Consider the following 69,060-nt stretch of genomic DNA (forward strand, 5'->3'; position numbering starts at 1 on the left):
TTAATTGGGGTAAAGTTTTCTTTTTAAATTGCACTACATGTGTTTGATGTTTGTGTTATCAGCAATAACTTCACTGTGAATGACCACTGTCAATAAGGCGATGGGCATTTAATTTTCTTCTGCCTTCCCTGTTCTTTGGGCTTTTCTTTCTCCTCTTCTCCTGCTCCACACTGTATGTGTTGTATGCAAACCTGAACCTGTCCACAATGCTTCATGTGCATCTGATGGAAAGTTTGTGCCAGAATAAAATGTTTGGTCTTTAAGGTGTCCCAATCTTTGTGTAATGGTTAAGATCTTCTAAGAAGGTTTTTTTTAAAAGACGCTGCTGCCGCCTCCCTTAAATCTGCTTGCAGTTAGATTACAGTATCTAAAACAGGGGTGGGCAGAAGGTAAATCCCCAAATGTTTTGGACTTCAAGTCCCAGAAGCCCCAGCCTGCATTCCTGCAGTGGTCAGGAATGCTGGGAACTGAAGTCAGGAACATCTGGAGATCTCCTTTTTGCTCACCCGTACTCTAAAATACCTTCCACAGGATAGCTTTCAGCAAATCATTTAATGTATTTATGTAAAATGTTCCTTGGGCGCTTTTCAGAGCAGAAAGCCCTGCAAGGCGGCTTACAGGAATAAAATACATAAAAGCAGCTCCTATAGTGTTGGGAGATCAATATAAGCTCATATAGCGTGGGGAGACGAATGATCATAATTTATAATAATGCATTTGCAATGCCTGGTGCAGGATAGTGAGGATGATCGTCTATTTGAGAATCTGGTAGTTAGGAGTTCCTATCCCCTTTCCAACAGGTGCCTTTTTAAACTAACCCCCGGGAGCTCCCCAACTCCTGATATAGTGCAGAGGGGAAGGGGTCTAGTTGTGGGGTTGGTGGCTGGACATTTGAGTTTACTTTGTAGCTCCTGTTTGTTCGTTTTTGCCTGGAAAGGCTGCATCAATCTAGAGGTTGGGGGTTCCATTTCCCCTTGGTGTGTATTCTTTTTCCTTGAAAGGCAGCTTAGAACTTGAGCCCCGGATCTAAGTCACCATGTGTCAGGGCTGCTTTAGGGTGGATTGTTGCCTTGAGCAGGGGGTTGGACTGGATGGCCTTTTAGGCCCCTTCCAACTCTCTTATTCTATGATTTGAAGTGCCACAGTCTGTCTTTCGCCTGCAACTAGAGCATAAACTTTCGAGGCTGAGGCTGGAGTTGCAATTGCCTTTGGTGGCTTGGTGTGTTTTGCGTTGTGCAGAAGCAGGAGCGCCGGCTGAAGTCCACGTCCCCCCAAAACTCTAGCGAGGAGAGGCGCGTCATTGTGCCGTCTCCCTCTTGAAGCCCTCCTTGGGAACGGAGCTTCGCCTCGTAGGCCCGAGAAGCGGTGTCGGGCTGTAGGCGAGTGTCAGAAGCGTTGGGCTTGTAGAGGCTCGGGTGCGGGCTTGCAGCTGCCCCGGGTCTCCCCTTTGGCCTTGAAAGGCTGGAAGCGGCTCCCCCAATGGAAGCTCCGGCCCTCTTTTTGTGGAGCGCGGTGGGCGAGCGCCCCCAGCGGTGCAGGCCGAAGTGTGTGAGGTGCAGCCCCGGCAGGGTTTTTCCCCCTTTCAATGTGTGTCGCCTTAAATGCAAGTTTGGGGGTAACAGCTCCCCAGCAAGTTTGGCTCCGTAGGAAGAGCGGCCTGCGTCTGGGCGCCCAGTCCGGGGCTTGGAATCCCCGGTGTGGGCGCTCCTTTTTTTTTTATTTTCAATGGGCGCGTTCGGCGCCTTAAGTATAAGTTCCGAATAGGTGGATTCCAAGTGCTGGTATAGCACAGTGGGAAGGCGCTTGGCTGCGGAGCCCAAGCCTGGGAGTTCGAATCCCCACTGTGCGCTCCCGGGAGAGGGGCCAGCCGAGATCACCCATAGTCCAGTGGCCATACACGGGATTAACTACCCGGCCACACCTACATAGTCAGTGGCCATACACGGGATTAACTACCCGGCCACACCTACATAGTCAGTGGCCATACACGGGATTAACTACCCGGCCACACGGAGCGGAAGTGGCTCATGGGGTTACGCGCCCCGCCACCTGGGCAGCCTTGGGCAAGCTGCACAGACCTCGGTGCCCAGCTGCCCCCCAGCCGTCGACCCAAGAGCGGACAAGCCCAGAGTGCGGACAACCCCAGAGAGACACCCCAAAAGACTGTGCGGCAGTGGCGACGCAGCACAAGTCAAAGGCGGCTGGGGCGGTTATGCCTAAAGTAACCTGGGGGCATCACAGTACGCCCCCAGGCGAAAAACTTCGCACTTAGTATCTCTTTTAAGATATATACAGCCGCCTCTCGCGCCTGCGCAAAAGGCTCCTCCCTCTCTCCCCTTTTGCATGGCTTCCCCCCCCTTTCTCGGCCTCCTAGGGACCTCTCCCCAGGGGCCCCCACTCGGGCTGCGGCAGGGTATTTAATCCCGTCAATTGCCGCTTCGACTAGGGGTGATCTAGCTGGGCCGACCCCGGCAGGCACAAGCGGGGATTCGAACTCCCAGGCTTTGGCTCCGCAGCCAAGCGCCTTCCCACTGTGCTATTCCAGCTGTTGGAAGGAACAATTCGGAACTAATATTTCAAGCGCGAACTCCCACACACCTGATCGAGATAACTACTTAATTACCCCAGCCGGATACGTCAGCCCGCAAGTGCTTGTGGGAACTTACGTCAGACCGCAAGTGCTTGTGGGAACTTACGTCAGACCGCAAGTGCTTGTGGGAACTTAGATGGGAGGCTGCAGTGCAGGCTTCAGAAACGCAAGGGGGCGCCACGTACATTGCGCAGCCGCAGGGCCACCACTCGCAAGAGCTGCCATTGCCAACGGCCTTCGCCAGGGGCGCCACGTACATTGCGCAGCCGCAGGGCCACCACTCGCAAGACCTGCCATTGCCAACGGCCTTCGCCAGGGGCGCCGCGTGCATCGGCCAGCCTTGCAAGCCAATGGACACAGGAAGGACCAGCAACAGCGGCCGTTGCCAAGAGCCTGCCGCACCTCCCACTGGGCTGGGCTACACGATGGGCTTCGGAACTCCGCCTTCAGCCTCTCGCCCCGGGTGGCCTCTTAAGGAAGCACAACACACTTAGGACTGCCGAGCGCCGCCTTCCCACGGGGCTCCAGCTCCCCATCCTTCAACACTGCAAGGGGCCTTCCCAAGGCCACAGAGCCGCTCCTTCGGGCTGGCCCCACTCAGCCATCGCTCGCAGGGGAGAAGAGCGGCGACCCTCTAGGGCTGCTCGGAGGGTGCCGTCTCCAGGGGTTTCGGACTACAGCTCCCAGGCGCCCCTGACAGCAAGGCCCCGGCTCACCAATGCTGCGGGGCGAAGTCCCAAGCTCCCGCAGACCCGCTTTCCGACCAGCCCTGCCCTACACGGCCACTCCACGCCAGCCATGGGCTCGTGCCCTTCTCTGGACCCCCTCGACCCTGCTCCCGCCCCCGAGCTGCGCAGTAACACCTGGGTCCCCCGTCCCCACCGCCTTAGTTGCTCCCTCTGCAGCAGCGACCCCCGCTCCGAAAATGCTCCGCGCTCCATCAGGCTCGGAAAAAGTGTCCATTAGCTACAACGGAGCCTGACTGCGGGGGGGGGAGCATTTTCGGAGTGGGGGGCGCTGCTTGGGAGGCCACAACTAACCCCCCCCCAAAGTTAGCACCCCCCTCCCCAAAGACGCCCCCTCCTCGCCTTCCTTTAGGCTCCATTCGTCCGAATGGAGCCTAAAGGAAGCAGGGGGGGGCATTTTCGGAGTGGGGGTCGCTGCCTGGGAAGCCACAACTAACCCCCCCCAAAGCTAGCACCCCCTCCCCGAAGACGCCCCCTCCTCGCCTTCCTTTAGGCTCCATTCGTCCGAATGGAGCCTAAAGGAAGCAGGGGGGGGCATTTTCGGAGTGGGGGTCGCTGCCTGGGAAGCCAAACTAACCCCCCACCCAAAGCTATGCCCCCCCTTCAAAAATGCCCCCTCCTCTCCTTCCTTTAGGCTCGTAAAGAGGCACCATTGGCACAATCGCAGCCTAAAGAAAGCAGTGCGGGGGGTGCATTTTCGGAGTGGGGGTCGCTGCCTGGGAAGCCAAACTAACCCCCCCCCCAAAGCTAGCACCCCCCTCCCCAAAGATGCCCCCTCCTCGCCTTCCTTTAGGCTCCATTCGGACGAATGGAGCCTAAAGGAAGCAGTGGGGGGGTCATTTTCGGAGTGGGGGGCCGCTGCTTAGGAGGCCACAACTAACCCCCCATCCAAAGCTATGCCTCCCCTTCAAAAATGCCCCCTCCTCTCCTTCCTTTAGGCTCGTAAAAAGGCACCATTGGCACAGTCGCAGCCTAAAGAAAGCAGTGCGGGGGGGGGCGTTTTCGGAGTGGGGGGTCGCTGCTTGGGAGGCGAATATTAACCCCCTCCCAAAGCTATCCCCCCTTTCAAAAATGAGCCCTCTAACTCCCCCTCCCAATGCTACCCCCCCTTGAAAAATGCCCCCTCCCCTGCTTCCTTGAGGCTCTATTGGCACGAATAGAGCCTAAAAGAAGCAGTGCGGGGGGCATTTTCGGAGTGGGGGGCGCTGCCTGGGAAGCCAAACTACCCCACGTCCCAAAGCTAACTCCCCCCTCCCCAAAGACGCCCCCTCCTCGCCTTCCTTTAGGCTCCATTCGGACGAATGGAGCCTAAAGGAAGCAGTGGGGGGGGGCATTTTCGGAGTGGGGGTCGCTGCCTGGGAAGCCAAATTAACCCCCCACTCAAAGCTATGCCCCCCCTTCAAAAATGCCCCCTCCTCTCCTTCCTTTAGGCTCGTAAAGAGGCAAAATTGGCACAATCGCAGCCTAAAGAAAGCAGTGCGGGGGGTGCATTTTCGGAGTGGGGGTCGCTGCCTGGGAAGCCAAACTAACTCCCCCTCCCCGAGCTACCCCACCCCCGAAAGATGCCCCCTCCCCTGCTTCCTGGAGGCTCTATTGGCAGGAACAGAGCCTAAAAGAAGCGGTGCGGGGGGGGCATTTTCGGAGAGGGGGTCGCGGCTACGGAGGAGGGGGACTAACTCCCCCTCCCCAAAGCCAGGGCCCCGCCCCCTCGAAACCCCGCCCCTCCCGCGTTTCCTTTAAGCTTGAAAAAGGCCTCCGTGGACGCCCAGGAAGCGCCTTTCCGTGCCTAAAAGGAAGCGGGGGGAGGGAGGGCGGCGGAGAGGCTCGCTAATTCTCCCCGGGGCCCCCCCCCACGCGCGCCGCGACCCCCCTAAGCAAAACTCGCCCCTTCCACGCTGCGCTCCGTCTCCACAGCTGCTCTTCCGACGACCGTCACGAAGAAGGGAATTTGCAGGTGCAGACTTGTCCTTTAAATTTCGCACAATGCCCTCGACAGAGCTCTGGTGCCTTGTGGGAGTTTTAAAGGGCGCCTGATAGGTGAGCTCAACACTGCCGTGGAAGAACCAGTTTGGATCCAGGCGGTAGCAGAGGGAGAATGTCAGTCATCCATCTCAGCTTTCCCCAACCTGGTGCCCTCCAAATGTTTCACACTTTAACTCCCATCAGCCTCAACCTGCATGGCCAGTGATCAGGAATGCTGGGAGTTATAGTTGGAGAAGGCTGGCCTAACCGTACACACACGGCTCCAATCCAGATCCCAACCACAAACATACACACACCACTATTAGCCGGGGAGGAGAAAACATTTATTAATTTACAGCATTTTTATCCTGCTTGCTCCTCAGGCAAAAACCTTCCCAGAGCAGCGTACATACAATCAGTAGAAGAACACAGTCCCTGCCCGCAGACTTACAATATAAAAAGTCATGACAGACAAGGGAAAAAGGGATGAGGAGGGAAGAGGGGGGAAATTAGGTGAAAAAATTAGGAAACTGCTGGTGAAATGGCCCCACTTATCCATCACATCCAGACCAGTGAAGCCTTTTGGAATGGTTGCTGGTTGTGAAATGTGCAGATGTGAACATTTACCAGGAGTGTTTATACGGGGTTGCCCTCTCGTGGCCACCACTGAGCACTGCCGCCTGTTCATCTCAACGTCAGCGTTTCTACTGGAGGACTCTGAGCCCTGAAGTCTGCTTCTTTCAATAGCAGAGTTAAGACCTCACCTCAGCATTTATACTGGGGTATACTACATGCATAAAACTGGTTGAAACTGTCATTCTCACATCCCGGGGTACTCTGGGAAATGTAGTTCTTTGGGAAAGGCTAGGGAGCATTCCCAAAAGTTTCTCTGCTATCCAGCCAAACTACAATTTGCTTCACCTGCCAGTACCTTGACCTCCCAGTAGCTTCACCTGCCAGTATGTTGACCTGCCAGTACTACCAAAAGATCATCAGCCACAAACAACTGGGTTAAAAAGCCACTAAGAAAAGAATAACGTAAGAGTGATGACCAAAGCCCCCCACCCAATTCTTAAAGGGCTCGTGTGACCCACCTACACACACACACCCAAAAATAAAGATTCTTCATCAGAATACTCAGATCAGCAGGAATTTTGTGGTTTGGGCCTATTTTGCAAAACTGTCCTTCACTTCTGCTTTCTGCAGTAGACTCTGATAATCTTTTGGGGGTTTCCCACTCTTTCTAACCCGTGGGGTGATAAAAGGGGATTTCCTGTGGGAAAACTGGAGCTTCATCCACAAGAACTTTCTCCTCCGCTCATTTCATTTCTTCTCCCTGCTGTGTTCCAAAACGGGGCTGCAATATCCATAGACCCTCCCCAGTCCTCCGCAGAGGAGAACGGGGCCGTGCAAACCAGGCCCACTTGGAACGCCCTGCTCCCATCTTCACACGGGGCTGAAGGTTCGAGGGCTGTCTGGTTCTTTCCCGTTGCCTCCCTTCTGTGGATTTAAAAGCCAAGGAGTTGTTGATTCTTTCAATGAACGACGTGTTAGAAAAACAGAATCATCTTGCAAGGGGTTCAAAATATACCCCATCAGCTGTAGTGCGTGAAACAGCCCCATGTTCTGCGGTGTTCATGCACACGCAGTGATCTCTAATATAAGTTTTCCCTACAAACAAGAGGCATCTACTTTCTCATGCCCTCGTTTAACTTCTATAACAAAGAGTCTTGTGGCAGCTTACAGACTATCCCGTTTATTCTGGCAGAAGCTTTCGTGGACAGGATCCACTTCTTCAGATGCATAAAGTGCTAACCTCAAATCTGCAGATTTATATACACATGCTGGGGGGGGGGGGGGCAGGGGGAGTTGAAATGCAAAACAGCTGGGCAGCGCTCATTGCCTTAACAGCCGCCATTCACAAAACAGTGGGTTGGGTGATCAGAGCTTCATCGGTGCAATGCTGAGCCAACTGACGTAGGTAGTGTGATTTTGATGTTTTTGTTATTCAAAACACAGGGAACAGAGTTGAATCTCTTGGTGAACTACTGAACGGCTCAAGACCCCAGGAAGCTGCCCAGGCACCTAGAGAGACCTTTAATCTCTCAGGCTCCAGGCTGTCTATTGTGACGGGCAAGAGAGCTCTCCTCGGTTTTCAGGCAGGATCTCTCCCTCCCTGCCCAGAAGGTGGGCAGCATTGAATCTGGGACCTTCTGCAAGCACAGCCGGGCTCCTCCCATTGAGTAGCAAATCCTGGGAAATGACAACCGGCCCAACAATGCACATTCTCGCATGGTACCACCCTGCCCTAAAGGGGCAAAAGAGAGGCAGGGACCAGAAAACAGGAAGTAGAGAACCTCAAAGCCTGTGTGGCATCTCCAAGAACAGACACGTGCAATGAGCCGTTGTGCTCCACCGGAAGACCCTGAGAAAGGCCCCTGGCCCTGCAGTGCAGCCACATGGAGCTTTCGGCCTCAGGCACAACCTTAATCCAGCTGTTCTGTCTTTTGTTTTGTGGTAAGGGAAACAAGGAGGTTTTAGAGGCCGCATGGCGAAGGGGAAGCAGAAACACGCGGGCAAAAGGGCTGGAACGCCACAGCAACATTCCCCCATCTCTTTCTCGAGAGAGACAGAGAGTGGACATCACAGCATCACCAGGAGGGCAACAGCAGCAGGCACAAGGATGGCTTTGGCCATGAGGTAGAGGGACGGCAGTCCGGGGGCACCTCCTCCTGCAAAGGGAAAGTCAAGAGAGGTTTCAAAGGGATGCTCCTCACGCAGCACCGCCAACATATTTGGGGAGCGAGAGAGGATTCATCCAGAGGGAGGCCAGCTGGGGAATGAGCCTGAGACAGCCAGAAAGGGTTATAGAATCGTAGAATAGTAGAGTTGGAAGGGGCCTACAAGGCCATCGTGTCCAACCCCCTGCTCAATGTAGGAATCCACCCTAAAGCATCCCTGACGGATGGTTGTCCAGCTGCCTCTTGAAGGCCTCTAGGGTGGGAGAGCCCCCTCCCAGTTGCTCCCTCCCAGTCAATCGGTTGAGTTGAGTAGTGGGGCAGGGGTGGCATTCCCCTACAGCCCCCCACCCCCACCCCAAATATCCTTGGAGACTTGACGTGGCCTGAAACACATTCAATCGGCACAACAGCCTTCCTTCTGCTCTGCCTGGATCTTGTCCATTAAAATAACCCTGTGGATTAGAACCCTGTTTTGCTCCTTTGTGGTTCCGGCTGCACCTCCCCTTAAAGGTGCCTGTGCCCAGGTGTCAGAAGCATTTCACTGCCTTGGACCAGGAGCTCCGGCACCATGAGGCACCGGCTCAGGACATCCGGGGAACTGCTAGAAATGGTGTGTCGGCAAAACACTTCCACTCCTTTCCCTGTGGAGATTTACCTGCAGTCTCAGAGTGTGGTTTGCTGCAGAACTTATAAGGCGCGAAGTCCAAAGCACTCTGGATCCTGTGAGCCTCCACGGCACAGGTGTAGACAGTCTTCTCCCCAGGGTTCAAGACGACATGGAGCCGGGAGTTTTGAGAAAGGGTGACCCCTGACTCTTTCTGCTTCCAGCTGTACGTCACCTGGGTTGGCGTCCCCGTTCTTGCATCACAAAGCAAGTTGACGTTGCAGGAATTGTTGGTCAACTGCTCTACAGTGGTGCTGATGTCTGGGGTGGGGAAGAGAGAAGATGGACAAGATTCAGAGCGGGGAAAGGATCGGGATTAACATGGGCTGCATGATGGGAGTTGTAATCCAACACACATGCAATCTCACTTGCAGCTGCTCTTCAGAGCTGAGAGAGAGGGAGGGGGAGGCGTTCCCCACCTGAAACTATTCGTTAGAGATTGAACTTGGGACCTTCTCTCTCTCTCTCTCTCCCCCTCCAAACAAACACACACACACACACACACACACACACGTACGTTATTCAAGGCAGCCCTAAGCTCTGACAAATTAATCACGGCTCTCAGATCTTACTTACTGAATACAAACAGTGTGTATGTCTTAATTTGAACAGGCTTTGCTACGATCTGCGCCTCAATTTCGTAGGTCCCTCCATCTCTCAGGGTCAAGTTGTGGATTCGGATGGTATTGGAGCTCTTCTGCAAGGCAATTCTTCCAGAATACCTTGGGATTATTATCGAGAGATATTTATCCGGCTGCCAGAGAGCCAGGGCCAATCCCTGCGTCTTAGACCGCAGGATGAAATTTGTGTAATTGTCCTCTTTTGAATTCATGATGGGGAAATCGACAAAGCTTCCTACCATCCTTGCGAAATTCTTGTTGGGGTCCACCGCGCCTGGGGAGCAGAGCAAGAGTGAGGATGGGGGAAGGTATGTGGGGAGACGCATTCCACCTTCCACCTGCCAAGCCCAGACTTTGAGAATGACAACGCTTGTCAACAAGACCTTTCTGCACCCAAAGAGTTTGTCTTTGGTTAGTTTTTACCAATATGTTAAAAAAATGCTTACATCTACTGATTTAAAAAACAACAACACAGAATGAATATACTGCACGTGCTTATCCATGGGAAGGAAGTACAAGGTAGGCAAAACTACGCCAGGAAAGCATGCATAAATTGATAAGAATGGTCAGTGCACCTCTGACTTCAGGGGGGAAATTATTCCACATAGTAGGGGACACCACGCTAAATGCCCTGCTCGCTTGAGCAACCCACCAGGAGGGCCCCGCCAGATGACCTCAAGGACTGGCTGGATCTAGAGGGAAAAGGCGGTCTCTCTGGGGCTGCGATGCATCCTCATAGCTGGCTCTGGCAGTGTTCACAGGATGCTTGTTTCCCACAGCTGGACGGGGGAGGAGGACATTCAGTAGAACCATCGACCAAGCAAAGCACAAACTGGCCATTTTGGAAGGGAACCATTGCCAAAACAATAATGAAGGGGGAGCGCACAGGATGGTTCCTTTTTGACCATATCCCTAGAGTAAGTGGACCTCCGTGGTGCTACACTCTCCCCCCAGATGTGCCAGCAGCCCCTCTCAGCACACACACGTCCTCAGGCCACAAAAGAGCCCTGCTCTCTGCCCTCCGGCATCGCTAGATGCAAGATTCTCTCCCCGACACCAGAACTCCAGAATGGGTCTGCTGCATGAGGCGGATTGTGAAACCAAGGCAGATGGCTGCCGTTCCCTTGTTCGCCCCCACCCAGCCTGCAGCCTCTTGCTAAACCAGGCGCTCTCACACCTGAAGCAATAACGTTGACTTCTTCAGGGTGTTTTGCCCCAAGTCCGGTATGACTGCACCAGCAGGAACTGGGAGCTGATGAGGTGGGGCCCTCCGGCCAAGCTGCGGAGTGGCTTGGGAAGACCCAGGCCTCTCAACACTCAGCCCTCCACTTCGATCAACCCTTGTGGCATGGATTGTTGGAATGAGGAGGAGCACGTGGGGCAAAGATTCCTGAGCAGTGAGCAGTAAAGAAAACACACACATAAAAACTGAAAAGAATAAACCGACTTAAAATCCAGTTATACCAATAAACCAATGGCTGGTGATTGAGGAAAAGCTGGTTTAAACGCAAATTTCTTGAGGAGGTGCCGAAAACAAAGCAATGTATATCAAGAGGCAGGGAATTACACGGAGAGGGAGCCAGTAGGCTAAAGGCTCTGCTCAGAGAGGACTCCAAGCAGACCGCAGGTCCATGCAGAACCACCAAAGACCTCAGGCTGGTGAGGCAGGAGGCCTGACTCTCACGTATCCTGCTGCCAAGTCGTTTAGGGCTTTATGCATCGATGGCAAAACCTTACAGTCTGTTCTGAGCACCCGAGAGGCAGGGTGGGGAAAGGACTATGATTCCTCCACTTCTGTGAACTACAAACTTTTCTTAAGGTTAAGGAAGCACTGAGAGAGTAACCCCAGATACCTCATTGTACTTACTTGCAGCTTGGAGGAGGAAAAGGAAGGAGAGAAAGGTGATGGGAGCCGAGGAGCCCATGCCGGTGTCCTCACAGAATGACTGGGCAGCACCTTGACCGACTCAGAGGGCAGCAGCCTCTTCCTTCTGTGGTTCGGCAGAAGCAGGGATGTCATGTCAGAAAGCTTCCCCGTTCCTGCCTTCTTATAGCTCAGAAGCCAGCCCATATCATACAGGATGGGTGTTGATGCACGTGATCTGGCTAGTGTGTTTATAGTGGCCAATGTCCTTCTTTTCTGCTCAGTGGCTGTAGCCACAGCAAAGTTTGGGGCACCCCAAAATGTGGAATGGAAGTCTCTTCAATTTCTGCTGCATGAAAGAGGAATTAAGTGTTGGAGCAGGTGGCCAGTAGCCACAGAAACGTATGCCAGAATAAATTCATTAGTCTTTCTGGTGCCCCAGAGCTCTTTGTTGGTTTTGCTGCAACAGACTAGCCTGGCTATCCCTCTGGAAAATGTCTGGAGAAAATGGAGGAGATTCTTGCCACGTTTTTATTTAATTCCAACACTACATTGTAGAACTTGGCATAATTAGTTGTTAGGTTAACTTTGGGCTGTTCAACCCACAGCTCACTTGAGGGAATGGTATTAAAGGCAAAACTGAAGTACTTTGGCCACATAAGGAGAAGACAGGATACCCTGGAGAAGAGGCTGATGCTAGGGAAAGTGGGAGGCAAAAGGAAGAGGGGCCGACCAAGGGCAAGATAGAGGGAGGATATTCTGGAGGTGACCTTGGGGGAGCTGGGGGTGGCAACGGCCAACAGAAAGCTCTGGCGTGGGCTGTTCCATGAAGTCACGAAGAGTCGGAAGCGACTGAACGAATAAACAACAGCAGATTGGGGGTTGCATATTCAAAACGGCAGCTGCACACACCAGACATGTGCCGCTGCAAATTGTGGCTTAATCAACCGACGGTTGGCCACTGTCACTTGCCAAAGGGGCCTCTGTGTGCGCTTTTTGCATTTCCGTTCCCTCTGACAGCTCAGTTGGCGTCTCTCTCTTCACCCTGCACCCTCTAGCAGGTGTATATAATTCTGCCCATTTGCATCTGGTGAAGCGGCCAGTGGCCATGAAAACGTGTGCCAGAATAAAATTGTTAGCCTTTCTAGGGCCACAAGGATCTTTGTTGTTTTTGCTGCGAGAGGCTAACACGGTGACCTCTCTGGAAAGCGGCTGCAGAAAATGGAGGAGTCCTGGTTCCTAACCACTACTTTGGAGACTGTTACAGAACTTGGAATGCCAGATCCCAGGGCCCATTGCAGAGATGGGATATAGTTTGTTGTTTATTCGTTCAGTCGCTTCCGACTCCTCATGACTTCATGGACTAGCCCACGCCAGAGCTTTCTGTCGGCCGTCGCCACCCCTAGCTCCCCCAAGGTCAAGTCCGTCACCTCCAGAATATCATCCATCCATCTTGCCCTTGGTCGGCCCCTCTTCCTTTTGCCTTCCACTTTCCCTAGCGTCAGCCTCTTCTCCAGGGTGTCCTGTCTTCTCATTATGTGGCCAAAGTACTTCAGTTTTGCCTTTAATACCATTCCCTCAAGTGAGCAGTCTGGCTTTATTTCCTGGAGTATGGACTGGTTTGATCTTCTTGCAGTCCAAGGCACTCTCAGAATTTTCCTCCAACACCGCAGTTCAAAAGCATCTCTCTTCTTTCGCTCAGCCTTCCTTATGGTCCAGCTCTCACAGCCACAGGTTACTACGGGGAATACTATTGCTTTAACTATGCGGACCTTTGTTGTCAGTGTGGTGTCTCTGCTCTTAACTATTTTATCATGATTTGTCATTGCTCTCCTCCCAAGTAAACGTCTTCTGATTTCCTGGCTGCAGTCAGCGTCTGCAGTAATCTTTGCGCCCAGAAATACAAAGTCTGTCACTGCTTCCATGTTTTCTCCCTCTATTTGCCAGTTACCAATCAAGCTGGTTGCCATAATCTTGGTTTTTTTGAGGTTTAACTGCAACCCAGCTTTTGCACTTTCTTCTTTCACCTTCGTCATAAGGCTCCTCAGCTCAGAACATGAGGTTTCCTAAAAAGAGGGTTCATGGGGAGCGTCAGCCGTGGGTGGTGGATTTGAGGAAGTAGCAACAGTCTTGTGAAAGAGGCAGTTGCTGAGAAAAGATTACTAGAAGACGTGGAAGGCGGCCATCTAACAGATAAAGCACAGAATCTGGAACCAGTGGTAAGGCATAGAACTGGGATGCCTCCAGCAGAGGAAGGTCTCAAAAGATACACCCACACCCATGTTGGGAATTCCTCCAGATTGAAAATCAGGTTTAAAATAATCTAAAGAGTATATAAAGAGATAGAGGGGGATCAAAAGGAGTTAGTGTGCAGAGCTGGAGAGACCAACATGGACTGATTGCTCTACAAGATTTCTAGGCTGGCTGTCAATCAAAAATGTTCATGAGGTGTTTGTAAGAAGAAAGAAAAAAGACAAATATAAAATAAATTTGACAGTGCAATTTTACTCAAAGAAAAGCAATGGGAAAGGTTTCAAGCTGATTCTCAATAGCTTGAAAATGGATTCTCCTGCCTCCAGAAAGAGACCAGGGAAGAACACAGACCGACCTCTTGAGGGAGTGTATTCAAGAACTCCATGGGACCACCACATAAAAGACCCCGCTCCTATCAGAGGTGCAGATATTAAGATTTTGGGAGGAGATACCATATGGGAGAAGGAGCTCCCTGAGCTAGTCCATTCCCAGGCCAGGAGGGTTTTAAGTCAAAAGCAGCACATTGAACTTGAAAATCAGATATTACTGGCAGACATTTCAGAAGTGGTGCAGCGTCCTCACCGATTCACTGCTGTCTACAAACAGGAGGCAGCAATCTTGCCAGCTGAATTTTCTGAACCATCTTCAAGGGCAGCCCCATATAGACCACATCACAGTAGTCTAACCTGGAAGTCACTAGGGCATGAATGACAGTAGCTAGAGCTCTGTCTCCTAGGAGTGGCTGCAGCTGGAGAACCAGCTGGAGTTGGTAGGAAGTCGTCTGGGTGGCAGCTAATGCCCGAGAAGTCGGGAGCAACGTTGGGTTCCCCCGAGCAAAAAACCTGCCCCTTAAAGACGTTTATGGTCCTGTCAAGGTCCGGCGTTCCTTTAAGAACGTAAGAACAGTCCTGCTAGATTGGACCGAGGCCTCTCTGGCCTAGCACCCGTACCGCTGCGAAATCCACAAAGAGAGGAGCTTGCACTGCCCTGATATAGCTTGTAGCCCAGCATTAGCAACCACTGATAGCTTGATCCACCTCCACAGATAAGCCCTCATCCCCTTTAACCTATTCATTTTATTGCATTTTTTATACCGCCCAATAGCCGAAGCTCCCTGGGCAGTTCACAAAAATGATGCCATCTAACCCAGTGGCCGTGAATGCATCTTGTGGTGGCCAATTCCATACATTTATTTCACAGAGGGCAAAGGAGCCTTCCCTTTGGTCTGTCCTGAATCTCCCGCTGCGGAGTTTCATGGGATAATGACCCCACTGGGTTCTCTTGTTAGGAGAGAAGGAGAAAAACACACACACAGAGATCTCTCTCCTCTTTCTGCACATGTGCACCAGGGGTAGGCAAAGTGCCTCCAGATACCTGGGACCCCAAAAGTGTTGGAATACGCAACAGCCACATATTAAACCCACTGCCTGAACAGGGGAACAACAGTTTGGAAAGCTTCTAAATGGTTCATGCGTTGTAGAGCGTTGGGGCGCTGGCTCTGCTTTTGCTCGCCTCCTTTTACTCCTGTCCGTTTTAGTCCTAAGAAGATGCCAGTCCATATTAAGCAAAAGTCCCGTTTAAAGACTGCCGTTATCTTCTGTCTCAAGTGTGGTCAGACAAAACATCCCCCACAGTACAAGGAACCGGACCCCTTCCACTCCATTTTTTCCCCAACAAAGATGAACACATTTTCTTATCCGCTGTGGATTCAATGATGCCATTTGGTGTATTGGAGCTCAGCCACCTCTGCCTTTGGGGGGCAAGGTTACTTGTCCTTTGGGACTAGCCACGCCTCACACAGCAGCCATTTTTCACAGATCCGAAAAGGCAGCTGTCCCTGCCATACATTATTTTATACGCCACTATCATGTCCCCCCCTAACTGGCCTTTGTTCCCCCTAAACTAAAAAGGCCCACATGTTGTCCACTTCCCTTAGCCAGTTGGCCAGTCCAGTCCACTGTCTCCCCGCTCGCCATCTGCCCTACGATATCTGGACAAGTTCTATGTTTATTCGCTCAAGCACCGATTTCAGACACCTGGGCAAGGAAGCCAGAGCCTTCTTTTTTCCTGGTCAGCAGGAAAAGATGTGAGGAAGAGGAACATCTCTGGGGCAGTGAATGTCACGGGAGGCAGAACGGGGTTTGAGTCAGCAAGAAAAGACGCTAAAGAGGAACAGGGAGGACCATCTCGTGGGGCCAGAGCCTTTTTAAAGTCAGCAGGAAATGCCGGTTTTGGTTGGTTCCACAAAAAAGCTCTTTTCTCTGGAACTGGCGTGATTTGCTCACTCAGTTTTAACTGGGAAAACAGATGATGTCACTCCAGTGTTTCTGTTTCACCCCCCTGGTGGTTTAAACTCAGTCCGTGGTGGTTTTTCAGGGGTGAACCACGGGTTCAAGCAGCACCCTGCCCAGTCTAACCAACAGTAGGCTCAAAGGTCTGTTGCAAGAGGTGTTGATTGTTTACAAAATTTGTATCGCTCCTTTCTGCTATAAAGTGGGGCCAAAGCGGATAACTGAAGACACCGACGAAGCATAGGCAAGGAATCCTCCCCTCGTGGGGCCGGGGGGCCCACATGCAGGGATCGGCCAGGAAAAGTACCGCTTGCGCGTTGCCACCACTGTGCCTCAGAACAGCCCAGGCAAGCAGCCGCATCAACGGGCCTGAGGAAGTGGGGGGTTCCCCAGTGCTGACCGGCTTGTGCAGTCAGAGGCGAGCCATAAGGCTGGTCAGACGCTGATGAGGGCAAAGAGCTGGCCATGGGGCAGGATTCAGGGAGGGAGGGTGGGCACCCTTGCAGAGTGCATTGGTGCCAGAAAAGGGCTGCCAGCTTTTTTGTCGAGGTAGGGCTCGAATGCCTTTAAATAGCTGCAGGACAGGCGGAATTCTGAGAGGTAGGCAGTACACCACACACACACACACACACACACAAAACCAGAGTGCATATGTTTGTATAGCAACTTCTTTTAATGCTAACAGCCAAGGCAAACTGACCAGGCCAAGGAATTACCCGAACAGGCTACAACTCATGACCTAAAAGAGAAAGGGGGGATGGGGAGTCATTCAGATCTACTGTGCACGAATCTGACTTAATGGAGACCTTCATTCTAGTAGCCAAGGACCCGGAGCAAAGAGAAACCCACCAAATCTCTATGCCTGTAAAGAGAGAAAAGAGCGGAGGATCTACTCCCTCTGCTGGTGGGGAGGGGGGAAAGGGGACGGGAAAAGGGGGCTAGGAGTGATGCCACCCTGTGGCTGGATTCCCTGACAGCTAAACACGGTAGCCTGCGTGGCAGAGAGAGGGTGCAAACAACTCCCAGTGTGTTTCTGCACATGTGTCGTGCCCAGCCATCAGAGTCAAGAGGATGTTGGACTCGATGGCCTTGTAGGCCCCTTCCAACTCTGCTATTCTATGATTCCTGATCAGGCTGGCTACTGATGTGGTGAGCTTCTCTCTCCCACCACCACCACCCTTCCATCCGTCCGTCCGTCCCATGCAGTATGAGTCACCTGGAGCATTTTTGCTTCGCGGGCAGGGCTGTCCTGCTCATGGTGAACGGAGTTGAGCCAACGACGGGGAGGGTGTTCTGTGCAAATGGGACCTGACGGATCGCCTGCTTGCTCTCTCTCCTGGTCCTAAAACAGTAGAATGCTATGCAGGCCACCTTCCCTGAGCACAGGGCAGGCCGTGTTTCTCTTCTGATGCAGAGCTCACGACAGGCTTCTCTAGGAAAGAACGCATAGAGATCACTTCCACCCCATGACGCAGTTACCAGCAGTCGACTGCTAAAGCTGCATTAGAAATGGGGCAGAATGGGGCAGGAGTAAGGGAGGCTGTGGCGCCTACGGCAGACGAGTCCGGGGAGAGGAGCCGCCTCCCCCAGTCCTCCAAGGGATGGTGCCAAATGAGACGGCGCTCGGGTATCCTTCGGAGGAGACCTTCCCACCGGCCAGCTCGAGGTGGGGCAGGCATGGGGCCTCGTGGCGCAAGTGGACTCTCTGGTGGTTGGCGAGGTGCTCCCTGCGCCCAAACCGCTTCCCGCACTCCAAGCAGCCAAAGGGCTTCTCCCCCGTGTGGGTCCTGCGGTGCTTCACGAGGTCGCCTTTGTCGGCGAACCTTCGGTCGCATTCGAAGCAGGCGTAGGGCTTCTCCCCCGTGTGGGTCCTCTCGTGCCTCGCGAGCTTCGATTTCACGTGGAAGCTTTTGCCGCAGGCGGGACAGGAGTGCATTTTCCGCACGCCGTCGGCTGGAAGGGGAACCAGAACACAAGCACAAGTCAACCCCTTTGGTGGGGAGGGGAGGGGAGGGGAGGGGAGGGAACGCTGAAAGACAGGAATCAGAAAGGGAAGCCCCTCTGCAAAATACGCCAGAGCAAAAGGGAAACTCTGGGGCAAAACAAGCTCTGAAATGGCAGAACCGGCGAGGTGCTTATCACATTTGAGGATACTACAAACTGGGGCTGGACCCCAAGCACTTTAGAGGCCAGGCTACAGATGAACAAGGTGATGTATTCGGCATAGCCGGCCTGGGGGCCGAGGAGACCCTTTCCTCACCATGGTGCGTTATCCGGTGCTGAGCCAGTCCCGAGGGCTGAGCGAACCTTTTCTCGCATTTCCGGCATTCGAAGGGTTTCTCCCCCGTGTGGATCCTGTGATGGATCACGAGGCTCCCTTTGTCGACGAACTGCTTGCCACAGTCCAGGCAGCCGTAGGGTTTCTCTCCGGTGTGGATCCTCTCGTGGATAACCAGGGCTCCCCTGGCAGCAAACTGTTTACCGCAGTGGAAGCATTCGTGAGGCTTCTCCCCGGTGTGGATTCGCTGGTGTTTCAAAAGGTTTGATTTCTCCACGAAGCTTTTCCCGCACTCAGGGCAGGGATGTCTTATTACCAAATCACTTTCTGCGAGAAAGACAAGGCAGAGCCAAGGGTCACATCACTCATGCAGAACAAAGAGGTGAAGGGACTGAAATACCTTTGGAAGAGATGGCGACGTGGGGGTCCTGCCCAGACCAAAACCCCCCTCTCATTCCCCGTTTCCCCTTGCTGCCAGGAGCCAAAGTGGATTGCATTGCTGCTAGGGGTGGGGGGAGAACCAGGGCCCATGCACCCTCCGCCCGGGTGGGGACTGGTAGAGCCAGAAGCTCAGGGCCAGCGCCCACCACCTGAGCCCTGCTGGGCCTGGATCGTCCCTGCTGGGGCCATGCGGCTGAGTTCGCCTCACCCAGGTGGACTCTCCGATGCTTAATCAGGCTCTGCTTCCAACTGAACTTCTTCCCACAGTCGGGGCACTCGTAGGGTTTCTCCCCAGTGTGAGTTCTCCGGTGCGTGTTGAGCTCCGATCTGTGATAAAACCTCTTCCCACACTCCGGGCAAGGGTGTTTCTTCTCCCACTTGCTGCCGCTGCCTGCTCCGTCATCATCAGTTGTGCAATTTGGATCGTGCCCTGCGGTCATGAGAAAGGAACCGTCGGGAAGAGAACGGGGATCTCACGCCGGCTGCTCCACCACCTCTCAAGGGAGGTGATCTAGGCCACCCAGTTTCTGTTGGCTAGGAGGGAAGACCTTCTTCCTGGGTAGCAAAGCACTCATCAGCAGCTGGAAGCTGGGGACAAGAGTGGTGGACTAATAGCTAAGGTGCCGCCCCCTCCTCAGCCAGCACCAGCACTCCAGCAACCTACAGGCCCAGCCTCTTCGGGTCCCCCCAGGAACCCTCTTTCGTCCTATAGGAAGGAGAGGGCTGCTCATCTCTCAGCAGCCAGAGAGATTGAAAATGGAGCATCCATTACGAAAAGGAACAAGGCTATGACCAAAGATGTACTAAATGCCACAAACCCAACCACTTCAGAACACGCGTGCCACCATGGCCCATGGATCCCTAATATCTTCTGCTATGTCTTTGTGATGGATTGTAGATGTTGGGGATGTTTATATTTGGAGAGGAAGTCTTAGCTGGAAAGCGGGAAGTGAAAGAAGGAAATATAGTGAATGCAGTAGAAGATAATGCAAAGTTCGACCACAGACATTTGAGCAGAAGCAGGAGGTAATGTGGGCACACACACACACATCCTTTCTCACAAGTGGAACAGGGAATTGTATGGCCTGGGAGAACACTCTTTGGGCCAGATACATCACTCTGTACAGCAACTTGGAGATGTAAGAGGGGTTGGAGTGCGATCCTAACTCAGTTTTTAATCTTCCCCACCCCATTTCCTTCCGGATGTCGCAATGGCAGAGGAAAAAGAGGGTCAAGGAACGCACAAGAGAAGATCTCTGCCCTCTACTGGGGCAGAAGGGGCTTGGAGGTGTGGGGGGGACAGCAAGGAGACAGGAAGCCACGCAACAAGGCAGGCACGAGGGAGGTTTTCCACGTCCACGTTGGGAAGGTCAACGGCGTTGGGTCGTGGTGCTTTCCTCACCCCGGTGAATCCGCTGATGCTTCACGAGGTTCCCCTTGTCGTTAAACCTTTTCCCACAGACAAAGCAGCCGTGGGGCCTCTCCCCCGTGTGGAGTCGCTGATGCCTTACGAGGCCGGCTTTCTCCGTGAAGCCCTTGCCGCACTGGGGGCACGCGTGCTTCTCCCTCAACTCTCCTGCAGAGGAGGAAGAGTCAAAGTTGTGGCCAGTTTATTTGCCCAGCTAGGCCTGTGTGGCCAATTTGCTGTCTTCGCTTCGCCAGCGGACCCAATTAAGTGCTGCCCGCCCAAGTTTCCTCCTGTCCAGAGGGGGGGGAAGAGTAAATACAGGCTAAGGAGGCACCCCTAAAGTAGGACTGAAACACGTGTGAAAGAGAAGCCATCGAGACTGACCCTGGCCACTTCGCAGACAAAACGTGGGGAAGGCACACTCAGCAAACCAGTGGCTGTCGCATGCCACGCACCCCATCCTGCAGAAGGGCATTTTTCGTTGAAACAAATGGCACATAGGAAGCTGTGTGGTGCAGCGTCAGTGCCACGGTCTACCTGGGTCAGGACTGGCTACGCTGACCACCAGCAGCAGCTCTCCTGGGTTTCAGAGTAATAAAGATCTTTCCTAGCCCTGCCTGAGACGCCAGGAATTAACCCCAAAACATTTTGCATGCAATGTACAGGTGCTCTACCGGTGAGAAGTGTTGTCTTTTAACACACACAACAAAGACACACTTTTTTAAAACCAACCAACCAACTCTGGCCTCTTCCCCTTCATACTATCTTCACCAAACATACAACCCATAAGCAGGCATCAAAGGGATGGTTCATATATTTTTGTCTTAAGTTTCTAGTCCTCATGGTGAAGGAACTAATTGGGATACATCCCTACGATGTATTTAGGCAGGTGCCAAAAGCGGGCCTCCTTTCTACAAAACTGGGCGCTTTGGTTTTGGTGCAAACGGAGACCAGTCAGAGCCTCCTCTTCCTCCTCCTCCTCCTCCTCACCCAGATGGGTTCTCTGGTGAATAGTGAGCGTGGACTTCTGACTGAATCTGCTCCCGCACTCCAGGCACTGGTAAGGTCTCTCCCCCGTGTGGACTCTCATGTGCCGGATGAGGGAAGACGAGACCGAGAAGGCCTTGCCACACAGAAGGCATGGGTGCTTCTTCGCCAGAACCTTCCAGTTTAGTGGATCTTCACCTGTGGGTGTATAAAGGCAGAGGAATCGATCCGAATGTCCGCTTGGGGGGACAGCGTCTCCTCTGGGCACAATGAACTGGTTGCCTTGTTTGCAATTCTTGCCTCCCCCCTCAGGGACAGGGCTGGGCGGGGCGGGGGGCAGTGGGGCCAGTTGGCATGGGCCTACGATTTTGAGGGGGGCTACTCTGAGTCCCCCTGTCATTGAAATATGGGGATCGCAACACTGGACTACATTACAGGCTTGTTGCACAGATTACAAGTATGTAAAGAGCGGTGAGTACATCTCCTGCACCACGGCTAGTTCTTCTGGACTTTCAGCTTTGCTAATGTTAAACAAGACCTTTAAGTGTCTCACCGCCTCTGTGGATTCTCAGGTGTGTGATCAGATGCGAGCTAACCCGGAAACATTTCCCGCATTCAAAACAGGAGTAGGGTTTTTCTCCTGTGTGTATTCTCTGGTGTTCGACAAGTTTTGATTTGCGGTGGAACCCTTTCCCACACTCTGGACATTGGTGCTTTCTCTCTCTGTTTGAGCTGACCAACTTCCTGTCACCTGGAGAGAGAGAGAGAGAGAGAGAGAGAGCAAATGGTTGTCTCTGAGAGGGACAGATGTCATCTCGGAAAGGACGCAACTTCAAAACGTTCCAGTCATTATCTAAGGACGTTTGGCATAAATCTAACCCAAAAAACCCAGGATGAGGCTTAGCATGCAATATCCTGCACCTCTGTGCATTGCTCTCCCTTGAAGTCCTTCACCATCACCTCCCTGGACAGCTCTTACTCGTACCCATTTCAGGCCATGCAGGCTCCCCTCGTCCCATCCCACGTGGCTCCTCCACCTCAAGATCTTTCTGCTGAAAATTCTCTCCATGGTCCTCATTCGCCACCCGGCCATCTGCCAAGAAAGAGAACAGGGCCTGAGCCATTCCCATGGCGGAAACGGTGAACTGTCCGCCGGGGAGCTTCTGTTCTCACTCCAGGGAGAGTGTGGCCTTGGGAAATGATAGAGGACCTGCCTCTTTGGGCAAAACTGCAGGGAAGCAGGAGACATTGACAAGTGGTCAAAGCAATGCAATGCTTGAAGGGTCTCAAGCTGAAAACAGGGTGCAGCAAACGGGAAGAGCTCTCACCCAGCCTCGGTCGGCCCCCAGGGGTCTCTTCCATTCTCAGTAAGTGCCAAGTCATTTTGGAGGAGACGGGTCTTCGCTCGTAGCCCTGGAGGTGCAGGAACCAGGGTTCTTCCTCTCTAACGAGCCAGGAGACCATCCCAGGAAACCCTGGTCACACAGAAAGATGCGAGAATGACATTCAAGGCCTGCTCCATTTCTAATGATCTGCAAGAGCTGAAGTTTCCACACGAACACAATCCTGGAATGTATCTGTTACTAAAACAACAACAACAGACTTACCCTCCCAGCAGCCTCCAAACTTCATGCTAATTTGTTCAGAATTCATCAGTTGGCTTATTACAAGTCATCGTGATTCCCCTCCCTCTGCCCCAGGAATAGATTCAGTTCAATGTAGTTTATTGATCAGTCAAAAAAGATTTTAAATACTTCCAGCAACAAACTGTAGAAACAGTATGATGTGAAATGCAGTAAAAGACAACACTCCTAGTATATGTCATTACCTTAACAATCAGCCACTTAAACCCCCCTGGGAATTCCTCCCTACATTTCCAAAACTGAACAGCAAATCTGGCCTTTCAAAATGTAATAAATATATATGTAATAAATGTGCGGCAGTCCGAAAGTAAGGACCTAATCTCATCCATATTGTCATATGATGTGAGTTAACCACTCACCAAAATAATTCTTCCTTGGCAAATCATAAATGGACAATGCCGTAGAGATAGGGATAAACGTCACCAGTTCCCCAAGAATTAGAATTGGGAGGTTCTCCTAGTTTTCTAACCCTAAGTAGCCATGAGTGGCAGTTGCTCACGTTCGCTGTTTTACTCGTTCACTTTCAGCAAAACCAAACTTTCAATTAGAATGAAGCTGAACGTCTTCCAGATCCACCTTTTCCCTTTACACACCCTTTGATTAAATTCCTCCAGTCTGCTGGAACCTGACCAATTCCCTAACGCTTCTTAGAAATTACTGCTAGCGCCCCGGAGATGTTTTCTCCACTGGTGTGTGATTTTGCAGGGCAGAAGTAAGATTAGATGCCCAATGCACATTGCCAGAATTCTGGCCCAGATTACAAAATGGGTGTGCTTATGAATCCAGTGTGGTGTACACAGGGGGAGGGCTATACAATAAGAGCTCCTCTTCCCCAGATGCCTCTGGGATGTACAGGAAGACAGACCTCTCCTGTAGTTTGCCCCCCTCCAGCAATTAGTGCCCAGAGATAGACTCCTTCTAAGCATGGAGGCTCTATACAACCATGGATAGACTCCTCCTCCTCCTCCTCCTCCTCCTCCTCCTCCTCTTCCATCTTGAATTTGCCTAATCAGCTCCCTTAACCACAGTATCACCTACCTATTATCTACGGTGCTCCTTCTAAATCATCTTGCCACACAACCTCTTGGTTTGATTTTACTCAAAAATGGAACGACAGCAGAGAGGAAAAGGAATCGGTGTCAATTTGGTTTAAACCAATGGAGAGCAAAGCAAGATGTGTCATACCCGGATCGCCACCCTCCCTCCTACCCGTAACAGTTTCTCAGTTTTGCCCCAGGCCTCGTCTCACCTCTGTGGGCAGCACTTGAGGAAACGGGGAGTGTGTTACAGCCTGCAAGGTCCCAGCCCTGCTGCTCACCTGCTTGTTCTGGGAAACGGGCAAGCTCAGGAAACCCTATTTTAAAAGACAGACGAGGATGGCGATGGAGTCTGTGGGTTATCTAGCTGGCTCTGCTTCCAGAGCCCTGTTTTCAATTGCCTGCCTCCGTGCACTGCTGCCCCTGTTTTGTCTTAGGGGGAGATGTGGGAGGAGCCGCCTCTTCACCATTTCATGCATTGTGCAACACAAACACACGTGCGCTAGAGTGTTCCGGGGTTCAGCCTCTCTCTTGGGTCTCTAATCATTATGACTCAGAGAGGGGAGAAAGGCTTCATCCCACGTACCCGTTTCCCTCAAATTATCCCCATAGTGTAAAGCTGTCGTTGTTGTTGTTAGCTAAATCACACCCTGGGCGGCATCACTCCTAAGATCCTTTGCATACCAGGAAAAGGGTTTAGGGGGGAGAAATGTAAAAAAACATTAAAAATCAATGGATTTTTGGTATTTCAAATTTGGTATGCTTAAAGCCCTCCTTAATATCTATTACTGTGCCAATTTTGATGTCTTTATCTTTAAAACTTATGCAGATGTAAGCATTTGTTTATTTGTCCTTTAAACATATCAAAAATCATCCTCCTGCGCCCCCAGTGGCCGCTCAGAGAACAACAAAAGATTTGCTCCTAAAGAGGTAGTAAAATAGGTTGGTTCTTTTATATATCTCCTTATTTTCATATGTGAAATTCTGGAGGGTATTCTGTTGAGTACTTGCTGTGTAGAGGCTCCAAACGGTTAACAACACCAGTAGGCGTGGAATCTCAGTGGACGTCCACTGAACCCTCAACCATGGATGCTTTTAGTTGGTTTCTTGGCTGCTTCACCTGAGCTGGTCTCTGAGGGGGTCTCCTTGTCCTCCGGGACTTGGCGGCCACCTGACATCCACGGCTCTTCCCCTCGTTCCAGGAGGGCAATCAAATCCGGTTTTGGAAGTGGGAATTCTACTTGTGGAGAAGGAAGAAACAGACAGGTGCTAAGGGGGGCATTCGGCATCTGTGGCCAGAAGGACACAACCTGTTCCAGGCCCAGCGACTCGCCAGGGTTGAAACGAGCAAAGTGAGGGCGCGTCAGATCTTTGCTTGGTTAAGTCCCCTTGCACAGAATTCTCCTCCTGGGTTGTAAAATATACAAGTACGGGCCCTGAATAACTAAGTAAAAGGGGAAGGGGGGACACGGAAAGAAAAAGTAGCCCAGGTGGGACCCAAGGGTAGGTCTGTGTCCGCACGTACTCTGCACAACTGCAGCCCCCAAATCCTTCTCTGTGAAGCCCCCTGACTTCCTACGCCATACTGGGACCAAGTCTGTAACCAAGCCTCAGCATATATAGGACCAATTACCCGGGGCGAGAGGGGGCTTCCCTTTGAGTCAAGGCTAGGCATGGTTGGGCACTTGCTGAGTCCCCACACCCCTGCAGGGGCCACTGTCAAGAAGGCCCTGGAGCAGCTGCTGCTGCTGTTCTTCCCCCTCACAACCTGCTTCCTCATTCCTTCCTGTCACTCTGGCTCAGGTAACAGGGGTGAAGAGAAGGCGCAAGAGTTGCCCTGGCCATCGGGCTCTCTGCAACAAGCGGTAGCAACCATAGGGAAGGAGAAGGAGACTATGGCAGGGAGAAGGTAGACTCACTGAGGGAGGGAGGCCCATGGCCCCTCCAAAATGTGGAGCCGGCACTCCATGGAAGCCCAGGGGACCAGCTGAGGGCAGTGAATGTAACACAGCCGGCCACTAGGTACTCAAGGAGAAAGGATGTGGTCTAAGCACCACCACCCGTTTTTCTCGTTTTGTGAGGGAAGGGGCCCTCTCTCAGTGAGCGTCTGGACAATCGGGGAGTCGCTCCTCTTCCCAAAGCTGTGGGGCAGGAGGCAAAGCTGAGCTGCAGACATCAGAGGGGTCCGGAAGCCCCCCTTCCCCCTTACCCAGAGACACAAGGTTCTCGTAATTCTCCTGCATGACGTCTCTGTACAGGTCTCTTTGTTTCGGATCCAGACGAGCCCACTGGTCTTCCGTGAAATACACAGCCACATCCTCAAAGGTCACGGGGCCCTGAAAGAAGACCCACAGCCCTGACTCTCCGTCCTGGAAATGGAGGGGGAAGATGGAAACCGCCCAAAGAGCTTCAGCTATGGGGCGGTATATAAATGTAATAAAATAAAGGAGGTTGGACAGAGCAATTGCATTTTGATGTCTGAGGAAGAGCAGCAAATGGCCACCAAGTTAAGGCGCAGAGTCTTTAAAGCTGGACAAGTTAGTTTGACACCTGGGACACAAAATCCTCCCCCCACACACACACACAGAGTCCTCTCCCAGCCTGGAATTGCTTTAAGCACCAAGGCAAAACCAAGGGTCCATCTTGCCCTAACATGCTGTTTCCTGCAGCCGGAAGCCTCTGGGAACCCCCACAAGCAGGGTGGGGAAGAAAAAGGGGGCCCCTTGCTGTTTGTGCTCCCCAGCCAAGACAACCTCTGAACAAGGAGGTTCCATGTGGCCATCAGGCCTCCACAACTGCGCCTAATCCCCCTTGAAAGCCATCGAAGGGACCAATGAATTCCGTAGGTGCTTTCCGTGTGTCCCGCGTCAGGCGCCCTTCATTTCCACTGGATACTCTCCCCTCCCCCCAGTTCCAAGGTAATGAGGAAGAAATCCCCCTCCTTATCCACTTTCTCCATCCCATGCACCCTTTTACAACCACCCCCATCACACCCCATTTCAATGCCTTTTTGTGAACTAAAAGCGACCCACAAAGATGTTCAGCTCAACTTTCCGCAACCAGATGTGCTGGAGGACAATTCCCAGGCAGCAGACCGGGGGAGGCTGCCTCGAGCCCTGGATTGCTTTGCCTTCCCTTTGTGGCGGCACCTTTCCCAGGCCTACGGCGTCCTTTTTGAGAAGGGATGCAGCGGGAACTGCCTACAGCATCCCAGTGGGGCTGCCCCATGGGTTTTTAGAAAGGCTTTCATCGGGTAGCCATCGGCATGCAAGCCTCTCTCCAGCCCCTTCCTAATCCCAGCCTTCAAAGCCCCTTACCTGGGTTGCCTCAGCCGCTGGTGCAGCCTCTGCCATGTCCCAGGGGGAGGAGGAGAGAGACCCGGTGGAAGTGGGGGCCATCATTGGTCCACAGCCTTTTGGGGTGGGGGGCGAGGAGGAGAGAGGAGCATTAGCCCTTGCTGCCCACCCACCCTGCTGCAGTTTGCCACCCAGCCACCCACATGGCTTTAGCGCATGCAGCCAGAGACCACGCAAGAGGAGTGTCGCCACTCCAGGACACCCCGTGTATGTGCATGGAGAGCGCGCATCAGGACGCAAACTCACACGCCGTGTCGCGTTCTCTCCCTCCCACCCAGCCCCTGCACCTGTGAATCTCTCCTTGGGAGAGGACTGGCCCCAGGGACTGCTGCGAACAGCCCCTGCACCATTGCTCAGTGGAAGGAGGTGGCGAAAACAAGCCCCGGATGCTCCCTTGCTGATCTAGGAAGCAATTGGAGGCTTTGGAGAGAAAGAGAAGGCGCGACAGGAGATGCCTCCACCTCTGGCAACATCCCACAGGCAGAGCCACCTAGTGGCCACAGCTCAGGGCGGCCCCTGACCCGGCCATGTGCAAACCGCCTCATGCACAGAGAGAACGAAACATGTTCACAGCTCGAGCAGCCTCATGCTAGAGACTAGGAGGAAGGCAACGAGGTTTGGAACCTTTTCTCCAATCTTGGCTTTGATTTTTAAAACGCGACAAGCAAGAGGTCCCCCTTTGGGTGCAATTTGGTGTTTAGTCACACTTGATGAGAACACTTCTTTGGAAATAAGCAGCCCAGTGGGACACAGCTAGGTATGTTTAGAACCTGGTGGCCTCACAGGGGCACCCTTTGGACAGGTAGGTCCTATGGCTTCACTCGAGAAGCCCACAGCCAGCACATCCGTCCCTCTCTCTCCCACTTCAAATCCAGGCTTTGCAACGACAGCGTCTGCATTCCTCTTATGTTAAATCTAAAAAGATGAACGAAGAAAACTTTGCCAACCCTGATAGACAGATCCATTCTGAGCAAGGTGCAGCTGATTAAATTCGCTTAAATCACAGCACCGTCATGACTGCTAAACACATTTACTTAGGAGTCAGCAACATTGTGCTGTAAAGAAAAAGAATGTAATTTTAAATGATAAAACGAGCTGGCTGCCCCCTGACTATACAACGTTTTTAAAAATGAGGATGGGAAAATGCCACAGCAAGCAGGCTCAGCCCCGGTGGGACCCAGTGGCACTTTTGCCACTGCTCCCAATCTTCTAGCATTCTCTACCTAGTCATTTGGGCCATCCCTTTAGCTGCCCTACTGAAGCAACCAGGCAAAAAAGAGGAAGCAGTTTGCCTCCACCTGCTTTTATACTTGTGAGGAAGAAGGAATTTCAGCACCTGCAGCTTGTCCTGTTAGAGCAGTACTTGGACTGTTAGAGCAGTATGACAATGGGACCAGTGACCTAGGGAGGTTGTGGGCTCTCCCACACTAGAGGCCTTCAAGAGGCAGCTGGGCAACCCTCTGTCAGGGATGCTTTAGGGTGGATTCCTGCATTGAGCAGGGGGTTGGACTCGATGGCCTTGTGGGCCCCTTCCAACTCTGCTATTCTATGATTCCATGATTCTATGAAGTTATCACACCTGCTGAACTTCCCTCTTCCACACCACTCCAGAGCCCTGCTCTCTTTGGTCACCTTAAAGGTATAGACCTGTTTAAAAGAAATAAAATGTTTGACACTACCAAATAAACAGCTGCTTGTGTTTTGCTCCAACTGAGTTCACAAGAGCTTTATTTGCAGCTGCTTTTTGCACCTTCCAGTAGAATCTAATATTCTAGCATTCAAAATAGCATGTGTGTATGTGTTTGGGGTGTGTGTTAATCTTCAGCCCCAGCTACGTTTGCTCTCTGTTTGTTATTTCAAGGAACCTTTCCTTATTTATGAACTATATTTATTTGTGAGTTGTACCAGAGCTACAGAAAGCAATTTTAATTTTATGTACTACAAAGACAGTATATTCTATTAAAGTACTGGGCAGGATCTACACTACTGCTTTAAAATAAAGCGCTTTAACTGCTTTAAAGCGCTATAAAACTGTTATAAAGCGCTTTAAAACAGTAGTGTAGAATGAGCCCTGGTAAAGTTCTAACACACGTAATATGCCATTTTCGTGAGGTCTCACAGTGTGTTCCTAATTTTGGAGCTCCTTTGGTTCGTGTTTCACCATTGTCTTGCAAGGTTTCCCTCCATGCTCTCACACCTAAATAATAGGACTCACTTTCTTGACAGTTCTTAAACTGTCTTGTGTGTTCTTTTTCTACTGGGAATAGGCCAATGTGGGTGAACAAATAGAGCCCCATATATAAAGAGATGGTTCAGCACCTTTCAGTGGGTGCTAGGATTTTGTTTGCCAAAAACTGGAAGGGTAATTTGGCCAAAGTTAATTTTATGCAGATTTGGTGGGAATGCCCTTTAATTAATTATTTCTTGGAAAAGGTTGTATGTGTAATATCAAGAATTGCACGTGTTTCACACACACACATCTGTCATGCAACTGTAATGAAGTTAATACTGAATTCCTTTTATATCCGCATCAATTCAAGCAATATGTCAAAGACATTTTAAAATCTGGTGGGTTTTTTATTTAGTGACTTTGTTCTAAACAGAAGAAAATGCACCGCTCCCTTTCACACACACACCCAATAAAATTGGACTTTTAGTGCAAAGTCTTCTTCAGTGGATAAAAATCTTCATATTCATGAAGTACAGTACATAATTATCAGGCACAAAAATAACCCTTTTATTAAACAATCAAATTAACACACAGCTGAATTCAGTGATCAAACCTTCGGGATTTTGCATAGGATCTGGGTCCCTGTCCATTTAGTGCCATAAATACCTAAGCGAGGCTAGAAGAAGCCATAAATGGCTTGAGAACTTATCGTCTGGGTTAGCTTGAGTTGCCAGCTATTCAGCACTATCAATCCTCTTTTACGAGGGGTTGAGATTCTTGTATTAAACGCTTTGTTAAAACACACAGCTTTTCGTCATAATAGGAATTCATTGAAAAAGGCAAAGGGGGGGAGTTCTGTGAAAGAAATAAAAGGTTGTATTGTGCTCTGTCATTTTTTGCTTTGTTTCATATTTTTTTACTACTTCATTTTTATTTTATTTTTACTAACCCTGCAAATAAATATGCTATGGGCTATAGGCCCTTGTCATCCTGAATGCATCGCCCACATCAACAAAAATTGACCTGGTTCATACATAACACTAACCCATAGTTTATTTAACCCATGGTTGACCCATGGTTTGGTGCCCTACACAAGATTTGTCTGGCGGACATTGACTGGGTTCACATGATCGCGGGGGGTGGGGGAGAAGCCACCATTTGCTTAATTACCCATGATGCGGTTATCATGTTGCCCAAATCTGGGGGTCTGTGGCTTCTGGCTCCCCTCCCCACAACCCATGGCATGTGTGGGGGTGGGGAAAGAAGCCATGCTGGCTTTCCCCCCCTGCTGATTGTGCAAACCTGGTCAATTTAACAAACTGAATTTTCTCAATGTCTGGATTGTTTGTTTCTGGCCTCATTTGCCTGCTTGCTCCCATATCCCAAATGCCTTCATGTTGCTTTACTACCAGCATGTAAAGCAGCTGTTTTTCCCCCACTTGTGCCCACCACCTCTGTATCCTGGCAAATCAGCCCATGAATAACCCACAGTTCTTGGTTGACACATAATGAAAACCTATGGTTTAAAACCCCCAGAGTTTACAACCCAACAGCAAAGCATAGCTTCTCTTTCTGGTTTGCTTGTGGTTAACAAACCACGGTTTGTTAGTGTGGCTGCATTCATATATCACAACAACCCAGAATTCAACAACCCATGAGTTAAATAAACCATGGGTTAGTGTTATGTGTGAACTAGGTCTCTCTCCATTTGCATTGCTGCACCAAGGGACTGGGACCAAAAAATAGAACAACACTTTGCAAAATTGAACTTACTAATAGCTGGTAACAAAGTCATGTGTAACCTGTGTGATCATTTCCATCATCCCAAGTATTTCTATTTCTTAGACACAATTCAAATATGAAAACTTTTTTTTTTCCTGTTGCAGAAAAGTGAAGTGCTTCTGAGCATGGGATGGGAATTTTCCACTGGAAATGTCAGCATTTAGGTAGGAAGGCGGGAAGGCGGGATCATCTTGGATTAACTTTCTTTTTGGCTTTGATAGCATTTTGCATCCATTCTTCAACTTGTTGCTTACAAAAGTGCAAAGTAGTTCCATTACGCCTATTTTCTTTTCTTTTCCATTTTTTTTTACAAATAACAATATATATCATTTATATAAATAGATTTATATATTTTAATAAGATATTTTTTCCATGGAGAGGAAGTTCCTCTCTTCCTCCTTCTCAATGTGCATGACCCCATTTCAGACTCCATTCCTCTAAGAAAGCATCTTAGGGCCCAGAATAACATGACTCCTAAATAGAGCCAATGACACCCCCCCCCCAGCCCCAAATCCCATTGACCCACAATACTAGCTATCTAGCCATCAGTAGCAATTGTTTAGAATACCACTATGGGCCTCATCCCAACTCCAAACAGCGTTGGTTTTGGAAATCTCTCGGTGAGAGAAATAATTGGCCTCCTTCCTCCCGCCCCCCTGCCCCAAAATTCAGGCCCTTCATTCAGGTTGGAAGGTTTTGGATGACCAAGAGGTTTCTCATCCGCCTTACACACCTGGAGAGCCAGATAGATGCATATAGGGACGTGTATAAAGTGATTCTGAGAACGTAGAAAAGTAAAGCGGTGCCTCATTCCCCCTGATGGATCTGTTTTGACACTTTCTTCATGCCTCTAAGGCCGCAGCTAGACCTAAGGTTTATCCCAGGATTGTCTTGGGGTCAAACCTGTCCATCTAAGTGCCACACAGGGCATCCAGTGCTCAGGCAGGGACGAACCCGGGATGATCCTGGGATAAACCTTAGGTCTAGCTATGGCCTAAGTCAACTGAACTTTTCATAAGTTTGTTGTCAGTGACTTCTGCGTTTACTCAGATATTTGGCCTACACTAAAAAACAACAACACTTAGGTTGAGTTCTGGTGGATTAACGTTAAAAGCCAGAGTGAAAATAGGTTAGCTTTACAAAGATGCAACATTGGCAGGGTCTACACTACTGCTTTAAAACAGTTTATAACAGTTTTGACAACTGTTGGGGCCCAGGACACAGAGCTCCAGATACAGTTTTCAAAATGTTTTCAAAGTGTCACATCCTGCTCGGTGCAGATCAGGCCATTGCCTTTTGTTCTGTTCTCCTTCTCCTTCAATCTGCAGTATCTATCCAGTGACTATTTGTGTTTTCTATCACAGACAACACTGGCACCATCCCTTTTAATTTTTCTGTCTGGTATGAAACTTGTTATCCGTTCCAAATGGCAGCAAGTGGGAAATACCACAGAGGGAAGCCTGGGGAAAAGAGGGGACCACTTCTCCCAAATGACGGGCTGTGTTTCTGTCCCGTGCCCGTGGCTTCAAAGTTCAGCATTTCTGATGTTGATAATTTACAGTAATAATAACAAGTACAGCAGGTCTGGTGTGTACAGAGGCTCACCTGTAGCTTAAGGAATTGGCCACCCCATGGGCTAATGAGACAGAAATGCCATTTCAGACTCTGCCTGCATGGCGCACACTACAAATACTCATGTACTGCTGGTTGCTGGAGAGACAAGGAGTCATAGAATCATAGAATTGTAGAGTTGGAAGGGTCCTATAAGGCCATCAAGTCCAACCCCCTGCTCAAAGTCATCCACCTTTTGTTCTGGATATAGGCACTTTTTAGATTTCAATGCAGGGATTATGATAGTGTGCAGCCAGTTAAGAAATAGGACAAGGCTCTCTTGCAGGAGTACAACTTTATATGTGGGTAAACCTCCAGGTTGTAGGTGTCTCTGTAACCTCCGGGTTCCAGGTAACTCTGTAATTCTTGCAAAGCTTTCAGCAGAAATGTGGCTGCCTCCATTTTCCATCTCCACAGTTAACAGAGAAGATTAGGAAGGAGTTTGGTTACATCAACGAAGTAACCAAACTTTCAGGTGAGACATCACACCATAGTACTCCCTAAAACATGGTGTGCCTTTTTTCATATAACACCTCTGAGCGTATGGTGATGGGTTTTCCCAAGAAATAATAGTATAGTGGCTATTTATGAAAGACCAAGAGAACTGGTATATAAATTTCAAACAGAAGGCTCTGTGTCATGGAAGGAATAATTGCAGAGTGTTTGGTAGAATGAAGAATCTTGTCAGGTACACCTGCTATGGAAACATTTTCCAGCTTTGAGGTATCCAGTAGGGACCATGACTGAATTTTAATCTGGGCTAGTAGGATTAAATCTAGTAGTCTCGCAGGGTCTGGTGTTGCGAGGGCTTGCATCCGCTCTAGCTGCATCCGTTTTTGTTTTCCGTGCCTCAGTTTATCGTAGATCCATCCATGCTTTTCAGGTTAGACTGGGATTATGTGCTCGTCTTCACTGCAAGGGTTCCCAAGCCAAACAACAACAGAACCTCCAGATATTTATATAAAATGTAGTGTACTGCGCAATTTCCTCTCCCCTGGTAAGATGCTGGTGTATATTCAGCTGCCTTTTGAGAATCAGAAACCCTGAACAATGGTTTCACCGGAATGCGTATTTTAAAATGAGCACAATGAGAAATCCTTCCAGCTGTTGGTCAAAACCATAGAAGGGGTCTCACTTCCAGTGTGGACTGAGAGCTGCTGGGTCAGGAGGGAAATGAACGTTGCATTCCCATAACGAGTTCCTAAAGAGACGGGCAGGTTGCTCCACCTGCATCTTATGAAACGACGGAAGGTGACGAGGGAGGGATGCAAAGGAAGCCTGAAATCTAAGAAGGACATTTAACATCATATTTGTGATGCTGGCCTCACAAGTCCTCCAAATATTCAGACGTTGCTGATCCGGACACTCAAAGGGGTGCCTTCCCTCTCTGCTTTCTCCCGAAAGGATTCCTCTAGCTTCAATTTCTCAGGGTCACCAAACCGCACGGTTTCATGCAGGCAGCACGGAGGCGCTACTTTGATCACCTGTTCAAATAGACTAAAATCAGCTACATACTTCCCACTGGCTGAGACGGATATGACAGGGGTAAACTCATAGCCCCAAAGGATCTCCTCGGGGAGGTAGGAGGTCCGAACTTGGCACGTGGCACTGGTGGATTCCACGGTGCCACTGAGAATAACCACAAGCTCAAAGTCTCCTTCCCCCGTGCGCAGGGCCATGTCCCGGAAGGGGCTGCTTTCATTCACCACGTGGTAGAACGTAAGAGGCAATATGAGGAAAGGGCTGTCAGAAGACGTGTCCACCTGGAAGCCCACGTTGACCTGGTTGAGACGGACATTCTCACCTTCCTTGGTGAGGTAGGTCTGCAGGAGTTTGCCAGTGACCTGGCAACCAATGAGTAGACTTTTGCGCATATTGGCCACCCTGATCATCAAACAGGTCTTGCCGTCGTGCTGAGCCACGACAGCGTGCTGGCTAAATTTAATGGTCTCCGCCCTCTTTTTGGGCCTGGCGATCTTAGCCAAGAAGGTGCCAGTGATGAAGATCTCCATGATAGTGGTGAGGACCAGCTGGCTGATGAGCAAGATGATGGCCAACGGGCACTCTTCGCTGATGTAACGGAAGCCGTAGCCAATGGTGGTCTGGGACTCCAGGGAGAAAAGGAAGGCTCCCGTCAGCGTATGGACTTGCATGACGCACGGCGTGTGGTTGGCAGGAGGGTCGAACTCCTGCAGGTCCCCATGCAGCACAGCCACGAGATACCAAATGACACCAAAGATGAACCACGTCCCAGCAAAGGAAGCCGAGAAGAGAAGGAGCTTGTAGCGCCACTGCATGTCAATGAAGGTCGTCCACAAGTCCTTCAGGTAGAGGAACCTCTTGTCAGCGATGTGCTCCATCCGCACGTTGCTCCGCCCATCCTTTGTCATCACCCGCCTCTTCCGCAGGGCGGAGCCAATGAGGGGGCGGCTGTCGGTCTGTGTCGTCTGGCTGTAATACACCTTCGTAGCAGAAGTCATCTGAGGTGGGGAGAGAGCAAAAGACAAGGTGAGAGGGCCAGGTGGAGATACCAAAGACCAAGCCATGTTGACAGGCTATCAGTCCTATGGAATTACCAATTCCTGGAAACCAAGGTTTGTGACCTGCAGAAGGCCCTTATGGAGGGTTTCAACAAGTATGGAAGGTTGCAAAGAAAATGTTATCGTCCTCAATTTCCGCATTAAATAATCTGATTCAATTATCTCTGAAGGATACGACAATGGAACCAGTTACCTAGGGAGGTTGTGGGCTCTCCCACACTAGAGGCCTTCAAGAAGCAGCTGGACAAGCATCTGTCAGGGATGCTTTAGGGTGGATTCCTGCATTGAGCAGGGGGTTGGACTCGATGGCCTTGTAGGGCCCTTCCAACTCTGCTATTCTATGATTCTATGATAAACAAGGTGTTACTTGAAGCATGAGGCCACCACAGGCCCACATCTTTCCTGATCCATGTAGATCAAGCAGATGTGTGAGGGGATATCACCCACTCAGCCTCCCCACGACCACCCAGCCCGCTCACAGGTACCAGGAGCTGTGGACTTGGGCTGCAGCCACGCATGTAAGAGACTTTTGTCCCTTGCCAAGAGTGAATAAACGGAGGTGGATAATATAGGCCTCAGTTCCTTTAATATTCATATTCATCTGTCTTTCAAACCAGGACTGAACAGTCCTGAGTTCAAATCCCCACTCAACTATGAAGTTAACTTGGGCCAGTTGCTCTCGGAAGAACCTCCCTCATGGGGCTGTTGTGAGAACAAAATGAGGAGGGGGAGTAAATGCATACTGCTCTGAGCTTGTCAGAGAAAGGTTGGGATGTAAATGCAGCAAACCCAATATCAACTGGCCTTCGCTGATTTCTTTCCTAAGCTCCAGCAGGGGTCCCCATAAGCCCGGATATGGTAAAATGGCCCCAGTTTGCCTTAGCAGTGCTAAGGCGTAGTTTTATAAAACATAGATACCGCAAGCACAGGTTTGTTGAGTTCATTCAGGCATCCGGCATAAGCCAAATAGTGGCGTCTGTGTGCCTTTTTTGAAAACACCACCCACCACCCCCATCCCATTTGTGGCACCATTTTGCCAAGGCAATTACCCCAGTTGGCCCTGAAGAAGCAGCCAAATGAACGGTTTGTGGAGCATGTTCAAGGTCCCCCCCCCCCCGTCTCCTCCCCGCAAAGGGGACAGCAAACGTGTGCCCAACTGTGGTGGGTTCTTCATTCTCCTCATAGTATCAGAATAGTAGAGTTGGAAGAGGCCTATAAGGCCATTGCGTCCTACCCACTGCTCAATGCAGGAATCCATCCTAAAGCATCCCTGAAGGCCTCTAGTGAGGCAGAGCGCACCACCTCCCTAGGTAACTGGTTCCATTGTCGTACTGCTCTAACAGTCAGGATGTTTTTCTTGCTGTCCAGCTGGAATCTGGCTTCCTTTAACTTGAGCCCGTTATTCCGTGTCCTGCACTCTGGGAGGATCAAGAAGAGATCCTGGCCCTCCTCTGTGTGACAGCCTTTCAAGTATTTGAAGAGCGCTATCATGTCTCCTCTCAGCCTTCTCTTCTCCAGGCTAAACATGCCCAGTTCTTTCAGTCTCTCTTCACAGGGCTGTTTCCAGACCCCTGATCATCCTGGTTGCCCTCCTCTGAACCGCCTCCAGCTTGTCTGCATCCTCCTTGAAGTGTGGAGCCCTCTTCCAAATTCCCCTGAGGACTTTGTCTGGCGACCTGACTTGGCAGGCAGGAGGGTTGCTAAGCCAGCCAAAGCTGTAGCCTGACCCAGCAGAGCCATTCCGAATCTTCTCTGACTCCCAGCACTGGTCCCCTCCGCCTGAAGCAGAGATGCTGCCACGTCTTGTCAAAAGCCGGAGGATCTGCAAGATCAGCCCCATGGCTCTTGTCCCTTGCTCTGACCCAGAATGCCCAGAGGCGGCACTTTCACGGCTGTCACAGGGCATCTCCGGGCTCAGCTTCTTGTAATAACATCCCCTGACAGTCAGTGTTTCCCATAGACAGAGCACTGCTGACCTGGCCAGGTTTGGAGGCTGCCCGGATCTGCCCCCTGCAGCCAGAATGGTGCCGGCGACTCCTGTTTCACGTAGCACAAAGCACAACTACAACCCAGATACTTACAACAGGGCAAGAGCCATAAGCCAGCCCCAGATGTAGTTCAATGGCAGAAGGACCCGGGTTCAAACCCCACCACCATCCCCAGGCAGGGCTGGGAAAACTCCTGCCTGAAACCCAGGAAAGATGCTGATGCCAGTCCGTGTTGACAATACTGGGGCAGATGGACCCAGGGGGCCTGACTCTGGATAAGACCTACCTATATTTCCTACGAGGGAGGCCAGCCTAGGAAGAAATGGCGACGCCCAGCCCTCCCTCAATGATGAGTATTGTAACAGCCAGGCTGTATCCATCATGCAATGAAAGTGATGCCACACTAGAGGCCTTCAAGAGACAGCTGGACAGCCGTCTGTCAGGGATGCTTTAGGCTGGATTCCTGCACTGAGCAGGGGGTTGGACTCGATGGCCTTGTAGGCCCCTTCCAACTCTGCTAGTCTATGATTCTATGAATTGCAGGGGGACAGCGGGGGGGGGCACCTTCACCTTAGCTCCTGCTTTCCAAGTCTTCAGAGTGAGGCCTTGATTGGGTGGGTGGGGTGAGGGGGAGCCTTGTGTGATTCACTTCGGTCCCTGCCCTGTACCTTTTAGTTCCTACTTCGAACACACTGAGAGAGAAGGTATCCCCCACGGAAATGGACTGGGTTCTGCACTAACAGGAGCAGCAGCATCCCAAGATGACCTCCCTCCTTTCCTGCTCCTGAAATGTCCTGCATTTTAAAAGGAAATGAACAAAGACCCTTCTAAGAAGCATGCCAGAAGAAGTCAGCAGTGAGGCCACGATGAACCAGGCTCTGCCTCCTCGCACGCAGAGCCCTGTGGTGCTGGCCTGCTGGACGAGCCTCCTTTTAATTGCATCTCCTCCTTCTGTGTTTGAAGCTCAATAAATAAATGAGGAAAGAAAGGGAAGCACAGAGACAAACCCCCGTGTGTTTCTGAACGAGTCACTGCCCGTTCTCCAGCCTGCCCCCCCTTTAACCTTGTTCCCTGCAAACAGAAAACAACCCCCCCCCAGGGGGGCCGGAAACAAGAAAGGCCCTTTTCATCCTGACGTGTCAGCGTTTGGAAGCGTCTCATTGAAGCGAAGCCCTGGGGTGGGTCCGAGTCAGGCAGCCGGCCCTGCGTGGCACTTTCATTCTGGTGAAAGGGGGCAGGAAACGCAGCCCCACTCGCTCACCCCCAGCGTCCCTGCCACATCTCCCAGGGAGCTCTTTGCCCGTCCACCTCTCTGCCTGCGGCAAAGGGGACCCAGTGTCTCCCGTCCAGTTCCGAGCCTGGGTTGGCACGAGGATTTCCTCTTGGCTAGCTCAGTGTTGCCAAGGCTCTCCGGGGTCACACTGGTTTGGGTGAGGATGAATTTCTCTTCAGTCAAGATGAGGGGCAGCGAAGATGGTTCCAAGGAAAGTCACCCTTGGAGCCAAAATTGGGTTGCGTTGTCGTTGTTTTCCTTGAGTTCCCTTTGTCTGACTTGGCCACGTCGGGGTGTTCTGAGGCCTCCAGTTGAGTCATCAAAAATGGCCGGACCGGGCAAAAGATTTCCTCAAAGAAAAGAGTCTGCTTCCGTCCAAGTCCTTCCCCTCCTGGCCTTCCCAGCATTTCATGCTTTAAGAGCTTTAAAGATGGGACCCCCGCCAGGGAGCCTTTGGCCTGTCATCCCGCTACCAAACCAAAGTCCCGCACAAAGGTTCCCTTCCCTTCCGCGGCCTCCTTGACGCCGCTGAAATGTCACCCCTGCTCGTGGCATCTTGGGTGAACCTGCCTCCAAAGAGGTGCGTGGTCTTCCTGGTGCAGCGATCCACAACATCAGCCTTTGCCTCACTTCACCCAAAGCCCACAGTGGCCCAGAGGATCGGGGAAGGCAGGAACGAAAGGAGACTGGCAAGGCTGAGGGCACACCTGGCCGGTGGATCGAAGCCACCAGAGCTCCGGCTGGCAGTTCCTGGTTTCCTTGTGGAGGTGGTGCAGGGGGAACCTTCCACAACCCTGTGTTTTTGCTGTACCACCCCGGAGTAGCAGCAGCCGCCGTTGCGCCAAATCTGAATTTGTTTCTATTTTGCCAAAGCGTCTTTCAGTAGGCTTAGACTCTAAGTTAGCTCTTGTTGAAGGGGGAGAGATGCCGAAGTACTGGCAGCGGATCTGGACCCTCTGCCATCACTTATCCGAAACCTGAGTTGACCATCTGCCTTGGCAGCCCATAGGCAGTAGATTGTGTTCCACATACCCTTGTGCCTGGGACAGCCTCCAAGGAAAGGTTTTTAAGGAAGAGGGTTTTAGAGGTACCAAAAAGAGTGGAGGGGGGAAGGAAGTGCATTTGTCTACTGAGCCTGGCTCCCAGCTCCCTGCGGGGCCAGGGGGGAGCGTGGATCTTGCAAGCTTAAGTAACAAACCAAATTTATTCAGTGCTAATGGGACTCTGGGGTCCCTGTCCCCAGAGAGCTTACAGTCTTCAGCCTGCAGGAGACATCAAGGCAGGTCAGCTATTGGTCTGTAGGCGTTGAGGACACGGGGTCAAGTCTTAATTTGAGCTGGGCCCCAGTTCTGGGACATCTTTTTAGTGTAAGGGACAATTAGAGAGTACCTCTGAGCATGTATGCAGTGCCTTTCCCTCGCCACTAAGTAACACAGCCAGCTTTCACACAGCTGAGATAACGGCAGGGTGGGTGGGTTTCCAATCGGAGGGCAAGTGTGGAGGGGGCTGAGGCTGAGGGTCTTGTCTAAGCCCACCTAGCAAGCCCACCGGTCTGGTAAATTTTGCACCAGAGCTTCCTGACTCTTTTCTGTACACACTCCGCTTTACTCTATCAGATTAGATGCTTGAGTTGCTTGAACCTGAACCTGGTTCTCCCTCCCCAACCCTCTATCCTCAACACTCACCTCACTCTGGCCCTTACAATAATTTGTTCACTGGTACTATGAATCAATAGCAGGAAGCTTTTAACTCAATGTGACCAGAGAAAGGAGCCTGCATCCACACTGCAGGCACCCACACTCCAGCCTGCCCTTTGCTAAAGCACTTTTCCCTGAAACCATTCCTACCCATCAGCCCAAACATATTCCTTCTCCGGCGCTTCTTCACCCGGCTCTTTGAGCCAGGGCAACCTGGGAGGAACCGAGGCTCCCTCCGAAAGAACTCCTGGACCTCCTCCAGGCAAAGTGTTTTTAAAACCCAGATGTGATTTCTGATACATGACAGGGAGGGAGGCCAGGAACTGGAGGCAGGCTGGCATCGTAACCCAAAAGGGTAGGACAAAGGTAGCATTGTGGAAAGGCAGATCGGTTTTCTCACCTGAAGACACAGGAATGGATGGACGGGGTTTCTGCCACTGCAGGAAACAGAGACACATGACCAAGAAAGGTGGCCTGGCTTTGCTGCAGGGTGGGAGTGGAGCAGAATGAGGATCTGGGGTCTCCCCTTTTTGTTAGGACCCCTGCAGAACGTGGCTGTCAGTGAAGAATGCTGTAGAAACCTTGCTAAACTTCCCAAGCCAGCAAGAGGGACAAAATCCTCTCTCTCTCTCCCTCTGTGTGTGTGTGTGTGTGTTAAACACCCCTTGGAAGTGTGGGAGTCATAGAATCATAGAATAGCAGAGTTGGGAGGGGCCGACAAGGCCATCGAGTCCAACCCCCTGCTCAAGGCAGGAATCCACCCTAAAGCATCCCTGACAGATGCTTGTCCAGCTGCCTCTTGCAGGCCTCTAGGGTGGGAGAGCCCACAACCTCCCTAGGTAACTGATTCCATTGTCGTACTGCTCTAACAGTCAGGAAGTTTTTCCTGAGGTCCAGCCGGAATCTGGCTTCCTTTAACTTGAGCCCGTTATTCCGTGTCCTGCACTCTGGGAGAATCAAGAAGAGATCCTGGCCCTCCTCTGTGTGACAACCTTTCAAGTATTTGAAGAGTGCTATCATGTCTCCCCTCCATCTTCTCTTCTCCAGGCTAAACACACCCAGTTCTTTCAGTCTCTCTTCACAGGGCTTTGTTTCCAGACCCCTGATCATCCTGGTTGCCCTCCTCTGAACACACTCCAGCTTGTCTGCATCCTTCTTGAATTGTGGAGCCCAGAACTAGATTCAACCTTTAGCTACTCTGACTACCTATATCTTAAAATGCTTAATCTTAAAATATAGCTACTTAAATTGTGCTAAGGGCTAACTAATCCAAAGCTAAGCCACAGGTTCGTTTTAACTAGCCCAGATCCGCTCTTGTTCCAAGGCACAGTACCCCTGTAGCATTTTGCAGGGTGAAACGGGGGGCCATGCAACACCCAAAGGTGTGTTGTAGTCCAGGTCGGGAAAAGCTGCACTGCAGGGTGCGCGGAAAGGCGCACTGGGCATGAGGTGTTTGTGTGCCTGGTCACAAGAGACAATTCACATCAGCCACGTCTTAATAAGGCCTCTCCAAAAGGCAAGAAGTGGGCCAGTTATTTACAGGGACTAGAAAATACGAACAGTTGAAGCGCACAGCCAGGAAAACTCACCAGGTAAATTTCTGACAGAAACCCCCTGCTAGTCTGTTTAGCAAATAACAACAACAACGAGGGATCCTGGCACGTATTGTGGCGTGAGAGTTTGTGGGTCAGAGCTAGCGCTGTCCGATTCATCACGAGGCTCACAAACGGAAGGCTCCTATGTCCTTGGACCAGGAGAACCAGCAGCGGCAAAATCTCCTGCCCTTCGCACGCCCTGCCCTGCCCAAGCCATCTCACGGACCCTTGGGCCCTCTTGCCTTTGAAACGCCTGCGTTTATCCTAATTGGAAGATGTCCCATTTTAAACTCCCAGCCACTGGCTCTCGTCCGGCCTCCCCTTCCCCTGCCCACGGGTTGATGAAAGAGCACCCAGTCCCTCGAACGCTTTCTTCTCTTTGTAGTACAACCAAGTCATTTCTTCAACCTCCTGATAAACAGAAAAAGATTGGGTTCGTTAAAGGTGTATTCCCATGAAATGCCGCCTTCCCAGGGAGTGTTTTATCAACCTTGGGAAGAAACAGCCATCATTTCTGGAAGATTTACGTCGATGACACCTGCCCAAAACCACTTGGTGGCTGCTCCTAGCTCAGGGCTGGGATTCCTATCATACACCTGTGTTCACTTATATGATACATGTCTGTCTTGCTTTTTACCACACATACATGAGGACTAAGTGCTGAGGTATCCATAAGACCACATAAACCATATTGCAGCACAACAGCAAGTAAAAATACACGCATGAGGAACCACATGCTTATGTCACGTTAAGTTGTTGCACCCATGAGGGGGAACGCACGCCAAAATACAATTAACGCCACAAAATGTAAGTCCAACTAGAACCATCCTCAATTCATACTAAAAGTCGAGAATGCCGTGTTTGTTTTTCTGTAGAAATTCTGTGCTTGAGAGGCCGAGGGAGAAATGAAACTGGAAATCATAGTCCACTTACAGACTTTGTTCCTGACTTCCGCACATTCTGCTTCCAAGTTTTTGAGAGTGAACATCTTTGCAGAGGTATTCTGCTCTATGCTACATTCACACGGGGCACTTTGACCTGTGCTGTAGGTCACAGTATCAGGGGGGGCCCTGATGCATCACCAAAAGAGAGGACACCGGCTTGCATGAAGTTTGCATATGTAAGTGTAAAGGTGCGAATTTAGAAATAGCTGTAATTTAAATCAAACTACAAAACCATGGTGGAGAAGACTGGCCAGGTGAGCTTGTACCTGCTCAACCTGTTCCCCAGGTACTCACTCCTGATGGGCCGTGCTCTCCCTCCTTTGGGTTCTGTGGCTTGAAACCTGTCTTCACATAGTCCTTCAAATAAAGGACACCTTCTAACAGAGGGCCGTGCTCTGCTAGCTCCCCAAAACAGAGGACGGTTCTCTGTAAGTAGGACACTTGGCCACTTCCGCTGTGAATCTCAGGTTAAAAGATGAGCCATTTTTGCCTTTCGTCACGCGTCCCTGAAGCTGCGAGGAGCAGCAGCTGCTGAAGCGACCTCTTCCGCATGATAGAGGAGCTGCCACTGCTGCTTCCCCCACCCCTGCACATCCACTCCGTTGCTTTCAGATGGGGCCCCTCCCTTGCCAAGCCAGTCCTCAAATGTCAAAAATCCTGTGCAAGAGAAAGGTCCCTGCAGAGCGCCATTAACGTCTTGCAGGCATTAAACATTAACTCCCTGTGCTTCGGACCTGCATTAACGAGGGAGAGAGCTATGCAGTGGCACTAGGCAAAAGTTTTCATTACCTGCTCTCCAAGAGGAACACAAGGCGTGCCACCATCCCTCTTTGGGCGGAGTGCTCCCCCAATGCCGCCTGTAAATGCCCCCCCCCGACGCACCAGAGAAAGACGTTCTCTATCTTCCCAAATATTGGACCCGGGGTTCCAATTGCCTGCCTGCGTAGGGCTGTACTGCAAAGGCCAGAAACACTCTTGGAAATGGAATCCAAGGCCTTTTCGTGCAGTTGGTTGACTCTCAGCTTCTCAACCTCAGCTAACAGGGCCTTGAAAGGCCCTAACTTCACAGAGAGGCCTTCCCCAGCCTGGTGCCCTCCAGGCTGGGCTGCATCTCCCATCATTCCCAGCTGGGGATGATGGGAATTGCAGTCCAAGACATCTGGAGGGCACCAGGTTGAGGAACATAGACTTGGAGAGCCGCCGTCAGTCCGCGTAGAGAGTGCTGAGCCACACGGACCAAGACGCAGTAGCATCTCTGGCTTTCACATCTGTTTCCCTGTCATGGCCTCCTCTCTAGGACTCATGGGAACTGTAGTTTTGGGAGAGGGCTGATCATTCCCTGCTCCTTCCTCACAGAACGATGGGCCCAGTCTCTGGGGAAACCACGTGGCGGGCGGCGGCGACAGGTGTTTTAAAAGAATGGGCTGCAGAGAAGCCACAGAGCCTCCTCGCCAGGAACATGGTCTTGGGAAAACGTTCCGGCAGGGACGCCTCCCTCTTGGCACTGCAGAAACATCACGCCGCCTTCCTAGCCTCCAGCACATTTAGTTAAACTATAACCCTGGGTGGCTTGAAAAACTTACGCCAGAAATAGGTTTCTTCCTTCAGGGCAACATGGTGGAACTCAGAACAAGAGTCAGCTTGTTAAATCTCGTGTTTGAGCATCAAGGGACCAGATGGGAGCACGGAGGGCACGCCGGCGAATTCCAGATGGGCAAGACCTACAGCAATTATCCGTGTACCGTCGGCCACACCAAAGCCGGGAGTCCCGCTTTGAGGGAAACCATTGCGAAAGGCACGGCCGGCCCCACTATTGGTCAGGGCGAGACAAGCGCCTCAGGCAGCAGTTGCTGAGGCCTGCCATGTGGCAGCCTCCCAGCTTTCCCCCTGGGACTCCCCAGCTGCTCCTGGCTGTCTGAGGACCGAGCTGCGTGGGCCAGGGAATCTGCCCTGGGCCCCCTAAACTAGCCCGCTGCCTCCGGTGGGGTGGAGGACAGGACCCCATTCTCCCTGAGCCACCTCTTTGCAGGGGGATCTCAGGGTCCTCGTGAAAAGAAGCCCAGCCCCTGAGCAGATCCCACAAGCCTCTGCCTGCTCTCCACGCAGCACTTCAGGGGCGCTCGCCGCAACAGTATTATTTGAGAATCCCAGGAGATGCCGAGAACACTTCCGTTTTGCAACCAGCGCGCGCGAGGCAACGCCGCCTGCATCTGGGCCAGCCTCCTTCCTTCCCCAAACGGTGCGTTCATCCTCCGTGCAGAAGCAGAATGGCTTCTCGTCATCCTCTGGGCCTGGTGGGCAGTGGGGAAACGGGCGCCGTCCTCCGCCGCCCCTCCCATCCGGCTCCCCACTGAGGTGATAGAATGTGACAAGCCAAGAATTTGCAAACAAACCCGTGGCTGGAACAGAGCAAGCCAGCCAGGCCAGGCCACAGAGGCAGGGAAGAAGCGCTGCCAGCTGGAAGACGCCCACCTGCCCTCTTCCAGCCCCCACCAGGACGCCCACTGCCTCCGCCTCTCTCCCTCTCTGTCCTCCCTGGCAAAGCCTCTTCCCAACAGCCTCATGGAGAACCAGAATCACAGCGCTGGAAGGAGAGGCATTTCTTTTGCTCCTACCCATCATTTTAAGGAGCATGGGGAGGCATTTCAGCATTTTAGAATGGGGGGGGGACCACACAAAAGCCAGGAACCCCCCTCCCTCCCCAATGAGCAGTGGGTGGGGAAGTGGGTGGGCCCTCTGGAGAACTCTGGAGGGCCAGGCTGGGACCCCAGGTTTGTCCCCGGGCCTGAGGGTCCCTGGTCTAATTCAGGGGCCCTGCTCCATGCAGGCTTCACAATGCCAGATGGGGATCCATCACAACCACAAAAGCAGGGCTCCTTCCTCATCCTCCTTTTCTTTCTTGCCACCAGCCACAAAGAGTCCTGTGCCACCTGAAAGGCTAGCCAGTGTCTCATGGACCACTGTGCCACCAGACTCTGGGTTGCAGCTGCCCTCATACTGCCCAGCATGGCTGACACTGACAGGCAGCAGCGGCTGTCAGGCAGGGTTTTGTCCTGCCTTATCTGGAGATGGTGCTGAGGACCGAACCTGGGGCCTTCTGCTCTTGCCCCCACTCAGCCCCACCTCCCTTCAACATGGCCCCATTGCCAGACCCCAAACAGAGTCATGGGCTTGAAGGTGAGGCTGGACAGCTCCCCATTGAATCTCTGCAGGCCCTGGAAACCAAAAGCTCCTGGCTTTGAAAGCCTCGGGTCCAGGCTCCAGAGAAAGCGCGGGGCGGGGGGGTGGGGGGCAGAGAGAGAACCGAGGTGAAAGCATTTGACTGTTTTGTAGGGAGAACAGACCAGACAGTGCCTCCATTGTATGCCCCGTAGGAGAAGGCCTGAATGGAGCTTCTGGGCACACAAAAAGAGCTTTGACAATCACGGCTTCATTAGTATGCACAGAGAGGAGCCCGCTGCCTCCTCTCTCCCTCTATCTCCCCCTCTCCATCTCCCCCCCCCCCGCCTGCTCTGGGCCACAGAGAGGTGAGCTGTGCAAGAGAGTGTGGAGAAGGGAGCAGTGGGGGGGGGGAGGATGGGGGAAAGGGGGGGCAGATGCAAGAGAGTCCAGCTGCAGGTGTCCTCAAATTTTCAGAGCTGCATAAGAAGAGGGGATTTGGGTAGGTGGATCTTGTCACGCCAGGCAGGTGTGGGGAAAAGATGCAGCACAGTAAATTCCCCCTGGCCTGAACTCTGAAAGGTTCAGGAGTCCTGCTGTCCTCCCTTGCACTCGAGGAGAGAGAGAGGGGAAGGCTAAAAGGGCTCCCCAACATCCTGCCATGAGATGCTCCGTGGTAGCAATGCATTTCTGTCCCTCTTCTTCAAGACCTTTGAGGAGATCAACCACTAAGGATTTATTCCGAACTTACCGGAGATGTGCAAAATACACAAACTCTCTCTGGGGAAATCACGCCAGTCCTAGCAAAATTAAGTTCCCTAGAAATGCCTACTGAATGTTTTGCTTCAGGGAGGCCGTCCACGTTTATGCCAGGTTTTGCATCGCTACAAGAACCCGTAAGCAGGGCACAAAGCAATAAGCAACCACTTTTTGCTCTCCGGTCGCTGGGAATCAAAGGCCCGACTCTCTCTGAACATGGAAGCTTTATGCTGCTTCCCTGGCTGACAGACATTGGTGCCATCTCCTCTCCTTCCTCCTGCTGCTCCTCTGTGGGTTTGCCTAATCCACTTCAAGGCCATCTAGGACACTGACCACTATCACAGTGTCCAGTGGCAGTGAGTTCCATAAGCTCACTTTGCACTGTGTGAGGAAGGGATTTCTTTTGTCTGTCCTGCATCCCAAACCTATCCCTTTCGTAGGATGACCCCAACTTCCTTCTCCCCCTGCCCTCCATCACACTTTATCTATACCAGGGATAGCAAACTTATGTCCTGCAAGCCAAATATGGACTTCGGGAAGTCCTCGTATGACCCACAAGCTTCCTTACTGCCTTAACTCTGAGCAGGGATTGGAGATGAGGGATTTCCCCTCCTCCCTTCCTCCTGTGCATCATTTATGAAGCCCTGGAGTACCCCACCTGAGCCAGCTTTTCCCTAAACAGCAAAGACCTAAGCTTTTGCCTGTCCTGCTCAGAGGGGAGGCTACTGCAACCCGCCAGTAGGTTCAGCTGCTCTTTCCTCCCCACAGTTCCTGGCTCTCCAATACCCATTTTGGTTTTGGATGTGAGCAGAAGTGTGCGCAGTTTTTTATCACCTCCCTGCACATCCTGGGTTCATATCTTTGTCTTGAACCATCCGCCACAACCCCAAGGTCCTGTTCCTGGTTAATCTCCTCCAGTTCTTACCCACCAGTTCAGACATTAGTTGAAATTTCATACCAACCAACCACACGCACACAGAAATATTGGCCACAGCTAGACCTAAGGTTTATCCTGGAATCATCCAGGGTTCGCCCCTGCCTGAGCACTGGATCCCCTGTGTGTCACCTAGATGAACAGGTTTGACCCCTGGACGATCCAGCGATAAACCTTAAGTCTAGCTATGGCCATTGCCTCCTCTTATCTATTTGCTTGGCCAATACTTTCTTCTTAGATGTGTTGTGGGTTTTTCCCCTCTTTAAAATGCAAGGAAAGAACAAAGCATATGAAATTCTTGTTCCCTTTTTCTTTTCTTTTCTTTTTTTTGCTCTAATACACATAAATGAAATTAGGTGTCTCCATCTCTCTCTCTCTCTCTCTCTCTCTCTCTCTCTCTCTCTCTCTCTCTCTCTCTCTCTCTCTCTCCTAGAGCTTCTTCACTAATTGAACAGAGGTGCTGTGGCTTGGCCCATTCCATCGGCCAATCCACTTTGGAAGAGCAAATCCATTTACTCAATGGAGTCAGATAAACCAATTGCACGGTGTTGTTTGGTTGGCGAGGTAGAACAGGATTATTTCCACTCATCGCTGCTGCTTCATGACAGAATAATGTGAAGCCCTCAGCAAGGAAGATAAAGACCCTTTATACACATTTCCTCTGCACCTTCAGGATGATCAGGGGTCTGGAAACAAAGCCCTATGAGGAGAGCCTGAAAGAACTGGGCATGTTTAGCCTGGAGAAGAGAAGATTGAGGGGAGACATGAGAGCACTCTTCAAATACTTAAAAGGTTGTCACACAGAGGAGGGCCAGGATCTCTTCTCGATCCTCCCAGAGTGCAGGACACGGAATAACGGGCTCAAGTTAAAGGAAGCCAGATTCCAGCTGGACATCAGGAAAAACTTCCTGACTGTTAGAGCAGTACAAAAATGGGATCAGTTACCTAGGGAGGTCGTGGGCTCTCCCACACTAGAGGCCTTCAAGAGGCAGCAGGACAACCATCTGTCAGGGATGCTTTAGGGTGTGGATTCCTGCACTGAGCAGGGGGTTGGACTCGATGGCCTTATAGGCCCCTTCCAACTCTACTATTCTATGATTGGGTATCAGAAGCATCAAGACCGGTGCCTTAATTCCCGCTTTCCCAGTTCCCCACTTAGCTAATGTGGACATTGACAGCGATTAAGCAGCTCAATGGAGCTCGGATCGTTGCCTCTCCATCCACCGTGCCAGTGCTCCAAGGCAGGTATGCTGCCGAACTTCACATTATCTGACAGCATGCAGCGGGTAAGGACTTATCACCCAAACACACCCATGCCAGCTTCTTTGTCTGCAGCCAAGTTCTTGTCTCGCATCGTAGAAGTCAATTTAGCTAAGACCGGGCTCCTGGGCCACAAGGCCTTTGAGTTCTTTTCCTGCTTAAGCCAGAATCTTGAGCAAAAATGAAATTATACATAATTCCCCAAACCCAATGGGTTTTTTTCGTTTTGTTTTCTTCCATCTTGAATTTCAGATATTTTAGCATTTTGCTTTCGAAATGCACTTTTGAAAGGGGCCATCAAGAAAACCTTTGCGGAAAATAAGAAAGAAAGAAAACCTTTGGTGGCTGAATCATGTGGACTAGGAACTTGTCCAATTCACGTTTATTTTTATTATTTTTACATCTTGGCTTTTTCCTCAGCCCCTAAATGCCTTACATCCCATTACATCTGTAACTGAGAATGCTGACATAAATTTCAATAAGGATAAAAGTTCACGTTAGAAATTGTTTGAATTCTTCCCACCAAATGAGTCTTACGTCTGTTCATCCCTTCTGTATTCCTACACCTTCCAATGAAGGGCCTTCTAACATAGCCAAGGAGAGGCAACCATCCTAGCCGTCTCCACCACATATCCCTTCATGCTTAACATCCGTACAAATGTTAACAGGATTGCACCTTCCTTACATTCTTTCACTGTATCTTTATTTCTATACTTTTATTTTGTGCACCGCCTTGGATGGGGCTACTCCAGAAAGGTGGCTTATAAATGGACCAGTAAATTAAATGGATTCATTGGCTACCTTGATGCCAAATGAAGTACTCTTGAAACCTCACAGTGAGTGTCCGGACCCTACCTGCCCTTTAGCGACTGTGTCTTATTGGCAGGGCTTGTTGTAAGGCGTCCCACAGAGTGGAATCGCTTCCCTCCACAAATTCATCTTTTCTTCTTTTCTCCTTCCCCTTTAAGACCTCCTGAAAACCAAGGTTAGTTTTGTTCTCCAAGTGCTCTGGCCCAACCATTGAGTTCATCTTCCTTCGCTTTGTTTCCCCCCCACTTTTTAATAATGGCTTCTCATACGTCTATATTTATTTTATGTACTAACTGGGAGCACTGAGTCTATTCTATTGCAGTTTGGAATGCAACCTCAGCACCCGCTGGAATATGTGCCTTATAGAAATATAAAAATATTGTTATGAACTTCTTTCAAGGGGGCTCACAGGAGGGTAATGATTCAATAATTCATCCAAGAACTCAATAATGCTTCCACCATCTGCAGAACATAGGAAGTTGCCTTAATTATACTGTGATTTCACCATCAACTCGGTTTTTGCCCACCAATCTTAGGAACATAGGAAGCTGCCTTATGCTGTCAGACTGTTGGTCCATCTAGCCCAATATTGTTAACACTGGCTGGCAGCAACAGCCCTTCAGGGTCTCAGACATGAGGGTGTTTCCCCCTGGGGATTGAACTTGGAATCTGTTGTATGAGGCTCCATCACTGAGCTACAGTCCTTCCCCTGAGCAAAAAGTTGTGGGTTTTTTTTTGTAAGATATAGCCTGATAAAAAGTTCTGAAGATCTAGAAAGCTTACACATCTTTTTGTGAACTTTTGGTAGTCCTAATAAAGGTATTACACTCATATGGATTGCCTATAGGGCCGTAGCCTACATTATGGTCTCTCCCCAACCTGTAGAGCTGTATAGGCCTTGGGGTGCCAACCCAACAAACGTTGGCAGGGAAACATTCTTATTTTTACCCAGTGAAGAAGCAAACTCGGAATGAAGGCGGGCCAGGGAAATGGCTCCATGGGGTACTTTCCGGAATGCTAATAGCTTTTATCATAAATACAGTATTCAAGAAACAGCTACAATGGATGGATCGAGAGATGGATGAACACAACCATTACTGCCCACCAGGAACTGGATAATCAAAGGTCTCTCTCTCTCTCTCTCTCTCTCTCTCTCTCTCTCTCTCTCTCTCTCTCTCTCTCTCTCTCTCTCTCACACACACACACACACACACACACACACACACATCTCACTTCTTCCTTCCTGCAAGCAGCGTGCTACAGATACCAGCATGGCCTTCCGTGACATGGCATCTCAGCTCACCTACGTAAAGGGACACTTGTGTGTTCCAAGCACAGGGACCTGCTTTTTAGGCACCTGTTTCTCAGGAGAACCCCTTTCCTTTCCTGCTGCTGAGGAATGCCAGCTCATCAAGAAGGAGAGGGAACAACTCCCGGACACACGGAACACCTGGGCAGCGAGATCCCGTGGCAAAAGGCCATGCTTGTTACACACACACACACGCATGTCCATATTCTGAGCTCACCCAACTGAGTGCCCCAAACCAAGGAAAGGAGCCACCCAGAGTATGGAGCAGGATTTGGGAAAGGATCGCTTGGAAGGGGATATGAGACCATCAAAGAAATAAGCTCAGCTGAGGTGTGCTTGGAGGGTTGGAAGAAAAGGACCACTGAGCTCTTTACCAAAAAGTGCGCAAGAGAGCAGCCATTTTGCTAAACATTGTTTTAGGCAATCAAGAATATACTGGGTTTTGGAGGCTTGATGCTTGGTTCCATCACTGCAAGGAGTGTCCACAATCTCTAGCCAGTGCTCCATATTACGCAGGAGGCTGACAGAGTTCCCCTCCACCCGTGCATTCGGCATCCTACACAACTCCCCTTCACCTCTAGTTCAAAGGGATGAAGGACCACCAAGATTTGGACCTTGTGGAGCTGCCTTCCCCTCACGGTTGCCTTCCAGATGTTTGGGGTGGCAAGCCCCAGCCTTCTCGACCATTGACCACACTGGCTTGGGATGAGGGGAACTGTCATTTAAAACATCTGGAATAGACCAGGTTCAAGAAGGCTGTTGAAGAGCATCCCAAGAAGACTTTCCATCCACCGGCCCCCATACCACCACCGCCCTCCATCTCATCTCCTCCTGCCCACATCTGTCTTGTGAGTCTTTCTTACCTTGAGTGTGGAGAAGGTCTGAACAGCAAAGCAGGTGAGCTTCCAGGTGGCGCGACTTCTGCCCTTGGTGACTTTCCCTCCCCTTCTTCTCGTCTCCCTGTGTGTGGACTTCTTCACACGCCAAGTTTAGGGGTCCAAAACCCAGCCTCCAGCCGCTTCAGGGACTGGGGAGAAGGCTGCGGAGGGCTTTTAAATCCAGTCCCCACCATCAGATAAGAGTCGCCCAGCTCTGAAAGGCAGAGACTCCCCCATGGATTTTATGCCTCCTGTTCCCCCCTCTCCACCTCTGACAAAACTTTGTCCAACTTCAATTGAATGAAAGGATTATTTTTTTAAAAGGAGGGGGTGGTAGAGGGAGGTGATTGACACCCTTGGGGGCCCTATGGGAGAAGAGCTGTGGCAAGGGCCATTGGAGAAAGCGGAGGCAGGAGGAGGAGCTGGGCACAAGTGTGAAAGGGAGAAAGAGAAGGGACAGCAGGGAGGGAGGGAGAGAACTTGGCACCGGGAGTGGGGAGGGGAGGGGCACGGGGGGGGGAGGGAGAGGCAGAGGGTTAAAGATTTAGAGGGAAGTTAATGAGGTGGAAATCAAATCGCTCACTGGCGATAGCGTTGTGTTACTGCCCAAAGCTCTCCGTGTTAAGGGTCACGAAACAGGGAGGGGAAAAGGCAGAAAAACACCAGCAAGACCTGGGGGAGGACGAGGAGAGGTTGGATTTTAATTACCACTGGGGAATGTGGTGGATTTAAAGGCCACATGAACACTGTCTAGGTTTAGCCCTCGCCTGTGGCCCAGAGCACTGTGATGCGGTGGTGCCGTGCCAAAGAGAGCCGCCCGCAGGTCAGTGTCGAGGCATCGGTACGTTCACGGCATTTGCAAAGCCCACGGGCCTCGCTGGCTTCTCCTGCCCTCTGGAAGACCTGACCAGGCCAGCAAGCCACCACCTCTGGAAAAGGCCTTGAGCTGAACACGTAGCAGCTGCTCAGGTGGTTCATGTAGAACAAGTGGACAAACAGGCTGAAAGTTCGGCTCACTTCTCCAACCCGAATGGCTCCTGTTAATTCTCGGTTCCTTCGGGGAGGAGGACAAAACCGTGATTCCACGAATCTGGATGGCTCCATCATGGCCCTGCCTCTCAACATGCTCCTCTGATGAATAGGTAGCTCCCTTGACACAAACACCACCTTGAAGGCCACGAGCTCAGCCTTAGAGGGTTCTGGGGGTGGGTGGATAGGACCCAATTCAGAGACAGAAGAGATTTATGAAGAACTTTTAGCCCCAACAGCTAAATCAATTTACCCCACATCTGTGAGCGGTCAAGCGGCTTCCGGCTGTGGAACGGGCAGCTGACTCAGGGGTCTCCACCTTGGTTGGACCCATTAAAGCAGCTGTCATGATGGCTAGGAGCAAAAAACCCATGTCGAAGCGGTCGGATACCCCTGAATGCCAGATGCCTGCTACGATGGAGTGTCGCGGCCTTGTGCCGTGCTCGTGGGCTTCCTAGCGGCAGCTGGACAGCCAGGATGGGGAACAGGGCGCTGGACTCGATGGGTGCTCAGTCTGATCCAGCAGCAGGCGTTCCCATGGGTTACAATCTCATGCCCTTGACATATTCACCAGGACCAGGGGGTGTGGCGCTGCAACTTGTCACGGCCTGGCGTTGCCCCGTCTGTCTGGGATGCAGAGAAACAGGTGCGATTTCAGACAAAACAATGCAGATGTTGTAGGAGACCATCTCCAGAACATTCTGTGGTTTTCCTTCTTACTAAAGACTTTGGTGTTGAACTTTAATGTGATTGTTCAGTAGTACCAAGGAGCATAATTAACCTTGACAAAGGAACAGGTTTCTTGGCACCTGCCTCCTGCCTCTAGGTTTCAACTTTTGTTTCCAACCATTCCTCTCTCCCAGACCAGCCTTTGATACTCTGCTCTGTCTCTCATGTCAAATGGCGGCTACACTTCTTGTAGATGTCCCAGTTCAATAAAGTCTTTTTTTTCTGATTTATTTATTTGTACTGTTTGGGAAAGACTGGGACTGTTTGTTTTGAATAAATCCTGTCCCTGTACCAGGCAATCTTAACCGCAAAATCATTCATTCATTCACTAACCAGGACTGGAACCTCCAACCTTTGGGGCTTGTGGGAATATCTGGAATGCAGAGGGTGTCGTGAGTGCTCTCACAAAAGGGTTGCCGTGGCAAAGGGGGTTGCTCATTCATAAAATGGCTCCCATGGTGAACATGGCTGGTCACAAGACAGTCATTTGCCCACATTTAAAATGTAATAAAAGAATGTAATAAGTAAATTTAAAATGTAATACATTTAAAATGTAATATAAAAATGTAATAAATAAATAAATAATAAATAAATTTCAATTCAGAGGTGGGTCTGAGACCCCAGAAGTAAAAGTACACTAGTAAAACTGGGTGTGGAATGGAATCGTACAGAAGATCCCATGGAGATTCACAAGAAAGAAACCATGTACAAGAAAGCATAAAATAAAATAAAAACGTGTGTGTGAATTGGATCACCAACACTTGGAGACCGGCAGTGTTTGCTGTAGGTCTGGATTTGTATGATATTCCTGCTGTCAGTACCCGCGAGCGGCTTCCACACTAGCAGCTTAGCCCTGGAAGTGCCAGCTTTTCTTCACTCCCGTTTTACAGAAAATCCAAATGTCATCCTTGCCAAATTGATGCGTTCGTCATTTTCTGGGCTGCCCCCTGTCTCTTCTCAGACCTGACTGGGGACAATGTTTAAAAACCTGCAGCTGGGAGATCAACCGGTCCAGTGTGAACTGACAAAGCAGCAGGGCTGAGGTGTCTTTTCTAGGCTCCTGTGCCTTTAGCTGTCAGCTTCCTCTTTGGAGATTCTGCACCTTTAATTGTCAGCTTCCTCTTTGGAGATTCTGCACCTTTAATTGTCAGCTTCCTCTTTGGAGATTCTGCACCTTTAATTGTCAGCTTCCTCTTTGGAGATTCTGCACCTTTCCAGTCCTTAATGACAAGAAACCATCCCCCTCTGCCTTCTTGGGGCAGCCTAGCCTCCATTCAAACACGTCACCAGAATGTTATCAGCCATCAACAGTGAAAGCTTCCCTTACATAAACCATAGAGTCCGGGGTGGGTGGGCAGGGGCTGTGCAGTAAGGGAGCCCTGAAAGGTCAGCCATCCCCAAACTCATCCCAGTATATTGCAGAAAATGACCGAGTATATCCAAGTGAGGAAAGGAAAGAGAACAACAACATCTTTTTGTGCAAGTTGGCTTCCATTTATTAGTTTTATGAAGAGTAGGCGTAACTTACCTCACAGGGCTATTGTGAGGATAAAATAGGTGGGGGAGAACAGCCCCCAGGGTGCCTTGCTGGATGGAGGGAAGGATATAAATGTAATGAATAACCTACATTATGTATGCCGCCTTGGATACTTTATAGAAAGGCATGGTCTGCTTATTTATTCATTTATTCATGTAGAGCATTTCTATCCTACTTCTCTTGGCACGACATGCATGCAATCAATAAAAACAGGGTAGTCCCTGCCCACAGGCTTACAATCTGAAAAGACACGGCACAAAGAGAAAACAGGATCAGGAGGGAAGACGAAAAAAGCAGGGCTGGCAGAAGGAATAGCCTCACTTCCTCACTCAACCCCCTCTTTACAGCCTGCTGGTGGACACAGTTGAGAGAGGAGGCTGAACTCTTAGCTAAATGTTCATGTATAATATTAGTGCTTGTCCGTGTTTAGAAACATCATGTCACTATCTTACTGGATGGAAAATTCAGCCAGGATGTATAGGTATACAACAAAAAATGTATACAACAAAAAATCAAAGCTACGCTGGATTTGATCTTACCAGCAAGTAGAAAGACAAGGTATCTTTCTCTGCCAGAATATGGCCTCCAGATGATAGATCGGGGATCCATCACTTGAATTAAAGATGGGTTTCCCTTGCAGGCTTCGCCTTCTGTAGCCCAGAGCTTTGTCTGTGAGAGAAGTGCCCGAGCAGGACAAGAGACCAGCTTCACCAACCACAGCTGTTCATGGCTGCTCTGTTTTCAATATTCCTCTGCTATACTTGTGTGTGTGTGTGCACTCCACTCCTTCAGAGCACTACCAACTAGCCAGGATGCCAGAGAGCTCAAAAGCAACGCGCACACAATATCCTGGGAAACCAACCCAGAAGCCTCTGTGGCTTGAAAGACGTGACCTTTGCGAGGAGACGGATGACAAAGAACCGGAGACGGGTATCAGGTGACTGTGGAGTGGACAGGACCTTTCACGTTCTCCATTCCCTGCTGGTCCCCTTGGGATCCTGCATGGGCCACGTATTGCCCCAAGACGCTCTGTGCCGATCCCACCTTGAAACCCAAGTCCCTTTCGACGACGCAGATGGAACAGGTGGCCTCAGAGTTCCCGAAAGCCGGAAGCAGGTCAAACAAGGTGGCTATTTGTGAAGGCAGGGGGACAAAACGAGAGAGAACAAGCATATCACGCCTGGGTTTTGTCTACGCTGTTTCCTTCACACCAATTCTTTCATGGACAGTTCTGCCAATCCCTTTCTACTGTGTTGTCAGTTACTCCCTTGTGGCCATTAAACATTTTCTCACTGCTGTGTAGCCAGGTACACTGGTGGTGTCCGTGGCCACTTTAAGGGTAATCTCTAGATATTGAAGCAACCTAATACAAATAGTTTAATATGGAGGCTCTGGCCACACTGATGAAAGGGATTTTAGGTGGCAACCACGCCGCTCTGAATATGCAGAAACACAGGCTCCAAGGTTGTGCCCTTGCTTTGCATTTTCAATGGACTCTTGGTTTTATTTTTATTTTTTAACAGGTGTGTTCAACTACAGAGAGCCCAAAAGTCAAGATGAAGTGAGAAAACTAAAATTCTATTAATGGCTGTTAATCAGACAGGACTCTGATGTACAACGGCAGCATCATGTGCTTAGAACAACAGACCAGTGGGGGGGGGGCTGGTTGTGACGTGTGTGTGTGTGTGTGTGTGTGTGACATCAGGTAGCTGCTTTTGGAAATAATGATGTGTGAATCAGCAAAAAACGAACTCACCAAAGTTCTACGAATTCCATCTCAAAACTTGTTCTGACTAATTAAACACACAGCGAAAACACACAACAACAACAGAATAAAAAGAATACCCAACCCAACAGACCACCTTGCGTGCCAAAGGCCTGCATGAATAAAAATGCCTGTTGGTGGGAACAGGCAGCCAACCTGCCCTCTCTCAGCAGAGAGTTCCACAAGCAGAGTTTATTTCCATTACATGCGGCCTCTTCTCCTTTTCTGATCCAGCAAGGGCTTTCCTGATTCTGCCTGGTCCGCTTGCTCAGGTAATGGGTGTTCTGCATGATCAAAGCCCCCCACGAACCCAGGTCAGGAGTAAAAAAAACCTCTTGTACTGGGCAAAGAAGGACCTATTTGATCTGACGGTCAGGCACATGAGAACCTCGACCATCTGGCGGGCAGAGTGAAAAGAGTGTCAGTGGAAGATGCCACCCTGCGTTGTCTCAGCCTCTCTCTCTCTCTCTCTCTCTCCTGCTTCTCCTCTGATTCTCTCTCTTTTCTCTCTCCACTTGCAAAATGCGTTGTCTGCTAACCCCAGCCAGCTCTGTCAAGAAGTCTCGCTGTCACAACACCCAAGATCCGAACGGATCAGAAGGGGGCAATTTGTTGCCACTGGTTCGTGCCGGCTGCAGGCGAGGAAGGGCGGCTTTCGCTGAGACAAGCAAAACTCTCCTCTCACTTGCTCGGTTGGAGAAGCAACAAAACGGCTCTTGTTCTCTGCTGCTGTTTGGATTTCTCCCAGGGCTCTTGTGCATCTGAGATAGCCACACACACACACCCTCTGCCCAAGCAAGCCGCGGTGCTTTTCATTTTATCATGCAGGGGAAGATCTCGATTAAAAGAAGACTCGCTTTCCTCCACCCCCACCCCTAATGTAGATGTTCTTAAAAAGAGGGGTTTAAAAAAAAATCTCCTCCCACGCCTGTGTTTGAAGCAAGAAATATAAACAGCCCCCTTCTGTGGGCAGGCTGGATCATAACCACAACAAAGCAAGGTTAAATGGGAAATGAGCAGAGAATGGTTCAAAAAGATCTCAGGAGAATACGTATCCAGACAAGGATAACCTAGCTTCAGTTGTCCATACTCTGGTAACCTCCAGATTAGATTACTGCAATGCGCTCTACGTGGGACAGCCTTTGAAGACCGTTTGGAAGTTGCTGCTTGTGCAAAATGCAGTGGCCAGATTGATCACTGGAACAAGGAGGTTTGAGCATATAACACCGATTCTGGCCCACTTGCTTTGGCTGCCTATACATTTCCGAGCCCAATTCAAGGTGCTGGTTTTTAACCTATAAAGCCCTACACAGCTTGGGACCACAATACCTGACAGAACGACTCTCCTGCCATGAACCTACTTGTACACTGCCCTCAACGTCTAAGGTCCTCCTCCGAGTGCCTACTCCGAGGGAAGCTCAGAGGATGGCAACAAGGGAGAGGGCCTTTTCTGTGGTGGTCCCCCGGCTGTGGAATGATCTCCCCGATGAGGTTCGCCTGGCACCAACACTGTTATCTTTCAGGCGCCAGGTCAAGACTTTTCTCTTCTCCCAGACATTTAACAGTATTTAACAACGCTAAGTTTGTTTTTTAACGGACCCCAGAACTGTTGTTTTTAAATGGATACTGTTGTTTTATACTGTTGCTCTTATGTTTTTGATGGTTTTAAATTTTGTATACTTTTTAATGTTTACTGTAAACCGCCCAGAGAGCTTCGGCTATGGGGCAGTATATAAATATAATAAATAAATAAAATAAATAAATATGTAAAAAGCAGGGCTGGTGTCACAGGTGGGTACAGTCGGGCTTCCTCCTCCTCCTCCTTCCCCCCAGTGCCACCTGCTCGTTCACCTTCCTCTCGCTCTGGCCCAGACAACGGTGGTGGTGAGAAGTAGGAGGAGCAGAGCCCCCCCCCCCACTGCCTCCTGGCTCTCTGCCCACCAAGCAAGCAAGTGGGAGCCATGATGAGAAAGAGGTCAGAAACAAGGAAGTGCACTAGGAAAGGTGGGGAATAAATGTATATTAATTTAATTCAACTGATATCCCACCTTTCTGTGCTTGGTTCTTTAACCCACCCCCATTTTATCCTCGCATTGTCCCTGGGAAGAAGGTTAAGGCTGAAAGGGAGAGAGTAACTGGCTCAAAGATGGCCAGTGAGCTTCATAGCTGACTAGGAATTTAAACCAGGAGAGATCAGGTTCAAGTCCAATACTCCAACCGCTACGCCCTACTGCCTCCCAACTCATTTCTTGTCACGGTTCAAGGAGTTGAGTTTTTAACCTCTGAAGGCCTAAACCACCTGAGCACAGAAGAAGAAGCACCTCCTCTTCAATGAACCCCTCAAAAGATCTTCCATTCCAACTCCCTTTAATTCAATGGGTGGGAACCAGGAGCAGGGCCTTATCAGGGATGGCACCCTAAGCGTGCTTGATCAGAGCAAAGGCCCCTCTGGCCCCGCATTCTCTTTCTGCAGTGGTCAACCAAGGGGAAGCCCATAAGCAGGGTGTGAGGAGGGCAGTGGGGTCACTGCAGAGCATTCTAAGGTGGTCTGCCTCTGATCTTGGAGGTTCTCTTCCCAGCCCTAATTTCTAAGAGCCATTGATGGACCAGGCTCCTCACGCTCCTCCTTGAATCTCTCTCCTCCCCTCTGTAAGCACGCTAAGCTCATGGCCACCAGCACGTTCCGTAAATTAATTCCGAATCGTGCGAAGATTTTCTTTTTACCTGCCCACCGGTTTCATGGAATGGTTCTAGGATTCTTTCACTGAGCCGCAAAATCCTCACCTTTCCTTTCACGCTTGGATATGCGGGCATCCCAAGTACAAAGGAAAACACACTTCGCCTTGCACCATTTGTGAAGTGTAAAACGGAGAGGTGGGGAGACGCTGACCCAGGGCCCATGACTTGGGAAAGCGGGGTGGGGGGCAGAATGGACAGAACAGGTCCAGTCAATAGAGTCAGGATGAGGCCATTCTTGGCCTGTAACCCCCCTGTCCCTGTGTCTTCTCCCATTTTGATCACTTTGCTTGCTGTGTGTGTGTGTGTGTGTGTGTGTGTGTGTGTGGATTATCTCTGCAATGCAAACTTGCCCAGCAATGCATTATTAATTCCACACTGAGGGTTATGCAAGGCCTGAAGTCTTTTAATCACAGGCAGGACATGAACACACAAACACACAGAAAGAGATTCACACTCTGGAGGCGGAGGCGGCAATGGTTTTCTTCTTGTGTGTGTGTGTGGGGGGAGTTGGGTTTAAGTTGGCTTCTCAACCCGCTGCTTTCCCTTAAAGCAGGGGTGGGCAACTTGAGCCCCTCCAGGTGTTTTGGCCTACAATTCCCATCATTCCTCACCCTTGGCCATGGTGGGGCTGATGGAGAATTGTACACCCAAACATCTGGTGGCCACAAGAGTCAGGAGATCCGGGTTCTAGTCCCCACTCGGCCATGGAAGCTCACTGGATAGCTTGGGGCCAGCCACAGCCCACCCTACCTCACAGGGTTGTTGTCATGAGGATAAATGGAGAGGCGGAGAGGGAGTATGTATGCTACCTTGGGTTCCTTGGAGGAGGAAAGGCAGGATAGAAATGCAATAATAACAAATCATCAATCACTACAAGCTTTTAGGACGGGCCTCAAGACTGACTTGTCCTTTTTCTGATTATGTTTTATTCAGCTGCTTTGGTTTTTTAGCTGCAATTGTAATTTTAGTGCTGCCAAGATGTGTTTGGATTTTTTTTTGCCGCTGTATCATTTTAGGGGGTTTAACTGTACGGGGCTTGGTCTAGGGAGGGCTCTTGCCCTGAAAGTTGTTATTATTACGTATGAAGATTGCAATAACACCCGGGGGGCAATCGGCCGCCCCCTCTGCCTTGAGCGGTACCCAGAACCCCGAAGGCCCCCTTGCCCCTCAAACCAGGCCGACGTGGCGTCCCGGGGGTCTCTCCCCACCCCCACCCTGCCCTCCTCCTCCTCCATCCTTTTTCACAGGGAGAGACGGAGGAGCTGTGCCGCTGCCGAGCATCCCAGCCAAAGGACGTCCAGAGCCGTTGCCTTGGCGACGGCAGGGAAGCAAGGGTGCCTGGGAAGGGGGGGCTCTGACACACATATATATAGACTCCCGGGCTCGGGAGCTGCGGCTAAATTTAGGCGGAGGAGGGGAGGCAGCGCCGGGTCTGGCTGCTGCTGCTGCTGCTGCTGCTGCTGCTGCCTTCCTTCCGCGCGCGCCCTGCATGCCCGGGGGCGCGGGGCGGGGCGGGGCGGGGGATGTCATGCGGGCCCCGGGCGAGATGGGCGACGCCAGAGAGCCCGGGCAGCCGCTGCTGCCGCCGCCGCCGCCGCCGCCGCCGCTGCCTCTGACCCCGCCGGGCGCCGGACCGTCTTCAGCACCACCAGGTGAGGACAGCTCCGCCAAGCCCCAAGGGCGCCCAGGCGGCTGGAAATGGGCGGGGGGGGGGGCAGAAGTTGCATTGCGGGCAAAGAGCTAGTGGGGGGGGGTCTTCCCTGCCCCCCAAGTTTCAGCCCCCTCCTGCTTCTCTGCCTGAATTAGGGGAGGGGGGCTTGAGCTGCCTGCCCTTGCAGGATTTGCTTCTGTGTGCGTACCCCCAGCTCTGTGGCAGCTTAGTCGCAGCTGTGAAGGGACGGGGGTGGCTTCTCCCCTCGCATGCATTGGTAAATGTAGAACCTTCTCCCTTGTTTTAATCTTAAAACAACAGCCCTGTGAGGTAGGACGGGCTGTGGGAGAGGCGCAGGGAGAGGCCCAAAGAAGGCCATCTCTTGTGAACTTCAGGGGCGTTGGGATTCGAACATAGGTCTATTGCCCCCCCCACACACACACACACACTAAAGAGGTAAAAGTATGGCCTTAAACCTTATTTTATCCTTACCACAACCATCCTGTGAGGTTGGCCAGGCTGAAGGAGGGAAGGAAAGAGACTCTGGAAGTCCATCCTGTGTGAACATTATGGAGGATTCAGGTTTTGAACACAGGCCTCCTTCCCTGAAATAGCTATACTTCTAACTGTGTTTCTCACTTTATCCTTCCAACCTTGCAAGGTGGGACAGGTGGAGAGAGAGAGAGAAGAGGGAGGAAGAGGGAGCAAGGAAAAAAATCTCCTTTCTGAGGGATTTGGGATTCGAACTTCTCTTTCCCAGAAACACATAAACGTGTAGGCTGAGGGAAGGAGGGAGGTAGAGCAAGAGTCCAAGGACCCTTGCAGATGTCATGGGGGATTAGGGATTGGGACCCTGGTCTCCCACCTCCAAATCCCCTTCCTGAAGAAACGCAAATAAAGACTCTCCCGGACACTTCCTGGCACCTTTTGTGACCCACCCACCCCCCATGGAAATGGCTTCACTGTCTGGAGGAAGACAGGAGGAGTCATCACTGCAATAAACCATCTCTCTCCACATGGGGAATGCAAGCCCCATCATCCCCAGTCATCGGCCCTGCTCTTTGGGAGATGAAGTCCCAGCGGCATCTAGAGCAGAGCCAGAACACACCGCTTCTCCTAACCCAGGGGCAGATTCTCCTCCTTCTTCTTGGAGAGCCCATTCTCAAGTAGAAAGTCCCAAAGTGTGGGGGGAGGAGAGGAAGAGGGGAGGAAGGGGCCAGGCTGCAGCTTCAGGAGGAGCCAAGGGCAGCGACTCTGTGGCAGGTGGGCAGGAGGCGGATGTGTTTCAGCTGGAATATTTCTGGCTTTGGAATGAGTAGGTGTTTCTTAGAAAGGCCCTGGGAGCTGTGCGTTGGGGGTAGGGCTCTGCCAGGCAACTCAAAGGAACAGATCCTTATACACACACACAAACAAACAAGTACACACACACACACACATGCAGCAAGGGGATCCTATAAAAGTCCCTTTTGGCCTGATCCCAAAATGTCAAGAGAGTGTGGAGGCACAGGAAAAAGCCCTAAGCCCTGGGCTGGCCAAGGGAGACTGAGCAGCACAGAGCTGGAGGAACGCCCCGCTGCACCTCTCAGTGAGTTTGGGGGACACGAATGATCCACATGTGCACACACCTGGCTCCTCCCTTTGCCCCTGTTCTTGGCTCTGCCTGTGACCAGGCAGTGGGCAGGTCGAATGGATCTATCAGAGGCTGAGGTGCAACTGCGTTCAGCTCTCTCTGCCCTAGTGCTGCACCACAGTGGTGTGTCCGCAAGTATGTTTACACGGAAGCCAAGTCCTGCCCCACTCTGCTTTGCTCTCATGGCTCTGGTTTGGGGGCAGGAAGGTGGGAGAGTCTAATGTCTGCTCCCCCAACCTGGTGCCCTCCAGCTATATTGGGATTGGAACTCCCATTACTTCCAGCCAGTAGGCCCAATCCTAAAACAGAACACATCTCAGGAATGGCATCAAGCCAAGCCCCCGGCACCCCCCCAAAAAAAAACAGGAGGCTGCCCCCTCGGCCTCCCCAGCGTGATCCAGGGCATTGGGCAAAGTGCGCTGCCCTGAGGGGCCTAGAAAGCAGGTTACTGAGTGGCTCAAACACGTCTCTGTGTTTGTAGCTCTTCCAAGACTTTTCCCTCCTGTGACGCCTGATTCTTTTCAGCCAGAGAGCAGATCTGGGCTCTCCCACATGCAGGATCATCATCATCATCATCATCATCATCATCATCAGCCACCTTTTCCCCCCATTCCTGGGACTCAAGGAGGTTTACAAGGTATTAACCTCGGCTCTGCTCCTGAGACACTGGGCCGTCCTTAGCCAGGGGCTCTGTGAGAAAGGCAGGTAGGGGAAAGACATGGCTCATAGAAGGGGCGCCAGATTTCAGGTGTCTGCTTCAAGGCTGAGGGCCCCCAGAGATGCTCAGGTGTTTACGCAAACCAGACAGGCAGCCTGAGCCGACCAGGAGAAGCCCAGGAGCCAGAGCAGGCAAGCGAGGCGTCAGAACCATGGAGAGAGCTCAGGAGCAGGTGAAGGCAGGAGGCCTTTGGAGCTGACACAGACGGCTGGGAGGCTGGCATTGCAGGCAGCTGCCCAGGGGCTCATTCCCTCCATCCAGAGGGATGCCACCGCCAACACTTTCCCCCTGCCCACCACAAAAGTCCCCTGCTGCCGCTCCTCCTTCTTGCTCTGGCTGCCTTGTCACCTCTCTCTCTCTCTCTCTCTCTCATACACACACACACTGAGCAAGCAGCTCCCAAGCTGGGATCAGGCCCAGTGCCCAAGGTGACCCACTTCTGTGGATTTTCTCAAGGCTCCCCTGCCCGATGTGAGCTAAAACAGTGTGGCTCAGACCCTGGGGCTCTGAGTCCGGGCTCCGCGGGGCTTCCGGCTCCTTTTCCCAGCCCAAAGATCTGACGCACACCACAAGCTCGCTCATTCGCCAGTCTGCTTGTTGTCTTGCATAAGAGGAGCGCGTTGCACCTTCTGCTCTGCCTGCAAGCACACAAGCCACTGGGGAAACTCTCCTGCATCCGTCCACATGGAAGGGGGGGAGATGCCCTCTGCTTCGGATGGCCTCCCTCTTGCAGGGATGCCCTGAAAGGTCAGGAGAAAAGGCCAGGTGTCGCTTCAAAGGGCTTTGGAGCTCAGGTGAACAGCAGCGACTCTGCAAAGTCAGACGCCAGCAGCTCAGACCCTTTTATGGTGATCTCTCTTTGCATTTGTACTATTCAGAGTCTGCAAAGGGCTACGCATTATTCTCAGCACTGTTCAGTCATTCGTTCATTTAAGCTGCTTCTATACGGCCTGCCATCCCAGCATCTCAAAACACAAACAAGGCAATATAAAAGCCAAAATAGCCACAACAACCCTGTGCGGTAGGACAAGGGCATTATCCCCATGTTGCAGTTGAGGCCACTCAGTGAGGGCCACTCAGTGAGTCATAGAATCATAGAGTTGAAAGGGGCCTATAAAGCCATCGAGTCCAACCCCCTGCTCAATGCAGGAATCCACCCTAAAGCATCCCTGACACATGAGCTCTGAGTCCCGAAGCTCAGAGCTCATGTACCCCTATGAAGGCAACAGCCATCTCCCTCTGACATACATACACACACACACACACACACACACACACACACACTCACACACACACACACTCCCACAGCTGGTATTTAGAGCTAGGCTGTCTCAGAACCTGGACCTTCTATTTAAGCATCACTTCACGTTCTCCATGAATTTGTCTGATTCCCTTTTAAAAAGCCCACGGCTATCACCATTTCCTGTAGCAGTGAGTCCCACAAGTTGACGGTGCAAAGGGCAAAGATGGGCTTTTTTCATCCCTCTTTTTAGAATCTCCACCTCCTGAGTTCTAATATTTATTTTATTTATTTATTTATTTTATTATATTTATATACCGCCCCACAGCTGAAGCTCTCTGGGCGGTTTACAACAATTAAAAATGGTAAACATTAAAAGTATACAAAATTTAAAAACCATCAAAAACATAAAAAACAGTATAAAAACACCAGTATCCATTTAAAAACAACAATTCTGGGGTCCATTAAAAACAAACTTAACGTTGTTAAATGTTGTTAAAATGCCTGGGAGAAGAGAAAAGTCTTGACCTGGCGCCGAAAAGAAAACAATGTTGGCACCAGGCAAGCCTCATCGGGGCGATCATTCCATAACTGGGGGGCCACCACTGAAAAGGCCCTCTCCCTTGTTGCCATCCTCCAAGCTTCCCTGGGAGTAGGAACTCGGAGGAGGATCTTAGATGTTGAGCACAGTGTACGGGTAGGTTTATGTCGGGAGAGGCGTTCCATCAGGTATTGCGGTCCCAAGCTATGTAATATCATTCAAGGCAGGTAAAAAATGTACCTCTGTCCAGTTTCTCCACACCATCAGCAATTTTATAAACCTCTACTGTGTGCCTCCTCCCTCCTCCAATTAATCAGATATATTATGTAGAAAATCTCACTACTTGGAACTGAGCGAATGAAGCATCGTTCCTCAGGGGAGGGTCAGGCCTTTCCCTCAACCTGGTCTATGAAGAGAAAGCTGGATCCCTTTATGGAAGTGGATCTTTGCACCTTTATAGGATAGATCATCCATCAATTAGCTGTGTGGGCAGCATTTAAAAATAGAGCGGGCCGCTAATTAGAAGGGCCACCTGGAAGTCTCCAGGGCTGCCAGTTCGCCTCTGCCTCCCACTTTCCCACTCACCCGGTTGCAGGAGGAGTCAATGCACAAGCCGGTTTTGCAGGATCTCAGCCTAACGAGGGAGCAGGATAAAGAGAAGAGCAGAATATGAAGCCAGAAAGGCTGAGCTGACTTTCACCCCATGCAAAATGTCAGCACCCCCTGCTCCTGCTCCTCAGCAAGACAGGATCATGTGCAGGAAATATGCACGTGAAATGAAGCACTGAGCAGGGCCGCAAGTTTTCATCCGTTTGTTTTCATCCGTTTTCGTCACGAGCAGAAACAAGGGAAGAGTACGTTTCTAGGCCTCATGGGTACAAATTTAAATTTTAAAAAGTGTGCGGGTCTTGCCAGGGAGGAGTGACTGGAGTGTTCTCGTGTTCATACCCCATCTGTGCCAGCCGTATGAAATAGACAGAGATGTTGCCGGCCCGTGACTCACATGCGGTAAAAAGAAAGGTCTGCTTTTCCTAGCCCCGGCAGTTCCCTCGTGCAGAACTTTAAGGCCTTCGTGGCCAAAGGTCTAGAATAGGAGCTTGCGAGGCTTTTAGGCAGGTCTTCTTGTCGATCTCCTCCAAACCCTCATTCAGGTCATTCAGCCATTCCAGGTAAAATTCGCCATGTTCTGTTTGCAGGAGCCTCGTCAGTGTTTTGTTAGCACAATGGCTGAACCCTTTTAGCACCAGATTAACAGGTCCGCAGTCAAGACAACAGCAGTTTTTGCCAGCGTGTGGTTCTCCTTCTAGCCACTCTTGGCTTCCAAAGTCCAAAACGTCTGGAGGGCACCAGGTTGGAGAAGGCTGCCCCAAAGCGTGGGGTCAGAGGTTGCTGCTGGTGGGTTCGGGGGCTGCCTAGAGCAGCAGCCCCTCCGTTGACCTGCTGTGGGTCCCAATAACCAGTGCCACCCTGCACCCACCAGCAGCGCGTTTAACCCATGAGGAGGATGAGTAAGGCCAATGTTTTGGCAACATGGTTTGCCTGAGGCAACGGCCTTTCTGTGCGGCTAAAGGCACAGGGTCGTATGTGGGGCGGGGGTGGTGGTGCCCCAATTAATCGCAAAGTGGATGCAGGCGGCCTGCTTGGGAAAGGTCCCCTTGAGAAGGATTGATCCACATCCTAGCCAAATGGATGGATCCCTTTCTTCCCTGAGAGTTCAAATTGTTTTACAGGGGCTGTAGCCCTCTTAGTCTGTTACATCAGACGGAAAAAAGACCAGTCTTATAAAGTCTTAGAGATCACTTGACCGACGTTTCCAGTGGGCTGAAAGCAGCTCCGTCATTTTGTCTGGGTTCTAGTTTAGTTTCCAGCCAGGTTGCGTCTGAAGAAGTGAAATCTTGCCCACAGAAGCTGATGCCACAATCAGCCTTTAAGGTGCCACATGACTCCTCTCCCTCCCCCCTCAAATGCAAAGGAAGCTTACATGTTCCTACTCTTGTCTGGAGAACATCTGTGTGCCTGCTTCCTACTTGCAGAGACCCGGGGATCTATCCTATGCAAGGGCGTGTCAATAGAAATCAGTTAAAACTCAAAGTGCGAAATGTATTTTTCCCAGTATCTCAACTTGGCCAGTCGCCTTCGTTTTCCAGCCCCGGATGAGTCAGACTCTGGCACGTCTCCGAGGCCTCAATAGCCAGGTTCCACTGGTGCAGCGTTTTCTTCACTTGAGGGTGTTTTTTAAAAAAAAATCCATGAAAATTCACCCAATGATATCCAAAAATGGTATGAAAATACAAAGAAGGGAAGTGGGGCTGTGGGGTTCTCTGTACCCTTCCCTTTTGCTTGTGCTTTTCATTCAGTTTTATAACAATCACAAGAGTTGTTTGGTGCCACTCACATACGAATGAGCCGTTGGGGCATTTTGTACAGTGTGCGTCAGAGGCCATGTGTTTTGTGGCTTTGTTTCAAGAGATCAAGATCTGCCTTGGAATTCAGAAGGAAGGGCAATCTAAAATATTGCGGTTTCACCTTTCTGCCCAAAAGGACCCCCTCCCAAGGCTATGTACAACTTTGAAGAGGATCTCAATCAAACTAAATTAATTACAAAGCCAGAGATGAGCCTTCCCTGACCTAGTGCATTCCTGATGTGTTGAAATGCAACTCCCAGCATCCACAGCCAGCATGAGTCTTCAGTAGACTCAGTGCTGCCTGTGCTTAAAACTTGCCCAGAAACGGATCAGGCCTTTTGCTCCCAAAAGACGGAGGGGAGCAGGCGGTACTACAGACATCTCTCAGAAACAAGTCCCATCGAACCGGGACTGCCACAGAGACACTGCTGCAACTCTGGGCATCCCTGCTTTTGTATTGGGGGGGCTGGGCTGGGGTGCATTGAAAGCAGATTCCACCCTTAGGCCAGAAACAGAAAATTAAAGGTTATATACATTCTAGAGCTGAAACTAGATTTTGCACAGAATTCAGCAAAACTGCAGCCTTTGTTCGCGTGGACGCGTTTGAAGTGCTAAAGCGGTGCTCTGCTCCTGAGCATGATGCCTCCTGGCCCAGCAGATATGAGGGGGTCAGGGGGGTGGAAGAGGGCAAAGGGACCCCAGCCCTGTCTGCCTCCTGTGGGGGAAACGGCTTCCTCTCTGACCTCCCCCTCTTCTGCCCGCTCCGTGTTCCCCTGCAGACGCAAAGGAGCTGCTTTGGCCTCCCAGGAGCTAAGATGGCGAAGGAGAACTCCGCCTTCTCCGCCGTGCCCGAGACCCCAGTGTCGGAAGCCAAAGCGCCGCTGCCTTCCCGCCAGCTCAAGCCGGCGGCCCTGAAGCGCCTGGGCGAGGAGCCCGAGAAGGCCGAGAAGAAGCGGGGCCGCCAGCGGTACGTGGAGAAGGACGGCAAGTGCAACGTCCAGCACGGCAACGTGCACGAGACGTACCGCTACCTGACCGACATCTTCACCACCCTGGTGGACCTGAAGTGGCGCTTCAGCCTGCTGGTCTTCATCCTGGCCTACGCCATCACCTGGCTCTTCTTCGGCCTCATCTGGTGGTTCATCGCCTACTGCCGCGGCGACCTGGACCACCTGGGCGATGACGCCTGGACGCCGTGCGTCAACAACCTCAACGGCTTCGTCTCGGCCTTCCTCTTCTCCATCGAGACAGAGACGACCATCGGCTATGGGCACCGGGTCATCACGGACAAGTGCCCTGAGGGCATCATCCTGCTCTTGCTGCAGGCCATCCTGGGCTCCATGGTCAATGCCTTCATGGTTGGCTGCATGTTCGTCAAGATCTCCCAGCCCAACAAGCGAGCCGAGACGCTGGTCTTCTCCTCTCACGCCGTCATCTCCCTGCGGGACGACCGCCTCTGCCTCATGTTCCGGGTGGGCGACCTGCG

General features: G+C 51.1%; 4 protein-coding genes across 5 annotated transcripts in view; 1 reads left to right on the plus strand and 3 right to left on the minus strand.

The window, feature by feature from the left end:
* Positions 1-7,214: 7,214 nt before the first annotated feature.
* Positions 7,215-11,329, minus strand: LOC134412130 (uncharacterized). Its single transcript, XM_063145932.1, has 4 exons — positions 11,191-11,329; positions 9,280-9,597; positions 8,695-8,964; positions 7,215-8,030 (listed from the first exon to the last, which is right to left on the minus strand). The coding sequence occupies exons 1-4, from the start codon at positions 11,246-11,248 to the stop codon at positions 7,942-7,944; spliced, it is 735 nt and encodes a 244-aa protein (XP_063002002.1). The 5' UTR covers positions 11,249-11,329; the 3' UTR covers positions 7,215-7,941.
* Positions 11,330-16,468: 5,139 nt separating this feature from the next.
* LOC134411877 (zinc finger protein 436-like) lies at positions 16,469-27,263 on the minus strand. 2 transcript variants are annotated; one of them, XM_063145573.1, is made up of 12 exons: positions 27,169-27,263; positions 26,843-26,937; positions 25,735-25,861; positions 24,646-24,765; positions 22,174-22,320; positions 21,831-21,938; positions 21,399-21,596; positions 20,849-21,043; positions 19,853-20,026; positions 18,659-18,880; positions 17,992-18,336; positions 16,469-17,684 (listed from the first exon to the last, which is right to left on the minus strand). In XM_063145573.1, exons 2-12 carry the CDS (start codon positions 26,924-26,926, stop codon positions 17,281-17,283), a joined length of 2,124 nt encoding a protein of 707 aa, XP_063001643.1. In that variant the 5' UTR covers positions 26,927-26,937; positions 27,169-27,263; the 3' UTR covers positions 16,469-17,280. The 2 variants fall into 2 exon arrangements, with proteins under 2 accessions (XP_063001643.1, XP_063001642.1); XM_063145572.1 differs by having other exon boundaries at positions 24,646-24,762; positions 27,169-27,238.
* Positions 27,264-33,233: 5,970 nt separating this feature from the next.
* Positions 33,234-51,627, minus strand: KCNJ10 (potassium inwardly rectifying channel subfamily J member 10). The gene is made up of 2 exons (XM_063145641.1): positions 51,576-51,627; positions 33,234-34,924 (listed from the first exon to the last, which is right to left on the minus strand). Exon 2 carries the CDS (start codon positions 34,922-34,924, stop codon positions 33,788-33,790), a length of 1,137 nt encoding a protein of 378 aa, XP_063001711.1. The 5' UTR covers positions 51,576-51,627; the 3' UTR covers positions 33,234-33,787.
* A 9,403-nt stretch (positions 51,628-61,030) lies between these two features.
* The window catches only part of KCNJ9 (potassium inwardly rectifying channel subfamily J member 9), a 9,729-nt gene continuing 1,699 nt past the window's right edge, over positions 61,031-69,060 (plus strand). The window contains exons 1-2 of the mRNA XM_063146339.1: positions 61,031-61,041; positions 68,354-69,060. The exon at positions 68,354-69,060 is cut by the window's right edge and continues 263 nt beyond it. Of these exons, the coding sequence (XP_063002409.1) occupies positions 68,390-69,060 (671 nt within the window). The 5' untranslated portion in view covers positions 61,031-61,041; positions 68,354-68,389. The remainder of the gene's footprint in view (positions 61,042-68,353) is intronic.

Source organism: Elgaria multicarinata, chromosome 21 (assembly GCF_023053635.1).
Source record: "Elgaria multicarinata webbii isolate HBS135686 ecotype San Diego chromosome 21, rElgMul1.1.pri, whole genome shotgun sequence".
Lineage (NCBI taxonomy): Eukaryota > Metazoa > Chordata > Lepidosauria > Squamata > Anguidae > Elgaria > Elgaria multicarinata.

What these genes read in the sequence shown, in the direction of transcription:
- LOC134412130 (XM_063145932.1), bottom strand. Translation starts at nt 11,248, where the DNA reads ATGGGCTCCTCGGCTCCCATCACCTTTCTCTCCTTCCTTTTCCTCCTC. An exon ending in ATACACACTGTTTGTATTCA is followed by an intron (nt 8,965 to 9,279) that starts GTAAGTAAGATC and finishes TCCCCACCCCAG; the next exon opens with ACATCAGCACCACTGTAGAG. An exon ending in ACCACACTCTGAGACTGCAG is followed by an intron (nt 8,031 to 8,694) that starts GTAAATCTCCAC and finishes TTCCCTTTGCAG; the next exon opens with GAGGAGGTGCCCCCGGACTG.
- KCNJ10 (XM_063145641.1), bottom strand. Translation starts at nt 34,924, where the DNA reads ATGACTTCTGCTACGAAGGTGTATTACAGCCAGACGACACAGACCGAC.
- LOC134411877 (XM_063145573.1), bottom strand. Translation starts at nt 26,926, where the DNA reads ATGATGGCCCCCACTTCCACCGGGTCTCTCTCCTCCTCCCCCTGGGAC. An exon ending in GCCTGCATGGCCTGAAATGG is followed by an intron (nt 21,597 to 21,830) that starts GTACGAGTAAGA and finishes CTCTCTCTCCAG; the next exon opens with GTGACAGGAAGTTGGTCAGC. An exon ending in GCATCGGAGAGTCCACCTGG is followed by an intron (nt 18,337 to 18,658) that starts GTGAGGCGAACT and finishes TCTTTCTCGCAG; the next exon opens with AAAGTGATTTGGTAATAAGA.